At 34.4% G+C, this 72089-nt stretch overlaps 1 long non-coding RNA gene and 1 other non-coding gene across 6 annotated transcripts; both read left to right on the top strand.

The window, feature by feature from the left end:
* The first annotated feature begins 41335 nt into the window (after window positions 1-41335).
* On the top strand, window positions 41336-69464 carry LOC118200543 (uncharacterized). Of its 5 annotated transcripts, XR_015040830.1 has the most exons (6): window positions 41424-41580; window positions 43448-43560; window positions 47815-48020; window positions 52706-52906; window positions 58936-59124; window positions 69340-69464. It is a non-coding gene; the product is annotated as an uncharacterized LOC118200543 (long non-coding RNA). The 5 variants fall into 5 exon arrangements; XR_015040832.1 differs by lacking the exons at window positions 41424-41580; window positions 43448-43560 and adding an exon at window positions 41336-41417; XR_015040831.1 differs by lacking the exon at window positions 43448-43560.
* On the top strand, window positions 57683-57792 carry LOC118200557 (U6 spliceosomal RNA). The gene has a single exon (XR_004760108.1). It is a non-coding gene; the product is annotated as a U6 spliceosomal RNA (small nuclear RNA).
* Window positions 69465-72089: the final 2625 nt, after the last annotated feature.

Below are 72089 nucleotides of genomic sequence, written 5' to 3'. Positions count from 1 at the left end.
ACCCATGGAAAATAACTGTACGGAATTTCTCCTTCGTACCACGACAAGCCGTGATAATAATCACTCGCCCACACAGCGGTTCGTTTTTCTTTCTCGGTGAGCATTTGCCATGGAAACGGGGGTTTAAAAACAAATACCCCTCGAGAAGTACCGTCCAATGTGACGTAAGCCAATTCTTTCACAATAAAGGCTCCTTGAGAATCGTAGAAACCTTCAAAGTCGAGCAGGAGTTCCATGTTTTTTATTTCTTTTTTTTTCCAAGATGACCTTTATTATTATTATTATGATGGATGTGTATTTAAATACGCACGATATTATTCAAAAAACAAGTATATATATACGAATGTGACCTTTCCCAGAATTCATACGACCTGTCACGTGCAACCTTCTCTTTCTCTATATATAAAAGAGGAGACGGCGAGAGAACGCTATCCATTTTTTCCTTCAGGACACACAGCGAGAGAGAGAGAGAATTTTGTTTTCTTTTTTTCCTCAATTGAAGAAGATGGACATTTTGAGTACCAAACCTCTCAAAGATTCCTACATTGTTCTGGACATGGAATACTTTCACTGTTATGATCCAAAGACGGGAGATATATGTTTCATCTTGAAAGAACTGGGTTACATCACTTGCGATTTAACCTTATGCGGATCCATGATTTTTCTCCCTCCTGTCAATTACGATGACTTATCGTCCCGCAATCAAGCTGTGGTCAACCAGACTACAAATAACCGACACGGCCTGCAATGGACCGAGGGTCGTCTTTCCTACGAGCATCTTCCTACAATCCTGAAAATACTGACCGAAAATGTGGAGGTGATCTACGTCAATGGATACGATAAGGCCGAATTTTTCAGCAAGCTCTGCCAGCGATCCGTTTACGAGTTTTACATCCCAGGGAAAACCGAGTGGCGGAACAAGTCGAAATGCACGCGACACCAATATTTCCAAAAGATGATTCATTGTGCCGAGAACAAGGTGAGAAATTTTCGATACCATTTGATGGAGGGTAGTTACGTTTTCCGGAAATTACATTGTTACCCCTCCGAGAGCAAAGCTATCGAAGAGGAGGCGGAAGAATCTCCCCAGGAGAACTCGTGCGACGATGAGGAGGAGGAGGAGGAGGATGAACTTTCTAATAATAATAATAATAATAATAAATGTCTAAGTTGGGATGCTTTAGAGACCCAAGAATATTGGTCTCAACCCTTATCTCACCTAGACCTGAAAGAGGATCCTCAAGTGTACTCTTTGTGGTCCTCTTCTAGAATTTGGTCTTGGAGAGAACCCTTGAATGTTCATGAATGAAATGGTATGTAAATCCCTAGAGAAAAAAAATAGAAAAAAAAAGTTCCTTTTTTTGTAATATGTTGATTTCTTTCCAATCCCATTTCTTTTCTATAACTCCAGCCCAATCGACGAGAAGAAGACGAATTTTCCAAGTTACACAAGACGAATCTTCCAAGTTACACAAGACGTAGAAAGATTTCACAAGGATTTATAAATCACACTCTCCCACATGATATATGTATATAGAGAAAAAGACCCTCTGTTCTCAAGCCAATACGTCAAGACTTCCCTAAACTAAGAGAGACCATGAGTACCGAGGAAACCTTAGCAGAGCAAGTGGAAAGACTTTCAAAGAGATTAGAAGAGTTAAGACGGGATAGATTTACAGTTCCGCCGACTAAAGAGGAAACTATCATCGATTTCAACAAACCGCTGTACTTTCATCCCCTACCCCAAAGAATGAGACGAGTGGACTCGCCGTTGAACAGTTCCAATGAGAAACAAAATGTCACTTATTTGAATAGCCAATTTCAACACATGAATATTTCATAAGTATTTTTTTCCCTAAAGCGTAGGGAGATCGGATCAGTAGTTTTTCCCTTTTCATCGTCGAAAAAAATTGGGAGGAAAAATCTTTCTCAGCTCTCTCAGAAAAATTTTTCAGCCTTAAAAAAAAAAAAAAAAAAAAAAAAAAAAACTTTTTGTTAGACATGATAAAAATTAACTCTACCCCCCCTTTTTGTCTGGGAATGTTGTCTCACACTTTCTAAAAATAGACCATCACTCCTCCTTTCCTAAAGAATAGAATTCCAAGAATGGGATTTGGTCTATTTTTAGAAACGGTGAGACCCTATTCCCAGACAAAAGGCGGGTAGAGTTAATTTTTATCATGTCTAAAGTTCAGGGTCGATCCATCTTCTTATGTGAAACGGTGATCCTGACAAGATCGAGATAAACAAGTCCTGTGAGTTGTTTTGTAATCTTGACGCGATCCAAGAAAGACTTTTTATTTTTTTTTTTTTGAAATAGGCGGGGGGTGGGGAGAGAAAATATTCTCACGACCCTCAGATATCTTTTCATAAATATATTTTTTATCAAAGTGTTTCTTTCATTCCGATCCTTTTAAGAGGTTGGAATGACCCTGACATTTAGATGGGGTCGCGATCCCGACAGATGTCGCGCGAGTATAAAAGTGTGTATCCTCTGCGAGATTTCTTCAGAGAACAGAAGAAGACGTGAACTGAGCTGGTAAGTCCCTTTGGTCCTATGAATATGGTTATCTATAAACTCGATTTGATTCTTAGTTTTTTTTTAATAATGATAATAATCATAACTTCATTTAAAAAGACCTTTGAAACTTCTTAACCCTTTGAAAAGAAAAATGTCTCTTTCAAGACGACGACTCTAAAACGTTTTATTGTTTTTTTTCCCTTTCTAGATCTTCCCTGTTATACATATATACCTTTTTGATTTTTTTTTTTGCTCCTGTTTGTGGAAGACATCACCGTATTCATCGTCATGGCGTGTTCAGAAAACTTTATCGTGCTCGATCTAGAGGGTTTCCAGTCCTACAACCACAAGAAGGGTGAATTTACGTACGTTTTAAAAGAATTGGGCTATGCGACAAAAGATTTTTTGACCGTGGGATCGTTGACGTTTACTCCTCCTCACCCCTTCCACCAACTGAGTGAAAAAAACCAAAAGACAAATGCCTGGCTGACAAGAAACCGGCACGGACTTCGTTGGAACGAGGGTCATATTCCCTACAACCATTTAGGACGCATTCTCCAATCGCTCACTCACAGCTTCTCCAAGATGTATGTGGTGGGATGCCAGAAAGCTAAATTCTTTGCTAAAGCCTTGGATCATCAAAAACCCGTGACGGAAATTTATGTGCCAGATGGAATCATTTGGAAGTATCGGGAAAAATGTGCCCGACATCATCAAAGGATGAAATATTTCCATTGTGCCGAAAACAAAGTGCGCAACTATCGATGGCATATTATGGAAGGAGATTTTCATATCAATCACGTCTATCCAGACGGAACGGAGAAAGAGGAGAGGATTCAGGAGGAAGCAGACAATCCTCTGCAAGCTTTTGATAAGGCCTACGATCAGTTAGAGAAGGATCCGTCCCCAAAAGCGTACGATAACCTCATCCAGAAACGGGATAATCTGTCCTGTTTCCAAGTGATGGAACATCCGGATGAGCATACGCCTTTAAACTTGATGGGCTCTTCTACTTCTTCTTCTTTGTCGTCAACTTCCTCCAATAACTCGAGGAAGACGGAGGGTTGGGGAGACATACCTGAAAATATTCCCCATTACGATCCAGCAGCCTGTTGGGACGAACCTTCCAAAGAATCTCATGAGACCCCCAAAATATCTACAGAGGATCCAAAGACAAAATCCACTGAGTGTTGGGACGATGAACGGACGACTCATGCACCAAAATCCACTAAGACTATATCCACTGAGTGTTGGGACAATGAACGGACGACCCATGCTCCAAAATCCACTGAGACTATGTCCACTGAGTGTTGGGACGATGAAACCGAAAAGACGACAGAGAATTGGGATGACCGTTCTCAAAAGTATTTGAATTGATATATAAATAAACTCAGGAGAAAAAAAATAAAGAAAAGATTTTTAGAAATAAGTATGGAAAGGTTCTCCGCTTTCCCTATATTTATGGAAATGGACTGAGAAGAGAGAGAGAGAGACGAATCAGGAGACCAAAAAAAATGGGTCTTGGAAGGAATGAGTGCAAATGCATTCGATTCCTTCCGAGACCCATTTTTTTTTGGGTCCCTCTCTCATCCAATCTTGGAAAAGAACTTTGTCCTATTTTTCTAGGTCCATTCAAAAAGAAAATCTATCCATAAATTTTCTTAAAAGAAAAAAAACAAAAAGATCCATTACCTCTTGACGGTCCAAAGTCGAGAATCTTGGAAAAATTCATCCACTCTCTCCATCCAGTCAAGCTTCTCTGTAGAAAATCTAGTAGGTGCATCTGCATTCTCGAACACCCGGCAGTTATTATTGGACGCGAAACGTCGAATGCTGAAATAGTTAACAGTGATCCCATTCTTAAAGAAACGGGGATGTTTTATGCATCCAGTCGAGTGCGGAAAAATTTCTGAGAGCCGGAGAAAAATTTCTCTGGCTGAAAAAAAAAAAAAAAAAAAAAAAAAAAATACCCCCCTTTTAGTCTGAAAATTGATGTCTTCAATTTTTCGAAAATTGAAGACATCAATTTTCAAATTTTCAGACTAAAAAGGCGGGTAATTTATTTTTCAGAAACTTTTCCCAGCCGACTCGATATGAATAAAATGTTAATTTGTTAAGAATGTTATTTAATGGATCGATTTCAACCTATCGAGTTTCGCTTGAGTTCCGGCCGTGCTGTGGGCCCACCTGGATACAAGTTTTTCCCTTTTGGAATAGAATAAAACTTTACTGTTTTTTAAGAATGTTATTTAATGGATCGATTTCAACCTATCGAGTTTCGCTTGAGTTCCGGCCGTGCTGTGTGCCCACCTGGATACGAGTTTTCCCCTTTTGGAATAGAATTTCCGTCAAGGTAGGCTACTTTTCCTCTTTTTGCATTTTTCATGTCATTTCATTTGTATTACAATATACTGAAAACGGGCGTTCGAACTGATTTTTAGGCTATTTCTATACAAATGGAGCTCGATCCAAGAAAGAAATGATATCTTTTTTTTATTTTGTGGACTGCCAATTTGTATTGGAATATACTGAAAACGGGTATTTGAGTCGATTTTCAGTATATTTCAATACAAATAGAGCTCGATCCAAGAAAGAAATGATGTCTTTTTTTTTATTTTGTGGACTGCCAATTTGTATTGGAATATACTGAAAACGGGTGTTTGAGTCGGTTTTCAGTATATTTCAATACAAATAGAGCTCGATCCAAGAAAAAAATGATGTCTTTTTTTTTATTTTGAGGACTGCCAATTTGTATTGGAATATACTGAAAACGGGTGTTTGAGTCGGTTTTCAGTATATTTCAATACAAATAGAGCTCGATCCATGAAAGAAATGATGTCTTTTTTTTTATTTTGTGGACTGCCAATTTGTATTGGAATATACTGAAAACGGGTGTTTGAGTCGGTTTTCAGTATATTTCAATACAAATAGAGCTCGATCCAAGAAAAAAATGATGTCTTTTTTTTTATTTTGTGGACTGCCAATTTGTATTGGAATATACCGGAAACGGGTGTTTGAGTCGGTTTTCAGTATATTTCAATACAAGTGGAGCTCGATCCAAGAAAAAAATGATGTCTTTTTTTTTATTTTGTGGACTGCCAATTTTGTATTGGAATATACTGAAAACGGGCGTTCACGTCGGTTTTCAGTATATTTCAATACATCTGGATCCAAGAAAAATATGATGTCTTTTTTTTATTTTGTGGACTGCCAATTTTGTATTGGAATATACTGAAAACGGGCATTCACGTCGGTTTTCAGTATATTTCAATACAAATGGAGCTGGATCCAAGAAAAAAAATGATGTCTTTTTTTTATGTTGTGGACAGCCAATTTTGTATTGGAATATACTGAAAACGGGCATTCACGTTGGTTTTCAGTATATTACAATACAAGTGGAGCTGGATCCAAGAAAAAAATGATGTCTTCTTTTTATGTTGTGGACGGCCAATTTTGTATTGGAATATACTGAAAACGGGCGTTCGCGTTGGTTTTCAGTATATTACAATACAAATGGAGCTGGATCCAAGAAAAAAATGATGTCTTTTTTTTTATTTTTTGTGGACAGCCAATTTTGTATTGGAATATACTGAAAACGGGCGTTCACGTTGGTTTTCAGTATATTCCAATACAAATGGAGCTGGATCCAAGAAAAAAATGATGTCTTTTTTTATATTTTTTGTGGACAGCCAATTTTGTATTGGAATATACTGAAAACGGGCATTCACGTTGTTTTCAGTATATTTCAATACATGTGGAGCTGGATCCAAGAAAAAAATGATGTCTGTTTTTATATTTTTTGTGGACAGCCAATTTTGTATTGGAATATACTGAAAACGGGCGTTCACGTTGGTTTTCAGTATATTTCAATACAAATGGAGCTCCATCCAAGAAAAAAATGATGTCTTTTTTTTTATTTTGTGGACAGCCAATTTTGTATTGGAATATACTGAAAACGGGCGTTCACGTTGGTTTTCAGTATATTCCAATACAAATGGAGCTCCATCCAAGAAAAAAAATGATGTCTTTTTTTTATGTTGTGGACAGCCAATTTTGTATTGGAATATACTGAAAACGGGCGTTCGAGTCGGTTTTCAGTATATTCTAATACAAATGGAGCTCCATCCAAGAAAAAAATGATGTCTTTTTTTATGTTGTGGACAATCAATTTTGTATTGGAATATACTGAAAACGGGCGTTCACGTTGGTTTTCAGTATATTTCAATACAAATGGAGCTCCATCCAAGAAAAAAATGATGTCTTTTTTTTTATTTTGTGGACAGCCAATTTTGTATTGGAATATACTGAAAACGGGCGTTCACGTTGGTTTTCAGTATATTCCAATACAAATGGAGCTCCATCCAAGAAAAAAAATGATGTCTTTTTTTTATGTTGTGGACAGCCAATTTTGTATTGGAATATACTGAAAACGGGCGTTCGAGTCGGTTTTCAGTATATTCTAATACAAATGGAGCTCCATCCAAGAAAAAAATGATGTCTTTTTTTATGTTGTGGACAATCAATTTTGTATTGGAATATACTGAAAACGGGCGTTCGAGTCCTTTTTCCGACTATTTCTATACACATTCCACTATATTAAAATGACGTCATGGTTGAGTCCAAACAGAGTCGTCCCCGGATAGAGTCGTCTCCGGACAAAGTCGTCCCCGGAAAATTTTATACCGAATTTGTATAGAAATATACTTAAAATGGGCTTGGAGAGGGGGCGGAGTCCAAACAAAGTCGTCCCCGGACCATCTTGATGACCAGACATATTGCCTTTTCAACAGCCCGTATTATTCTGAACAAAAACGTGGAATACATTTATAGAAAAGAGAAGAATTGAAAGTGAAAGTCAAAAAGCAAAATAGGATCGGCTGGGAAAAATTTCTGAGAGCTGAGAAAAAATTCTGAGTCAGAAAAAAAAAAAGAAAAAATATATAATATATATATTATATAACATATATATTATATAATATATATTATATAATAGACAAAAGGGGGGTGAGTTAATTTTTATCATGTCTAGAACACATGATAAAAATTAACAAAAAGTTTTTTTTTTTTTTTTTTTTTTTTTTTTTTACATCTCAGAATTTTTTTCTGAGCTCTGTGAAATTTTTCCTAGCCGATCCCATTTCGTTTTTCGACTTTCACTTTCAACTCTTCACTTTTCCTATCCACTGTCGTTGGAATTGTGTTCACTGGAGGCTATTTCTTTTTTTGCAATCTCGCTTTTAGTTTTCTCTGAGATTCTTTAGAAATGGCTATACAAATTTCACCATCTATATAGAAATGATGTCCAAACAAAGTCGTCCCCGGACCATCTTGATGACCGAATATGTATAGAAATAGTCTGAAAATGGGCTTGAGGGCCGGTTTCTGGACGATTCCTCTACAAATTCGGCCGCATCCAGAAAAACAAAAATACATAATTTCTTTTTGGGTGGACAGGAGATGATAAATTTCTTTTCTCTCTCTCTCTCTCTCCCAATATTGGAGGAGAGAGTGGCCCAAAAAAATGGGTCTTGGAAGGAATCGAATGCATTTTGAAATGCACTCATTCCTTCCAAGACCCATTTTTTTGGTCTCCTGATTCAACTCTCCAGTCTATGGAATAGGGAAAGCGGAGAACGTTTCCCCTTCTTTAAGCGACTGGAGACCATATCGCATCATCATCATCATCATCACCATCACCATCATCCTCTTTCTGATACTTTTCAACGAAGGCTTGATGTCTCTGGATGATTTTGGGGAGATGATGGATCCCGAATTGAGTGATGAAAAAGAGAGGACTCTTTTTCCTTTCTTGTTCGTCTTGCACAGTCTCTCGAAGGGTCATATACGTTACCCCGTCCTCCTCAATTTTCGTCAGAGGTCTCATGAATATTTTACACATCCAAGGGAAGAGCGACTTGTTATGCAGGGATTTCGAAGCGACGAAGGCCGCTTCATTCGAAGTGAGGACAATCTGGTTCGGTTGACCCCATTCTTTGGAGTAGTTGTCCAAATCGCCTAGTCGAAGAAAATGGTGTCGATTAGGAAAAAAGACTTGGAGAACACTCGTCGTATGCGAGACGTTCGTAGGTAAGAGAGTCAAGATATCTTTGGCATTCCAGTACAGGAATCCTAGATCCACATACGCGTGCACGTAATAGTCATCGTTATATTCCAGTTTGAGCACCATGGCTTTTGTATTTTTTTTTCCGGCTGGCAAAATATTTTCAGAGCTGAGAAAAAAATTCTGAGATGTAAAAAAAAAAAAAAAAAACTTTTTGTTAATTTTTATCATGTCTTCTAGACATGATAAAAATTAACCCCCCTTTTGTCTGGGTGTGTTGTCTCACCGTTTCTAAAAATAGACCAGAACCCAGTCTTTTCTTGGATTCTATTCTTTAAAAGGATGAGTCATGGTCTATTTTTAGAAAGTGGGAGACAACATTCCCAGACAAAAAGGGGGTGAGTTAATTTTTATCATGTCTAGAAGACATGATAAAAATTAACAAAAAGTTTTTTTTTTTTTTTTTTTTTTTTTTTTTTTTTTTTTTTTTTTTTACATCTCATAATTTTTTTCTGAGCTCTGAGAAATTTTTCCTAGCCGATCCCATTTCGTTTTTCGACTTTCACTTTCAACTCTTCACTTTTCTATAAAAGCATTCCACGTTTCTGTTCAGAACAGTGTCTCTCTCTACCCAAATCTGAAACCCTAGTCACGAGAGAATGAGACTAGAAAAATAGTTTAGCTTATTGATCTAAAAAATGTCCCATGCTAGAACTCAGAATTATAATCAGAGCGGGGCTTTCCAGTATCCACTTCCAAGATTTTAGATTTGTCATGGGTGACATGTTCCCAAATTCATAAATTCTTCAATTATAGTCCCCTTCTTTGACAAATGGCTAAGAAATTCTTAAAGAATATCATGATAAAGATTTAGCTATCTATATATAACATTATGTTTTCTTTTCAAAAAAAAAATCCAGTCTTGATCGAAATGGACTTTACGCACAATTTATTGTATCCCCACCTTTCCAAGATTGGTTTGAAGAAGTGATCAAAAAAAATGGGTCTGGAAGGAAAAGGGTGCATTTCGAGAAAAGAAAGGAGGACCCTCTTTTTCTCGCAATGCACCCGTTTCCTTCCAGACCCATTTCTTTTGCCTCCTCAGAACTCTCTTTCTTTTCTCCTCCCTCTCTCTCTTAAGAGGGATTGAAAGAAAGAGGCTAGATGGAAAAGTTTCTTTTTTTTTTCTTTCGAGAAGATAAAAAAAAAATTTGGAGGAGAAGCAAATTTTTTTTGGGTGATGGTGGTTGTTTTTTTAGAAGGTGATAACTTTAGTGACATTTAAAGAGACCACCAGAGGATCCGTTTGAGTCTCGACGACCTTTTCTTGACGGGGGTCTGTCTGGCAATAAGCGCTGGCATATTGTTTAGGGTAAGTAGAAGAATCCGTCATGCCTGGATGAGGCGGTATGTAGCGCACTCCAAGATTAAAGAGGGTGATGAAGGGAAATTTCTCCCCCGGATAGAGCAGTCGGTAAACGGGTTGATTGGGTACAACTCGAACCAGCGGCTGAGTTAAAATGCTATACACCCAGGCCAGAAGCTGATTATTTTTCGGATTATTTTCGGCCAGGTGTAACATTTCTTCGCTGGAGAGGACATATCCCTCTTGAGAACTGCCGAGACTTTCAAGATCTTTTATTTTCCTGAAGACGTGGTGTTCGTCGAAAAACACGGAGAGAATGTCCCAGGTTCTTTTACTGGAAGTATGAATCAGAGGCAAAATGTCCGTAGCGTTCCAAAACAATCTTCCGTCATCCACATAACAGCGAATGCTCACAAACTCATTATATAAGACGCGGATCATCATCTTGATTAGAAATATGGATACGCACAGCAGTCTCTCTCTCTGGGAAATAGAGTCTGTCTTCCACTCGCCTCTCTATATATACGAGAAGACCACGTGATGGGCGACGTGACGGTTGATTTCTAGAAAAAAAAATCAACTTTGTCTATCTCTCTCTCTCTATGACCTTCTATTTTTTTCCTAAAGAACACCCCGTCACCTTTTCAAAGGTCATGGGATTGAGAGGAACGAAAGAAAAAAAAAACAACCATCCTTTGTATACTACCTATGACCTTGTCCTAGAGACCCCTGTCATTTTCTTCTCGAGAGCTACGTGATGAAAGCTTTTTTTTTATTCTAAAGTTTATCAACTTTGTAGACACATGACCCCGTCACCTTCTCAAAGGCCATGTCGTATGGAATGGGACCCTTTTAGTTTTTTCTTTTGAGAAAATAAAAAATAAAACAACTCTATAATAATCTCTCTATGACCTTCACAAACACTCATTTAGTTATCATTTTTTTTTATTTTAAAATTCATCAACCTTGTTCCTCCTCCCCTCTCCCTCTCTCTCTCTCTGAGGAGTCTATATAAACGGATCGCCAGCGAGCTCTTGTTCATATCAGACGAGTGTTTCGCCTTGAGAACGGAAAAAAAAATACAAAAGCCATGCTGCTCAAACTGGAATATAACGATGACTATTACGTGCACGCGTATGTGGATCTAGGATTCCTGTACTGGAATGCCAAAGATATCTTGACTCTCTTACCTACGAACGTCTCGCATACGACGAGTGTTCTCCAAGTCTTTTTTCCTAATCGACACCATTTTCTTCGACTAGGCGATTTGGACAACTACTCCAAAGAATGGGGTCAACCGAACCAGATTGTCCTCACTTCGAATGAAGCGGCCTTCGTCGCTTCGAAATCCCTGCATAACAAGTCGCTCTTCCCTTGGATGTGTAAAATATTCATGAGACCTCTGACGAAAATTGAGGAGGACGGGGAAACGTATATCACCCTCCGAGAGACTGTGCAAGACGAACAAGAAAGGAAAAAGAGTCCTCTCTTTTTCATCACTCAATTCGGGATCCATCATCTCCCCAAAATCATCCAGAGACATCAAGCCTTCGTTGAAAAGTATCAGAAAGAGGATGATGGTGATGGTGATGATGATGATGATGATGCGATATGGTCTCCAGTCGCTTAAAGAAGGGGAAACGTTCTCCGCTTTCCCTATTCCATAGACTGGAGAGTTGAATCAGGAGACCAAAAAATGGGTCTTGGAAGGAATGAGTGCATTTCAAAATGCATTCGATTCCTTCCAAGACCCATTTTTTTGGGCCACTCTCTCCTCCAATATTGGGAGAGAGAGAGAGAGAAAAGAAATTTATCATCTCCTGTCCACCCAAAAAGAAATTATGTATTTTTGTTTTTCTGGATGCGGCCGAATTTGTAGAGGAATCGTCCAGAAACCGGCCCTCAAGCCCATTTTCACACTATTTCTATACATATTCGGTCATCAAGATGGTCCGGGGACGACTTTGTTTGGATATCATTTCTATATAGATGGTGAAATTTGTATAGCCATTTCTAAAGAATCTCAGAGAAAACTAAAAGCGAGATTGCAAAAAAAGAAATAGCCTCCAGTGAACACAATTCCAACGACAGTGGATAGGAAAAGTGAAGAGTTGAAAGTGAAAGTCGAAAAACGAAATGGGATCGGCTAGGAAAAATTTCACAGAGCTCAGAAAAAAATTCTGAGATGTAAAAAAAAAAAAAAAAAAAAAAAAAAAAAAAAAAAAAAAAAAACTTTTTGTTAATTTTTATCATGTCTATAAGACATGATAAAAATTAACGAAAAGTATTTATAATATATATATTATATAATATATATTATATAATATATATATTATATAATATATATATTATATATTTTTTCTTTTTTTTTTCTGACTCAGAATTTTTTCTCGGCTGTCAGAAATTTTTCCCAGCCGATCCCATTTTGCTTTTTGACTTTCACTTTCAATTCTTCTCTTTTCTATAAAAGTATTCCACGTTTTTGTTCAAAATAATACGGGCTGTTGAAAAGGCAATATGTCTGGTCATCAAGATGGTCCGGGGACGACTTTGTTTGGACTACGCCCCCCCCTCCAAGCCCATTTTAAGTATATTTCTATACAAATTCGGTATAAAATTGTCCGGGGACGACATTGTCCGGAGACGACTCTATCCGGGGACGACTCTGTTTGGACTCAACCATGACGTCATTTTAATATAGTGGAATGTGTATAGAAATAGTCGGAAAAAGGACTCGAACGCCCGTTTTCAGTATATTCCAATACAAAATTGATTGTCCACAACATAAAAGAAGACATTTTTTTCTTGGATGGAGCTCCATTTGTATTAGAATATACTGAAAACCGACTCGAACTCCCGTTTTCAGTATATTCCAATACAAAATTGGCTGTCCACAACATAAAAAAAAGACATAATTTTTTCTTGGATGGAGCTCCATTTGTATTGGAATATACTGAAAACCAACGTGAACGCCCGTTTTCAGTATATTCCAATACAAAATTGGCAGTCCACAAAATAAAAAAAAGACATCATTTTTTTCTTGGATCCACCTCCATTTGTATTGGAATATACTGAAAACCAACGTGAACGCCCGTTTTCAGTATATTCCAATACAAAATTGGCTGTCCACAAAAAATAAAATAAAAGACATCATTTTTTTCTTGGATCCAGCTCCATTTGTATTGGAATATACTGAAAACCAACGTGAACGCCCGTTTTCAGTATATTCCAATACAAAATTGGCTGTCCACAAAAAATAAAAAAAAAGACATCATTTTTTTCTTGGATCCAGCTCCATTTGTATTGTAATATACTGAAAACCAACGTGAACGCCCGTTTTCAGTATATTCCAATACAAAATTGGCTGTCCACAACATAAAAAAAGACATCATTTTTTTCTTGGATCCAGCTCCACTTGTATTGTAATATACTGAAAACCAACGTGAATCCCCGTTTTCAGTATATTCCAATACAAAATTGGCTGTCCACAACATAAAAAAAAGACATCATTTTTTTCTTGGATCCAGCTCCATTTGTATTGAAATATACTGAAAACCGACGTGAATGCCCGTTTTCAGTATATTCCAATACAAAATTGGCAGTCCACAAAATAAAAAAAAGACATCATTTTTTTCTTGGATCCAGCTCCATTTGTATTGAAATATACTGAAAACCGACGTGACCGCCCGTTTTCAGCATATTCCAATACAAAATTGGCAGTCCACAAAATAAAAAAAAGACATCATTTTTTTCTTGGATCGAGCTCCACTTGTATTGAAATATACTGAAAACCGACTCAAACACCCGTTTTCAGTATATTCCAATACAAATTGGCAGTCCACAAAATAAAAAAAAAGACATCATTTTTTTCTTGGATCGAGCTCCACTTGTATTGAAATATACTGAAAACCGACTCAAACACCCGTTTTCAGTATATTCCAATACAAATTGGCAGTCCACAAAATAAAAAAAAAAGACATCATTTTTTTCTTGGATCGAGCTCCATTTGTATAGAAATAGCCTAGAAATCAGTTCGAACGCCCGTTTTCAGTATATTGTAATACAAATGAAATGACATGAAAAATGCAAAAAGAGGAAAAGTAGCCTACCTTGACGGAAATTCTATTCCAAAAGGGGAAAACTTGTATCCAGGTGGGCCCACAGCACGGCCGGAACTCAAGCGAAACTCGACAGGTTGAAATCGATCCATTAAATAACATTCTTAAAAAACAGTAAAGTTTTATTCTATTCCAAAAGGGGAAAACTTGTATCCAGGTGGGCCCACAGCACGGCCGGAACTCAAGTGAAACTCGATAGGTTGAAATCGATCCATTAAGTAACATTCTTAACAAACAGTAAAGTTTTATTCACATCGAGTCGGCTGGGAAAAGTTTCTGAAAAATAAATTACCCCCCTTTTTAGTCTGAAAATTTGAAAATCGATGTCTTCAATTTTCGAAAAATTGAAGACATCAATTTTCAGACTAAAAGGGTTTTTTTTTTTTTTTTTTTTTTTTTTTTTTCATCCAGAGAAATTTTTCTCCGGGTCTCAGAAATTTTTCCGCACTCGACTGGATGAATAAAACATCCCCGTTTCTTTAAGAATGGGATCACTGTTAACTATTTCAGCATTCGACGTTTCGCGTCCAATAATAACTGCCGGGTGTTCGAGAATGCAGATGCACCTACTAGATTTTCTACAGAGAAGCTTGACTGGATGGAGAGAGTGGATGACTTTTTCCAAGATTCTCGACTTTGGACCGTCAAGAGGTAATGCATCTTTTTGTTTTTTTTCTTTTAAGAAAATTTATGGATAGATTCATTTCTTTTTGAATGGACCTAGAAAAATAGGACAAAGTTCTTTTCCAAGATTGGATGAGAGAGGAATCGAATGCATTTGCACTCATTCCTTCCAAGACCCATTTTTTTTGGTCTCCTGATTCGTCTCTCTCTCTCTTCTCAGTCCATTTCCATAAATATAGGGAAAGCGGAGAACCTTTCCCTACTTATTTCTAAAAATCTTTTCTTTATTTTTTTTTCTCCTGAGTTTATGTATATATCAATTCAAATACTTTTGAGAACGGTCATCCCAATTCTCTGTCGTCTTTTCGGTTTCATCGTCCCAACACTCAGTGGACATAGTCTCAGTGGATTTTGGAGCATGGGTCGTCCGTTCATTGTCCCAACACTCAGTGGATATAGTCTTAGTGGATTTTGGAGCATGAGTCGTCCGTTCATCGTCCCAACACTCAGTGGATTTTGTCTTTGGATCCTCTGAAGATATTTTGGGGGTCTCATGAGATTCTTTGGAAGGTTCGTCCCAACAGGCTGCTGGATCGTAATGGGGAATATTTTCAGGTATGTCTTCCCAACCCTCCGTCTTCCTCGAGTTATTGGAGGAAGTTGACGACAAAGAAGAAGAAGTAGAAGAGCCCATCAAGTTTAAAGGCGTATGCTCATCCGGATGTTCCATCACTTGGAAACAGGACAGATTATCCCGTTTCTGGATGAGGTTATCGTGCGCTTTTGGGGACGGATCCTTCTCTAACTGATCGTAGGCCTTATCAAAAGCTTGCAGAGGATTGTCTGCTTCCTCCTGAATCCTCTCCTCTTTCTCCGTTCTGTCTGGATAGACGTGATTGATATGAAAATTTCCTTCCATAATATGCCATCGATAGTTGCGCACTTTGTTTTCGGCACAATGGAAATATTTCATCCTTTGATGGTGTCGGGCACATTTTTCCCGATACTTCCAAATGATTCCATCTGGCACATAAATTTCCGTCACGGGTTTTTGATAATCCAAGGCTTTAGCAAAGAATTTAGCTTTCTGGCATCCCACCACATAAATCGTGGAGAAGCTGTGAGTGAGCGATTGGAGAATGCGTCCTAAATGGTTGTAGGGAATATGACCCTCGTTCCAACGAAGTCCGTGCCGGTTTCTTGTCAGCCAGGCATTTGTCTTTTGGTTTTTTTCACTCAGTTGGTGGAAGGGGTGAGGAGGAGTAAACGTCAACGATCCCACGGTCAAAAAATCTTTTGTCGCATAGCCCAATTCTTTTAAACCGTAGGTAAATTCACCCTTCTTGTGGTTGTAGGACTGGAAACCCTCTAGATCGAGCACGATAAAGTTTTCTGAACACGCCATGGCGATGAATACGGTGATGTCTTCCACAAACAGGAGCAAAAAAAAGAATTGAAAAGGTATATATGTATAACAGGGAAGATTTAGAAAGGGGAAAAAAAACAATAAAACGTTTTAGAGCCGTCGGCTTGAAAGAGACATTTTTCTTTTCAAAGGGTTAAGAAGTTTCAAAGGTCTTTTTAAATGAAGTTATGATTATTATCATTATTAAAAAAAAAAGTAAGAATCAAATCGAGTTTATAGATAACCATATTCATAGGACCAAAGGGACTTACCAGCTCAGTTCACGTCTTCTGTTCTCTGAAGAAATCTCGCGGAGGATACACACTTTTATACTCGCGCGACATCTGTCGGGATCGCGACCCCATCTAAATGTCAGGGTCATTCCAACCTCTTAAAAGGATCGGAATGAAAGAAACACTTTGATAAAAAATATATTTATGAAAAGATATCTGAGGGTCGTGAGAATATTTTCTCTCCCCACCCCCCGCCTATTTCAAAAAAAATAATAAAAAGTCTTTCTTGGATCGCGTCAAGATTACAAAACAACTCACAGGACTTGTTTATCTCGATCTTGTCACGGTCACCGTTTCACATAAGAAGATGGATGGACCCTGAACTTTAGACATGATAAAAATTAACTCTACCCGCCTTTTGTCTGGGAATAGGGTCTCACCGTTTCTAAAAATAGACCAAATCCCATTCTTGGAATTCTATTCTTTAGGAAAGGAGGAGTGATGGTCTATTTTTAGAAAGTGTGAGACAACATTCCCAGACAAAAAGGGGGGGTAGAGTTAATTTTTATCATGTCTAACAAAAAGTTTTTTTTTTTTTTTTTTTTTTTTTTTTAAGGCTGAAAAATTTTTCTGAGAGAGCTGAGAAAGATTTTTCCTCCCAATCTTTTTCGACGATGAAAAGGGAAAAACTACTAATCCGATCTCCCTACGCTTTAGGGAAAAAATACTTATGAAATATTCATGTGTTGAAATTGGCTATTCAAATAAGTGACATTTTGTTTCTCATTGGAACTGTTCAACGGCGAGTCCACTCGTCTCATTCTTTGGGGTAGGGGATGAAAGTACAGCGGTTTGTTGAAATCGATGACAGTTTCCTCTTTAGTCGGCGGAACTGTAAATCTATCCCGTCTTAACTCTTCTAATCTCTTTGAAAGTCTTTCCACTTGCTCTGCTAAGGTTTCCTCGGTACTCATGGTCTCTCTTAGTTTAGGGAAGTCTTGACGTATTGGCTAGAGAACAGAGGGTCTTTTTCTCTCTATACATATATCATGTGGGAGAGTGTGATTTATAAATCCTTGTGAAATCTTTCTACGTCTTGTGTAACTTGGAAGATTCGTCTTGTGTAACTTGGAAAATTCGTCTTCTTCTCGTCGATTGGGCTGGAGTTATAGAAAAGAAATGGGATTGGAAAGAAATCAACATATTACAAAAAAAGGAACTTTTTTTTTCTATTTTTTTTCTCTAGGGATTTACATACCATTTCATTCATGAACATTCAAGGGTTCTCTCCAAGACCAAATTCTAGAAGAGGACCACAAAGAGTACACTTGAGGATCCTCTTTCAGGTCTAGGTGAGATAAGGGTTGAGACCAATATTCTTGGGTCTCTAAAGCATCCCAACTTAGACATTTATTATTATTATTATTATTATTAGAAAGTTCATCCTCCTCCTCCTCCTCCTCATCGTCGCACGAGTTCTCCTGGGGAGATTCTTCCGCCTTCTCTTCGACAGCTTTGCTCTCGGAGGGGTAACAATGTAATTTCCGGAAAACGTAACTACCCTCCATCAAATGGTATCGAAAATTTCTCACCTTGTTCTCGGCACAATGAATCATCTTTTGGAAATATTGGTGTCGCGTGCATTTCGACTTGTTCCGCCACTCGGTTTTCCCTGGGATGTAAAACTCGTAAACGGATCGCTGGCAGAGCTTGCTGAAAAATTCGGCTTTATCGTATCCATTGACGTAGATCATCTCCACATTTTCGGTCAGTATTTTCAGGATCGTAGGAAGATGCTCGTAGGAAAGACGACCCTCGGTCCATTGCAGGCCGTGTCGGTTATTTGTAGTCTGGTTGACCACAGCTTGATTGCGGGACGATAAGTCATCGTAATGGACAGGAGGGAGAAAAATCATGGATCCGCATAAGGTTAAATCGCAAGTGATGTAACCCAGTTCTTTCAAGATGAAACATATATCTCCCGTCTATGGATCATAACAGTGAAAGTATTCCATGTCCAGAACAATGTAGGAATCTTTGAGAGGTTTGGTACTCAAAATGTCCATCTTCTTCAATTGAGGAAAAAAAGAAAACAAAATTCTCTCTCTCTCTCGCTGTGTGTCCTGAAGGAAAAAATGGATAGCGTTCTCTCGCCGTCTCCTCTTTTATATATAGAGAAAGAGAAGGTTGCACGTGACAGGTCGTATGAATTCTGGGAAAGGTCACATTCGTATATATATATTTGTTTTTTGAATAATATCGTGCGTATTTCAATACACATCCATCATAATAATAATAATAAAGGTCACCTTGGAAAGAAAAAGAAATAAAAACATGGAACTCCTGCTCGACTTTGAAGGTTTCTACGATTCTGAAGGAGCTTTTATTGTGAAAGAATTGGCTTACGTCACATTGGACGGTACTTCTCGAGGGGTATTTGTTTTTAAACCCCCGTTTCCATGGCAAATGCTCACCGAGAAAGAAAAACGAACCGCTGTGTGGGCGAGTGATTATTATCACGGCTTGTCGTGGTACGAAGGAGAAATTCCGTACAGTTATTTTCCATGGGTGTTAACGATGTTGACGGAACCTTTTTCCATGATTTGGGTGCGAGGAGAAATGAAACGGCGGTTTTTAGAGAAATGGTTGCAAAGATCCATTTATTGCATTTCGGGATCGACGCAAGAGATTCTCAAATACAATGGGATCGAACACATGAATTGTCCTAACCATACAAAAGGTTTTTTCCATTGCGCTCTACAAAAAGCGGTTCGGTATCATTATTATTTAAAGACACAGAGAAGAAATTCGCAAGGTCGATCCTGCACAATTCAATCTTGACAGAACGCATTAAAAAAAATACATATATCACGTTACTTCTTCAACAGCACAGATGGTTCTGAAGCGAAACTTGGAATTTTCGAAATAATAGATCAGGGAGAAATCATTCTTAAAAACAAATGGTAAAGTCTCGAATCGGCTGGGAGAAAAAAAATTTCTCAGAGGTGAGATAAAAATTCTCTAATGAAAAAAAAAAAAAAAAAAAAAAAAACTTTTGGTTAATTTTTATCATGTCTTAGACATGATAAAAATTAATGACCCTCCCTTTTTGTCTGGGAAGGATGTCTCACCCTTTCTAAAAATAGATCATGACTCATCCTTTCTCTAATGGCAATCATTCTATGAATGAATCACGATTTGTTTTTCAAAAGAGTGAGACAACATTCCCAGACGAAAAGGGAAGAGAGTCGTTAATTTTTATCATGTCTAAGACATGATAAAAATTAACAAAAAGTTTTTTTTTTTTTTTTTTTTTTTTTTTTTTTTTTTGAGTTGTAAAACTTTTCTCAGCTCTGAAAATTTTTTTCCAGCCGACTCAAGACTTTACCATTTATATTTACGAATAGTCTTTGGATTATTTATTTATTTTCTTTTAAAAAGAAAAATTCTGAGCTAGACCTATCTATTGGCTTAACATTCTGGTCATAGAAACAGTCTAGAATCTCATTTTATTTTTCGAGGCTAATGCGCGGGTTCTCCAATCAAAAGGGTTACTATAAAGGGATTGGTTTGAATGCATTTATCTGCAAATGTTGTAGGATTCTGTTGTTGAGAAGGGGGTATATTATTATTATGATGATGATGATGATTGTGGCAGATTCGTTTTCTACATGGAAGTCTAATCTCCTCCGAAGACCTTTTCTGGGGATCGTCGATAGATGGTTTTTCAATAGGAATCGTTTCCCTCGGATCCTCAAGAGATAGAGGGGGATCCTGTCTTGAGACATGGAGCGGTCTCTCCTCCTCCTCCTCCTCCTCCTCCTCGAGAAGTCTTGAGAAAGGGAGAGGATTTTCGGTTCCCTTATTCTTGAGGGGACTTGACAAATTGAGAGGTCCCTCCTCTTCGAAAGAAAGAGAAGTTTTGGTTCCCTTATCCTCGAGGGGTTTTCACAAATCGAGAAGTCCCTCATTTTCGAGGGGTCTTGATAAATGGAGAGGTTTTTCATCTTCGAGGGGGTTTGATAAAGGAAGAGGTCCCTCCTTCTCGAGGGGTCTTGATAAATGGAGAGGTTTTTCATCTTCGAGGAGGTTTGACAATGGGAGAGATTTCTCCTTCTCGAGGGGTCTCTCTTCCTCAAGGGGTTTTGAGGAAGGGAGAGGTTTTTCATCCTCGACGGGTTTTGACAAACGGAGAGGAATCTGAACAGGTTTCTCCTCATCCCCATCATTATCGAGGAGGATGAGGATAGGCTTTTGGAAAGGTTTTTTCTTTTTCTTCTGAACAGGCTCCTCTTGATGCTCGGGGAGAGGGATGGGGTAGTTGTTCCACCATTCTATTTTTTCTTGCTCGTGGATTTTTTCAAAAGTCGTGGCCTCTCTATGATGAGACGAAGGAGGAGAGTCCTCGAGAAGAATATAATAGGTATTCTTCCCAGTCTTCTCGATCGAGAGAGGTTCGTGCAAACATTTATGCAACCATTCACTAAAATGAACGAGAATCCCTTTTGTCTTCTCAAGACGATCCATAATCGTATTCATTTGCGAGACGGTTAGAAAGTGGGACGTGTAAAAATATTCGGCTCGTTTCATTAACAAAATTTGTGCATCCAAAGGTGGAATGTCACGAGCCATCAACACGTTTTCGTCGGACAAAAATTCGTCCCGCATCTTTTGATAACTCCCCACGGTATAATAACCCGCACATTTTGAAAAATCGGAGGCTTTCAGGTAAACGACTCCTTGGATGATATAAAAGGAAAGATCAACATATTTACATTTGAAAGGAATACACGTAGTGAGCTGGGGATGCCTCCTCATGATCCACTTGGACAAAAATACGACTTTGGGGCTCTCCCCTTTTATTTATAGAGAGAAAGAGAGTGTGACCTTCCCTTCCCTCCTCCTCCTCTCTCCCTGCTTCCTCTATCTCTGGACGTCCTTGGATTGGAAAGGGTCACTTTGAAAAAAAAAGAAAATCATGGTTGGATAATTTTTTGTTTATTAAATTATTACTTTCACTTCCTCATTCCCACACGCATTCATCTTTTTAAGAAAAGAAAAAGAGGTCATGGAGATAAGATTTCTTGGAAAGAAGAGAGAGAGAAACAAAAAAAAAAAACAAATTAAACGGACGTCATAGAGCCTCTATGTGTGTCTGTGTGTGTCTATATAGATATATAAAAAGACGTGAGTACTGGGCGAGATCATTTCTTTTCCATTGGGAGCCATGTCGCTATTAGACGTTTTTCCAACTCAACGGATTTCGAACGGGGAGGATTTGAAGACGCTAAAGCAAATCTCCAACTTGAAAATTTTTTTGGCGTGTCATTGTGCGACATTTATTCCGCATTTACCACCTCATCAAGCGATCGTTTCTTTCAACCAAGATGTCGAATCCTCCAACCTGCTCGTTCAGAATATATACAGAAATTTATTCGAATCGCAACAAACGAAAGAGGAATCTCCCTTCTCTTGGAATCGGATGGATCGAGCTTTGAGACGGCCCATTCAAACAGACCGGCGATATACAGATCCGCGCACGAGTTTTCGGTGGAAGAATATTTTTCTCACGAAACGATATTTTACGTTTGGAGTGAGAACGACGGCTGAGGACGAAGTTCATATTGTTCAAACCACAGCTGCTCCTCTCGCCTATTACGAATCATCGTCCCTCAATCTGAAGGAAAGAAGTTTTAAAGTCAGCGACAGGATGAAATATAAGAAATATATTCTAAGACCTTTTCAAAACTATGTCGTTCCCCCGAAAACGCAATATCTCATCGTCACAACCCAGAAGAGTCTCTTTCTCGTCGATCGGTGCTCGTACACGCTTTGGAAACAATTGAAAGAGGAGATTTCTTTCCAATCGCCGATGATGTTTCAAGAAAAAGAAGAAGAAAACCCTCTGCCACCTTTACCCATCCCTTCCTTAGATGATAAGAGGAGCTGGACCAAACCGTTATTTCCCGAAACAAAATCGACCCGGCAACGGAATGAAATTGAAGTCATCACAATTGAAGATGAGGAGGAAGAAAAAAAATTACCTCTTAAAAAACGGTCGACTTACCGGAACCTACCTGGCGTGCAAGATCCGCTTCAGAACCCAGAAGCTTCTTCTTCTTCTTCTTCTTCTTCCCCGACTTGTTCAAACAGGCAACCTCTTTCGGACTCCTCACAGACAGAACCTCTTCCAGTATCCTCTTCTTCTTCTTCTTCTCCTCCACCTCCAACCTGTCCCGACATCGTAGAGGTAGAATGTCAGACGGGTCCACAAGCTTCAAAAAGTCCGACATCGTAGAGGTAGAATGTCAGCCGGGTCCACAAGTTCCAACAGGTCCAGAAATCATGGAGGCAGAATCACAGCCGGGTTCACAAGTTCCAACGGGTCCAGAAATCATGGAGGTAGAATTTCAGCCGGGTAAACAAGTTCCAACGGGTCCAGAAATCATGGAGGTAGAATCGCAGCCGGGTAAACAAGTTCCAACGGGTCCAGAAATCATGGAGGTAGAATCGCAGCCGGGTCCAGACATCCTAGATACCTCCACTCATCCCAAAGAGACTCCAAGTGTTTCAAGACAGCCTTGTGAGGATCCAGCCCTTCCCGTATGGAATGATTATATGGACTTACAAAATTTGGTGCAACAGGAAGGAGAAGAAAATAATCATACGGATGGGTGGGTCAAAGACTGTTTAGATCATTTAACCTCGAATGAAATTGAACTGTTATGGAATTGCATTTCTGAAATCATATCGGAAATGGGATAAAAACCAAAACAAACAAAAACAATTTTTTTTAATAACAAATGGGAGGAGGGTCATGATGTCAATTAAAAAAATATTATATAGAGTCCAATCTTGGTGGTTCACTTCAGTTTTCCAGCATGAGGTGATCCACGTTTCCCGAAATATGGATCCCATTCCAAGAGAGATTGTGTAGAGCCTTCACTTCAGTTCTTTTTTTTTCCTACCAAGAGGAGAGGGTCCCCGAAGGGCTACCCGTGTCCAAAGAGAGAAAGTGTAGAGCGTTCATTTCAGTTTTTGTTTTCCAAGTTTAGGGGAGGGAGGTCTCAAAATGACACCCCCCATTTTCAAAGAGAGATGGTGTAGAGCGTTCATTTCTGTTTTTTTCCAAAGTTAGGGAGTTTTCAAATGACTACCCATTTCAGAGAAAGAAAGAAAGAGAGAGAGAAGGTGTAAAGCGTTCATTTCAGTTTTCCAAGGTTAGGATGGTGGTGGAGAATCCTCCAAAATGGCTACTCATCTCAAAGAGAGAGAGAGAGAGAGAGAAAATGCGTAGAGCGTTCATTTCAGTTTTCCAACATTAGAAGGTCCCAAAATACCTTCTGAATTCAAAGAGAGATCGTGTAGAGCGTTCATTTTCAGTTCTTCAAGATCAGAAGAAGAGGGTCCGCTTTTCAGAGACAGCGAAGTGCAGACTTCAGTTTTCTCCCTCCCCAAGAATAGAAGGTCCCAAAATGGCTTTCCATTTCAAAGAAAGAGGGAGAGGCGTTCATTTCCATTCTCCAAGATAGGGTCGTCTGCATTTTTCCCAAAATGGCTTCCCAATTCAAAGAGAGAGAGTGAAAGGGTGTGTAGAGCGGTCATGTTCATGCTCCAAGATAGGGTCGTCAGCTTTTGCTCAAAATGGCATCTCCCCATTCAAAAAGAGATCGTAACCAATTTTTTCCAGTTTTTTCCAAGATGGGGGGGAGAAGAAAACCTAGGATGGAATAACACGACACACAGAGAGAAAGAGAAAAAAAAAACGCCATCTTGTCATTTTCTGATAGGGTACCGGTGTTCGAATACTTTTGTGACCGACTGTACCTCCGGATCATGCCGTTGAGCTTCCGAAAATTTTTTAAAATCCAAAAATGGAGATTTTGTTATGGAATCAATTTCGATTCTTGAAAGAGCGTCAGCAACGACGTTTTTTGAACCTTGCACATGCCTAATATCAGTAGAGTACTGAGAAATAAAATCTAAATGGCGCAATTGTCGAGGTGAACATTTATGAGGGTTCTGTTTAAAAGCGTATATTAACGGTTTTTGATCCGTATAAATTATAAAATTTCTGCCCTCTAACATGTGTCGGAATTTCTTAATTGCAGAATAAATAGAAAATAATTCCCTATCGTACGCGGACCATTTCTGTTGACTTTTACTGAGTTTCATAGAGAAAAATGCTATAGGTTCCCATATTTGTTGAGACAACTGCATAAGTGTGCCGCCGATTGCGACGTCTGAGGCATCTACCCAGATGCTTAGCTGGGCTCCGGGAATAGGGTGTCTCAAAAGGGTAGCCTGAGCAATGGCCCTTTTGGCAGCAATAAAGGCTTGTTCAGCATTCTCGTTCCAATTTAATTGTGGGGATGAATCCTGAACACGAGAACGAGATTTCTTTTTATTAATATAGCCTTCTAACAATTTTATTAAAGGAGAAAGAATATGTGCTGCTTTAGGTATGAAACATCTGTAAAAGTTAAACATGCCTAAAAATCGGCGAAGCTGAGTGAGAGTGGTAGGTTGAGGAAAATCTAAAATACATTTGACTTTGTCAGGAAGAGGTTCAATTCCGTTTTCACTAAGGTGAAAACCTAAGAAATCAATAGATGTTTGATCAAAGGTGCATTTTGAAACATTTATGCAAAGTCCATATTCCTGAAGTTTGGAAAATAAAGCTTTCAAATGCCTGCAATGTTCCTCAGAATCTTTAGGGGCTATGAGCAAGTCATCGACAAAAGCGTAAACGCCTTCTAAATCCCGCGTGACTTCATCTATAAAACGTTGAAAAGTCGCAGATGCATTGCATAAGCCGAATTGCATACGGATACTTTCGAATAAACCGAATGGTGTGCATATGGCGGTTTTGTGGATGTCGGCTGGGTTAATTGGTATTTGATGGTATGCCTTAATCAGGTCGACATGACTAAAAATTTTAGTACCGTGCAATGCAGCAGTAAAATCGGCTAAACATGGAATAGGGTATTTGTCTTTTATTGTTTGAGCGTTCAATGCTCGATAATCTCCTACAGGTCTCCATTCCAGACTTCCCTTTTTTGGGACCATGTGAAGTGGGGATGCATAATTGCTGCTCGAAGGTCTCAAATGCCCCAATTGCATCATAGTTTGAAATTCTTGTTTTGCTATTTTTAAGCGATCTGGAGCTAACCGACGAGGTTTTGCAACCACAGGTGGACCTTTAGTTATGATATAATGAACGGTGTTGTGTTTAACAGGTTGGTTAGGATCTGGTAATCTAGTAACTGAAGGAAATTCTTTTAAAATTTTGTGATATGGTGTATCACTAAATACAGTTTTTACTGAATAAATGCTTGCATTTTTCACGCAACCGACGGTTTTAAAATGCGTTTTTAAATCTTTGAGACATTTGTTTCTGAGATCAGGCACCAATTCAAAGAAATGGAGAAAATCTGCTCCAAGAATGGGTGTACTAACATTTGCTATAAGAAAAGTCCATGTAAACTGTCGTCTTAATTTGAAATCCAAAGAAAGTGTTTTTTGACCATAAACATGAATAGTAGAAGAATTAGCAGCGAAAAGTGTTTGTTGGGACGAATTCCGTTTTTGAGAATTATTTGCTGGAAGTAAGGACACGTCAGAGCCGGTATCGACCAAGAATGAAAGGTTTGTTCTACGGTCACGAACGAACAGGCGACGTGAAACTTGAGGCAAAGAATAAGTCGCCTCTATTCTTTGCTGGTTTCGTTTCCCTGCCATGAACAAGGTTTTGTACATTTGTCATCTCTACACTTTTTCCCAAAACGTCTATGATACCAGCAAACAGAATAATCTCACCTTTTGGAATTGCTTCTTTCCTTATTGCGATCTCCGCGATTTGGCGAGCGACCACGAGAAAGAGAAATGCGATCAATACGTTTGTTTAATTTTTCTATTTGTTTAAATAATTTATCCTCAAGAGACTGATCGACTGTGCGAGAAACGGCACAAGTCCCTGGGGTTGGATTTACTTCTAAAATTCTGTCGGCAATTTCTGCAGCTTTATCTACAGTTAAATTGGAAACCGCTGCCAAAATAGACTGAACAGTCGAAGGCAAACGTTGAAGGAATAATTCTAACATTAAGTTATCAGGAACATTTAAAGATTCTGCTCGACGTTTCATATTTCTAAGCAAATCGGAAGGTTTTCGAGAACCTAATTCTTCTCCAGATAATAACTGGCGAATTTCTTGCTGAGAAGATTCTCCTGAACGATTTATTAACTCAGTTTTAAGCTTTGCATATGGATCAATAGGGTCTGGTTTCATAAGTAAATCCCGTACTAGTGATGCGATATCTGGAGGAAGATGAGAAACTACATAATTATATTTAGTAATGGATTCTGTGATAGGTTTGGGGGTGGCAAGAGCAAAGGTACTTTCACACATAATAAACCATAAAGATGGGTCTGATCGGTTATAAACCGGAATTTGGACGGCATAAACATCAGACATTGTGCAAGGTTTTTAAGACAAAATAAAAGGAAAAATTTAACTAAAGAAAATGAAATTAAATGATAAGTAGAAAACAGAATTATAAAATGATCTATAATTACTACTCATCTGTGATTCGGAGGATGAAAACCGATGTAATCCATTACTTCTGGTTTGGAGATCTTGAGTGATGGCTTGTAGTCAAAACCGAAAGTGCTTGAGAACTGTTCATATGATTTAACACAGTCCGGGTCACCATTATGGAAATTTCCTGTTATGTTTTTACCACCAATCCTCGAATTCCATATCACAGATTATGTTCTTACTGCATTAATATAATATTAACAAGACATAGTGCACAATAAAAATTAAGCTTTATTTAGGAACTTCGCGCACACTGCCCGACAGCCTGCCTGTTTCGCTCTGCTCGCTACTCGTAAGAAACTTCTCCTCTAGGGTTGCCACACTTATCGGAGGGCGCAAGGCGCGCTCCTTATCGCCATCACCACACTGGCGTCGCCGCATAAATTCACAAAAATAAGAGTCAAAATTATCCTCTGCGGTGCCGGTATCCTCCAACGTTTCGACCATACTAACGATCTCCGACGTTTGACCACACCTTCCTACAAACAGGACACTTGTAATGGCTACTAAGTACACCTTCATTTACACACCAATCAATTAATACTCTTTTCCCTTTCGTTCCAAATCGTACAGAAACTTCAAATTAATCTTACCATATTCAGCCATTTTACCGTGTAAACCACAAAATAGCAACGTACTTCTTATCTAAAATCCGACACACAAACAAAATCCAAATCTTTTCCCATGACACAAATTCAACGCAATCACGCAACCAATTACGTCATAATAGAGTTTCCATAGCATTTAACTACTCAGGTTACCATAAATGAAACAAAAACTTCGCAATAAATGAAACAACAACTTAGCGATAGCTCGAGGGGCACACTTAAATCTACGCTAACCAATAAATATTTTTAAACTTATTTTTAAGCATTCAATAAAAAATATAATAAAAGCTACAATTAAAAATTTTCAAATAAAAGACCGTTTACTAAAAAAGATTCTGTTTCACAGTAATTATAAAATCGAAAAATATTTGCCCAGTAAAATTACTCTTAATTGCTAATGTAATTTGTTCGTCAAAAACTAATAACTCTGGCTATTTAGAAGCATATTGTTATCGGTTGCTTGTTAAGTATTTTTTTAATTGTAAGCAAGTTAGCTTTATGTAAATGCAAGCTACATTTTACTAATATAATTTGTGAGTGTCAACAAAATTTAATTTCAGCTTATTTATTGTTTTAAAAAGTATATTTTCAACACAAAGCGCGTTAGCCCAGTAAAGCAGTCATTCTCGAAACAGCACTTTGCGTCGAATCACTAAAAGCGTTGAATGACTTTTCAAATTGTTGCCACCAAATATCATCTTATATTATATTTAAAAAAATTAAATAATGAAGAATCTGCATGAATATATGTGCATTTCTTGAAATGTGAAAAAACAGTGGTATACTTAAAGCCGACAAATTTTGAATAATGTAGTCTTCCACCCAAATCTGTGCAACCTGGAAACCTGAATTTTCTATTTCGATTTTGTTTTATTATCTATTTCACAGTTTCTTAAACTGTGGATCACGACCCCAATTGGAGTTGCGAGACTTGCAGTAGGGATCGCAAAAAATTAAGCAATTTTTTATATTTCTTTAACTTATTATCGCAATTTTATATTTACTAAATATTTTTACAAAATGTATCTGAAAATAGATAAAGATAAGACAATAGAGACAAAGAAAAAACGAAAACGTTTCGAAGCATTTTTTAATAATTGAAACTTTTATTTTTAAAAATTAAAGTCAATGACCTAAAACTGCAATAGTATGTTACAGAACAAGTGAAGAAACTGATGGTTTCACTCTACACGCGTGTCGGATGTGCGCAATGCTTTTGGCGTCCCACCAAAACGTTTGAGAAACTGTGATCTATTCTAGTGTTTTTTAAGTAGTTTGTAAAACTTTAACGAATTTTTAAATTAAAAATTCAGTGATTTCAAAGCGATCAGTGGTAACATTGTACGGAATAAAACGTTTTTATCTCCAGGGCGCATGGCTGTCTAACCGGAATTCTAAAGTTATGCTGTTTTTAAGTATTTTAGCTCAAAGTGGCGTTAGCCCAAATACTCTTGAACACTTGTACGTATGTGTAAATGAAGAAAACGCCACTTTGGGTGTGATATAAAAGCTGAAAATTTTTATTTTTTATTTAATTTATGTCTTAGAACGCAGGCTCCTCTCAATTGGCCAGAGTCGCTACAATTAAGTAGTGAAAGAGGTGCTGGGTGAGGCGATTATTTTTTGGTGACAACACCTGATTTCTCCTTTTTTACCACGTGACCTTCAGCCTTCCGCAGGCATACGGATAGAAGTTGAAACTCGTGGAACTTCATCGTCCGTTACCGCACATCGACTGGATTGCAAATGTCAATCAAAGTGAATTCGCTCGCTGATTGAAAAATCGTATATGCATCGCTTGGCAATGCAGTAATGGAAACGGGCCTTTATGACAATTAGGTGTTTTACAGTTACAGGTTGAGGCATGGCGGACACCTGCGTACCATACGTACATTAAATCTCGTAGGGTCTTGCTAAATGTTGAGCTTTCGCTCCGAATTTGAGGGAGAACTAGTAGAAAGATAGTTCGAGGGTTTCCCACCGTTCTTTTTTTTACCCTACGATCACTTTCTCATGAAGACTTTCGGCTGCCTTATATTTTGAGAGCTTCCTTTTCGCGGAGACACTGTTATATGCTTACAAACATCCGTGCTTTCTCCGGTATTTGAACCCAGATCCATCGCTACGGTAGTCAAGGTCATTAATCATAATACCGGCATTTGGCGGCCTTGGCGATTTAAAAGATTTGCGTGCCCTTTGCAAGTCTGATTTTCGTTTCAGTTTCAGAATAATTAATTAAGAAAGGGATGATATAAGTGTATGGCGCTTTTATGAAAAGTGCCGTTTTGAGATAAGGGTGCAGAAGTTTTTGTCAGTCAGAGCAATTTTTCAACTTGTGCTTCTCGGATGTTTCAATAAATTAAACTTTATTTCTTTAAATAGTCTTTTTTTAAATCACCTTAAATTTTATAAAAATGTCTTATACTAAATCTTTAATATTATATCAGAGTTTGAACTTTTCTTATGTTCTATCTAGTAGTTTAAATATTCTGCCTGATTTCCTGTCAGCTATCAATGCATATATCAATTTCAGCTATATATATATATAATTATAGGTAGGGATGGAATGTTTCAAACCACCCCGTCCTTCATTTAATATTTTCTTTTTTATGGTATTTTCCAAATTTTTAGTATCGCAACTTACGAGTTTTCTAGAAAAAGAAAAAATTCTTTCTAGAAATTCTCTTAAAATCTGCTCTGTATGAAAGAGAACGAAGCAATCCAGGAGAAAATAAAAGTTATCATGGATTGATAATAAATAATCATCAACTATCTGGAAGGTTCTTTTATGTTAACTAACCAGTTTTTTATGTTTTGGATCTTTACTATCACTTGCCCCTTCCATTTTCCTGCCAGAATGCAAATTAGTTCAAGTTTATATAAGGTAGAGTTTTTAGATTATAGGATAGAGTGCGCCACAAGATTGTAGCGTGACTGTAGGACAGAGCACTCTGCCTCCTGATGTCATGCTACTAGCTTACTATCTTAGATAAAATATGTAATCTTAGGCTTTGAATTATAATTGTTGATAGTTGAATATCCACCCCCGTTAAGTTTCGAGCCAACTTCGCGTTAATTGATCTGTGTAGCCTTTGGCTACTGGCTTATTTAAATTAAATTCTATATTTGACTTAACTGTTATTTGAAGTTATCTCGCCATAAATGGTTGGCTGGGTTGTAAACATTAATTGTGCCTTCTGATTTTATTTAGTTTTAAATAAATGATCTTTTATACCCTCCTTATGTTTCATTTCTTGCTTTGGAATTAGCGATAATTCGCTGCCATTCTACAAGAGTTTGGTCAACACTGAATCATTGCAAAATATATTAAAATGCTAGAAGTCAATTTAAATCAATTTCTGATTATAAATAAATTCATAATTTACATAGATATACATAATTGTAAAATAAAAATTGTTTAAAACACATTAACGAAAATTATTTCACGACGCATCACATGTTTTGGTAAAAACTGTTCGAGTTTATTCAGTATTTCAAATCTACTTTTCCAGAAAGCGCAGCCGGCTATTTCTGTAAAGTAATGTAGATGCGGACATGTTTGAAAAACGCTGGATTGGCATGAAGATGCTGATGCTTTGTTTTAAGCGAGAAACTGATCTGCAATTTATGAGCCCTTCTTTATGCTTTGGCACTATTCTGAAGAGTTTTCAACTTGCATAAAGTTCAGCACCGTTTATGCTGGAGCACCATTATGAAGCGGTCTCATTTGAATGCTACATCTCTATCTAGAGTATAATCTTCCATGTGCCGGATGGACAATTTTTTCTGATAGGAGGCAAAAGCCTCAAAACGCTCATCTTTATTACATCTATTAACAATTTTATGCTGCACATCTAACAAAAATGTAAAACTCGAACAAAAATGTAAATGTAAAACTCGCAACTTTAGATAAAACTTCTGTAGGGACAGGCCATTACCCGAGGTATATGCATGATGCATAGGCTTCATTTAAGACGATGAAGGTAATTTTGTCGAAATCACGTATTAAAAAAATTCGCGAAAAGCTTTCTGAAGGTTCTCACTGTTTTGAAAACTTCTACACTTTTTGAAAAAATAACTAACAAGCGCCATTAAACAGTACAAGTAAGAACTAATATTTGCTTTGTAATTGATTATGGCTTTTTTTTTTCGAATATCACCATCCATTTCGGCCGATTTTTTCATAGTTTTCGAAAACTGGTAAAAAGCTGGTAGAGAATGAACTTAAATTCTTCATTACAGATTTTACACTCTGCTGAAAACTTCATCATCTGTTCTCAAGAACAGGCGCTCATGGCGCTACCTAACGTTTTCAATGAGAACTGATAGGGGGAACGCAAAAAAGGCGACGTGAACTTAAGATTGGTATTTACGAGTGCACTAGTCTAACATAAAAGATTTGAGTGTAAACCCCGTGAGGTGGTCTCTCGAAATCTTATGTAGACAGTGATATTCCACTTGTTTTGAATGTGAAATGTATGAAATTTCATCAAGATCGGGATAAAATAGCCGATTTATATGAAATGACTCAAAAAATTTCTCTCTCTCTCTACATATGTGCAAAACTCATGTGCAAAATTAAGAGAATTTGCAACGCAGATATTACGAATCGAATATGTAAGCGTATATATGCTTGTTTGCGGAGTTGTGACTGTGGACAGGATAAAAGCACACGAGAGGTTTTCGGCGACTTGAGTGTTCCTACTCCTACACAACATTCGCCGTGTTTATCGAAAGAGTTGCGAAAATTGTATAAGGTACCATGTAAAATGACTATCCAGGAACATGATGATGGATGACAGAATGAGATAAAGAATTGACCATAGACTGGAGGCAGGCCAATCACAAGCACAGTGGTTGAAGAGCTCAGGCTACTGTGGAAATTGTTTCAATACCTTGGATCCATATCGAGAAGACCTGGACAAGGTCGACCAAGATCCGCAATGCCGAATGAGGAAGGTTAGTTGGCACTTTCACTGCGACGACACATTACTGCTACAGCTTCACAGGCCTCACATAAGCTATATGCTGCCATTGGAATCCAAATTTCACAGTCTAGAGTTTCCTGAAATCTCGATGAAGTAGAGCTGTATGCCAGAAATCCTGCTGTTTGTTTCCTGCTTGCACTACGCAACAGAGCGTATTCAGCATAGTGACGACAATATGCCTAGACCAGGCTTTAGTGGAGCACTATGCTTTTGAATAGAGATTCAGCTGGACACTGATTCTCGGGATATGTGTATCTGGAAAGAGCCTAGAACACGATAGCATTCCTCGCTCATTAGGGAAAGGATCATTACGGTGGTGAAGGTGAAATTGTTTGGACAATAATTATATTGGATGACCGCATACCCCTGTATGTTTTGGAAGAATATTCACAGGCTACTATGAGGTAAAAAGAGGAGATTCAAGAGTCTAATTCAACTCTTCAGAGGCACAGCTGGTTCTGGGTTCCTGTTAATGGGCGACAGCGCTCGTCCACATAGAGTTCAGCTAGTCGACGATTACCAGGAAATTGAGGATATCCGCTGCATGGATTCGCCAGCCAGATCTCTTCACCTATAGAGCATGCTTGGGAAGGTCATGGGTGGACAATTTCATCTCGCCATACCCGTCCAAGAACTGTCCCGGAGTTGAAACCTTCCTTGCTCTAAGATTGGGATCGACTAACACAGGAACTCCTTAACTGCCTCTCATCCAGTATACCGTCACGTTACACGACCTGTAGGGTTGTGAAAGGAAACCATACCGCATATTAGATTATATTATCAGTTAGATATCACAACTTGGATTTTGGACATCCCTACGCTATGAGCTTGTAAGATTCCCCACTGTGTAATTCTAAGCTACAGTTGAAGAATCTTAAGAAATAGTAAGCGAATAATCGCTTGAGTTCGTGTACAGGAAACATTAAGAAGGGGGAAATAAATCTTTATTATTCCAATTAAAGTTTAACAAAACTCCGTCTTGGTGTTGTATAATAAAGCCGACAGTAGTAAAGCCCCGTCCTCAGCCGGCGGAAATGACGTAACAGAAAAGGGGCGTGGTTTCCACCATCTTGGATCACGTGATAACCGGAAGTGACGTAGATGGATGGGATGACGTTGACGAAATGAAGTTATGCATAGTTCCGTTTTTATTCTGTGGCAACGACTCAATTTTTGAAAGTTTTTATTTTTTGTGGCAACGACAATATTTTTATGTTTATGGCAACGGTATTTTGAACCACGTGTTTAGACATCACTTTTAATTTATTATTTTTAATTATTTAGGCTTTTTTAATTATTTAACACTTGATTAATATTAATTATTTACTCTTTTTAATAAGTATTTTAACTATTTAATACCTCATTAATAATTTAATCCATTATTTTTTAAATTATTTTAGTGTAATTTAATGAATACCTTTTATATAATTGTACGATTTTTAAAAGCTACTCTACGTTCGGGATTCGAACCCTGCATCTCTTGCATGCGAGACCTGAACGTTACCGCAAGGCTATGCTTTATCTCTTGAAATTTGTTATTTGTCACCTTCTTTATCCGTTTGACCTTTGTGCACCATGATGTCACTAGGAAGGATTACGTATGTGCGAACCTGCTTTGACATGAAAACCACATCACACGTTGGTTTTATCACAACGGCGAACGAATACATTCTTGATGGCCAATCAGATTCTTGCTAATAATATCCTTTTTTGTAACCAATGAGTATGTTTATGTTTCTTGAAACGGACTAGGCTTTCTGAATCACTCTGTTCTTTGATGTTTTAAATGTAAGTTTTCCACGCAGTTTAATTTTTTTTATTTTTAGTATATTTTTAATTGTTTTCTTTTTTCTTCTCATTTTTACTAAAGTTAATTTATTAATTTTTCATTTAATATGTTTTCCTTTTCCAAACATAAAGTTTATTTTTAACTTTCGCAAATTGACGTTTATTTCTACAAAATTGAATTTACATTTTCCTTTTATTTTGCAAAAGGTTTTTTCCAAATTTATTAATTTTCGTATTTTTACTTTATTTTTCATTTATTTATTTTTTACGAATTTAATTTTTCCTTTTCACTTTTTTATTTTGCAAAAGTTTTTTTCCAAATTTATTCCTTTTGGTATTTTTATTTTATTTTATTTATTTATTTTTTTGGGGCGTTTAACTTTTTTTTGGTTTTACAAAAGTAATATTTATTTTTACAAATTTAATTTTTCCTTTTCGCTTTTTATTTAAAAAAAAAAATTGTTACCACATTTTTAACTTTATTTTTTTTTACTAAAGTTATATTTATTTTCATAAGTTTAATTTTTTGTTCAGTTTTTTGTTTACCAAGTGCAGTTTTTTTTTTATTTTTTCGCTTATGTATTTTACTCCCAAAAGTAAATTTTAATTTTTTTTCTCTTTCCTTTAAAATTTTTTTCTTGTTACATTTTTATTTTACCCTTAACTTTTTCCCCCCTTTTTTTAATACATCATGATGTTACATTTCCATTTCTCCAAAAAAAAAAAAAAAAAAATATCTTACCTACATTTCTCTGTCTACGAAATTTTAAGCTTAATTTACATCATATAACTTCACTCTGAAAGGATAATATTTTCTGTAACTTTAAACCAATGCGCAGAATGTTCATTCTATATAGTTTAACTGGAATACTACATTTCTTACTTTTTATACTACTAAGTTGGAGATACTCAGAACTTTCTCTTCTAATGTATTGTATTAATTATTAATGACTATACTAACTTTTTGGCCACCTATACAAAACTTCGCGGATTCTCTTTTACAAGTCTTACCTTTATTCAAAGGATTCACCAAACTATGTTTAGAAAATGTAATTTTTACACTTTCCATTTACACATTTATATTTAGCCTTATATTTAACTTATAAAACACATTGATGCTGTATTTCTGATTCCTTTTCCCCAAAATTTAAATATAGACTTACACAAATTTCGTTATTGCAGGACGTGCTGACTTTGAACAAATCTTATAAGGAGTAATAAATTTTTATGGTATGAAGTCCAAACCAATGCATGGGACATTTCTACCCAGTTAAGCTTAGATACGTACCAATAGTACTTCATTTCTTATTATTTTACTCTACAGACATTTATACGCATATATTCAGAACACTCCCTTTTATTCAGTAAGGTTCATTTATACTACTAACACAAATTTTGCTAACTCTTTGAAATATTTTACAAAAATATTTTGGATTTTCTTTCACACGTCCTACTTAAATCACCAAACATACACTGAACCTTGATTTTCCTTCATGTGAAAACGTCACACGGATTCTTATATGATTCCACCATTTACCGCACAACTTTATAAGCACTACTATATTTGAACTTATCACAGCCTTACTCTCTTAACAAGGTACAGACGATCGAATTATTTTTAACTACAGAGAAGAATATCCCCATTGTAAAGTCTTATTTTAAATTTGAATTATAGTCACATTTGTGAAAGAGAACTCAAAGTCTATGGAATTACTATTCAGCCATGGAAATGAAACTTTGTCGCCTTTTTCCCACCTTGGAATATAAAAATTTCTTAACTTGGAATATTGTTTTCAACTACTAAGTGTGATTATTAATTTTTGCTGAGGCTCATAGCTTTTTAAAGTATTCATTGTAACTTAACTGAAAGATACTCATATTTCACATTGTCAATAATTTATTTAGCACTGAACTCTTTTGAGAACGAAATTTAATGTATCATACCTGACAAATAACCCCTACATAGCTATGATACATTACACGAAAAACTGAGTAGAGTTCCAAATAATGATCAACTTAGTAATTGACTTAAAAGATCTAACACAGTCAGTTTAAGATAGAAATTTCAAACTGGCATTGCTTAGTAATGAACTTTTACAGCGTTTTATGAAATTTTACTTCTCATAGATAGTAAATAAAATTACACACAAATAATCATACATAATAGGTAATAATGACAGAAACTAAATATAATGATCTACTATAGTCACCAACTTTAAAAATTTTAACGCATTTTAGTATGACTTATCATAAGAAAGACGACACTTTCAAAAAAGCATTATTTTAATTAAACATTGGAGGCACACAATCCTGCGCACATGTATAACATTTTTATTTATCATGAGCATGATATCAAAACGTAAATAAAATACATTTACAAAGTACGAAACACATTTCTCTTTTAATCGGCTGCATTCTTAAGAAAAGATGCAGTATGAAATGCTTAGAACCACTCGGTGCCACAGTTCCTCATTTCCCCACGCATTGATCAAGATATATATGTATTTTAAAATCAGTTAAACAATTTCAAATGCAAGTATTCAAACAGGAATACTTCACAAATTAGATAAAAGATAGCTACACAAGAACTTAAGTGATAAATACAGAAAAGCATGTAAGGACCATGAAACAAAAATATATTCATGGAGAACTTTTTAAGATTAATTTGCTCTATTTTTATCCATTGTTGCATTTTTCGTTTTAGATTAAGCAAACATTCAACATAATTCCTGTATAACTAGGAATTTTATTCACACTTGTTAGTAATATAATTTATTAGAACAGTGGCAATGATATAGGAGAAGTATGCCATATCCATGGAAAAAATTTCTCAAGCCAGACTTTAACAGTGAAATATAAAAATGGAATAAGAAAATGTCAGATTTCCAACAAAATTAGTATCTGAGTATGCAAAACATGAACAAAAAAGGATTATTTTTTTCTGAAAATGTACCGAATGTGATAAGTCAGGAATAAAAACCTTAACTATTTTCATGAACAGAGCATGAAAAATAATGAAGAATTTTTAACTTGATTTTGTCTGTAGTACATTTATTTATACTAAAATCTTCCATTTGGTTGACTGTACTCTACATTTAGGCGCAAGTTAATAAATTAGAGTGCTTTTGTGTTTTAAAGCTTCATATTCAGAAATAATACAACTCAAAAGCAAAAAGATTAAAACGAAAAGAAAATATACTGTAAGCAAGCGAACGTGATAAATGACTCTTTTCGTTGATTTTCCTGAATTTATAGATCGGGTGCAAATTTTTAATGCACTGTATATGAACTATGGTTTTTTTTCAAATTTATTACGATCACTGTTTTCCATTTACATAGACATTAAGAAAACGTTTCATGTTAATTTACCGTTTTTCCTGAGATTTATCTACGTATTTACTTAATTTCTGCATTTTGTTTATAATTATAATACCAAAAGTAAATAAGAGAACATTTGTTTCTTGAAAATGTTCATATTTTTACCCAACTGTTATTTCTTTAATATCTTTGAAGCATCCTATTAAACACACAGTTATCTTTGGTCTTGCCAATGTCTGAGGGAAGTCACAAAGCTAGAGAATTTAAATAATATTTTATCATAACAGAGAACTTCTTTCTGCGATTTTGATGAAAACTGACCAAATTTAGTAGTTCATTACCGATCTAGGAGCCTTTAACTATTTCTGTTAAAAACAAACAGACGCAGAAATTAACATCAAGATTTTCGATACAGATATAATTTTTTTTTACTTTTCATGCCATTGCATTTCCAATGAAATTTGATTCATTGCCATATAATTAAATGTTTGTTATTTTTTCCAGCATACAAATGCTCATTACATATTATTTAACAAAATTGCAAACAAGTTAGAAGTTAAGTGACTATTTCCTGAAATAAAAGTTTGCATGAGTATTTTCATTTTGAAGCCTTTAATATTTCTTTTCCTGCATCCCAAGTAAATTTTGAACATAAAATTTCCAGTTTTGACGAAAGTTAATTGTGGATGACTGTGATGTTTTCACAAACAGTTTTTTGTGAAGTACCTTTTCGATAACCTTTTGAACACTTTGAAGATTACCACTTTTACATTACTGCTACTGCAAATCATTGAATTTTCAAATATTTTCCTACTTATCGTTTACAATGCCTCTTAAAGTCTTGAGAACAAATTTTTACTAAATAGTTATGTTATTTGATTTAATAATTTTGTTACACGTGTGGAAGATTTAACTTCAACAACACTACCACGCTAAACAAGAAGTTAAGAAAAGAAATGGAATGTTTATCTTAGTAATCTAGGGGATAGATTAGTTTTCTCTGACATTGACGTATTCGTATGTAGATAATAGAGATTTTTAACCCAACTCATACAGACTTGGAATATTTTCTCTAAGTCACCACGATCACTGACTTGCATTGTCATAGATTTTCTCATGAAGTCTATTTCTTTCTTAAAAGTTTATATACTAATTTCATTAGAAACATGTATAAGAAAATATCTCATCTTCATAAGAAACATCAGCGCTTTGAAATTATTTAAATTAGTAATAAAATAAAAATCATTGTTTTGTAAATGTGTTTCTCTTTGACTTAAAAGTTTCTTCTGTATCATATTCGAAATGAACAATTAACTGTACATAACTAATATATTTTATTGATGAATCAGAGTTATATTTTAACTTACTGCATTACATTTCAAGTGAATGTGTTTATTGCATCTTTTACTAAAATCTTAAAGGCTGAAATGAGTGTTTCATTACCAAATTTGTACTTTCTAACTTCATTCTACTGAAACGAAAACATTCATAACCTGTTGCGAAGAAAAATTTTTACATGTTATACTTTTTTATTAATTTTCATACCACAGTATCATCTATGAAAATTTGTTTCCTAGTCCACTGCTAATATATTACTAATTTTCGCTCTTTCAATACATTTCGTACGTGACATAAAAACTCAGTTTAGAAACTTTTTTACTTAACACGTTGTATTGCATTGCTGAACCGAAGCCATGATTTCATTTTTATTAAGTAATACGCGAATATTTTAAAAAGGGCATATTTTTCCTTCTTTTAGCATAATTTTAACCAGCATTTTACTATTACAGAAACTTCTTTAGTAAAATCGCAAAGGTTAAATTGAACGTTTCATTACTAATTTTGAAGATTCTGGATATATCCTACTTAAAAGTTCATAACCGATTAGCAAAATAATTTATATATGTACTTCGTTGTGCTTTTGGTTTGTAAATCGTTGTTCAACTATAACACTTGATTTCTAGTGAAGTATCGAAATTATTATTTACTTTCCGCTTTTTCCAAAGAATTTCGTAGACACATATGTTCAGTACAGAAAATTTTCCTAACTTACCAGTGTATATGTACTTCGTTGTGCTTTTGGTTAATTTTTAAATCGTTTTTCAACTATAACACTTGATTTCTAGTGAAGTATCGAAATGATTATTTACTTTCCGCTTTTTCCAAAGAATTTCGTAGACACATATGTTCAGTACAGAAAATTTTCCTAACTTACCAGTATTATTACCAAAATAGAAAACATGCAAATTTTTCCTAAAAATTTATATATTTGTTTTTTTACAAACATGTGCACGAATACCCACATTTAACTACTTAATGTGTATTTTCCTATATCAGAACTAAAATTTCAAACGAAAATTTTAAATAATGTCATGTTCCATAAAATTTATGTATTTGTGATGTCATTGTCTTTTCGCAAACGTTTTGAGAGTGTGCTCTAGGTAGTCGTTTACACATTTCGAAACTATTTTCTCTTTCCTATTGAAAACTATTTTATCTTTGCTGTTTTATCTCTTTGAAGATATCCCAATGAAATCTCGATACTTTTTTGATTTATCTTAAGCTTTTGAAATAGTTAAATACTTAAAAATATATTTGTAGATCGTTTATGTTGTGACAGATTTCCTGGATGATTTTTTTTTGAGAATGTATTTATTTTATTCACGTGAATGAAGCTGATGTTTTCTTAAAATTTTATTATTCAGAGTATTCGTCAATTATGCCGGATTTGTTCTCTTTATTCAACATTCATATGAACTTCAGTATTGAAAATCTCTCACGTAAATGTAATTTTTCCTATCAGTAATAGGAAGACGAATGGAATAAATGCGGGTTATGCAGACATAAAGTAAAAATCTGGAAGTAAAAGAAATTCTTCAGATCTAGGTAATTCAGTAGAATGTGCAAATATTCATCCTATTCGAAGCTTATTTTTGGAATTACATAAAATGTAAATTTAATAAAAAGAGATATAATGGAGATCAAGTACTCTTCAAAATCTGGAAGGTAATTATGCAAAATTAGTTATAAGGCAGTTTTTCATAAAAAGTGGTTCCAGCGGACGAAACACGCCAGCAATCTCCTGAAACTCTAAGTGGGTGTTTGATCTTCGCTCTTACGTAGAATTTACAATTCTACTTAACTTTTGTAAGAGCAAAGATCAGGTGCTCACTTAAAGTTTTATTAGTCTAAAATTTTATATGTGTATAAAGAATGTGAAGTCCGTTGGGTGGTTTGGGGGAGTCTTATATATATATACAGTAAACTTCCTCTCTCTTTGAAAGTCAAGTGGACCAAATTTCATCAAGATCCGGAATAAAACTCTAGATTCGTATGAAAGACAAACACATGAATACTATTTATTATAGGTACAGATATAGTCAGAGACATATTTGATTTATGTTAAGTAACAATCAGAGATGATGTTTCACCTTTCTTTTCTCTCTTGTTTTTTTCCTCTTTACAAAGTAAATAAGACTCAACAAATATCAGCCCTTACGCAGCTAGTTTCTTTATTCTGTACATATGTTGTGTATTAATTACTCACCAGGTTGAACACCAGGTTTTTTTTTCATGCATTAACAGTGCTCAAATTAAGGGCTCGTTATAGAATTGTCGCCAGTCAGGCTTTCAAATGAACGAAAGGAAATACGAAGTGACAATTTATTGACATCTCTGCGGCAGCTGTAACACGTCGGGTTTCTGCATTGTCACATTTCATTTCCCATCTGCTTACGATATTTAAGGTCTTCGACGATAACATCTTACTTCGATCGTGACACTTATCAGGTAAGGGACTGTTACCAAGCCCTCTTGTCATTCAGAAAACTTGTTTTGCATTACTGGTATTGATGGTTTTAGTTTTATACATCGTACCTGAAAAATGACTTCCTGTTTTCGGTTATAGCTAAGTCACTGGCATTTGTAAACAGACTTTCTCTCCGGATTTTCGGTAGGCAGCTTTTCTATTAACCCCTTTTCTTGGCTTTTTAATTTACATAAATCACATCTTCGACCCGTAAAGACTTTTTCATAATGTTTAATAAGCGAGCAGGTTTCGGTCATGTATCATTTCTAAAGCACTGCGTTTAGCTTTCATATGCCAGGCGTGAATAATGACTTACGTTTCTTCTACGGTCAAACTGTAATTGCAAATCAATGTTCTGATGGTTTCATAGATTGATCATTGCCAATTACAGTGCTGTGACTCATTTGGAAAAGACTAGGCCACCTCTACGTAAGAACATTACTATCAAAATAATTGACATTACATAATAAGTAAGAAAAACGTAAGTAAATATAGTATTACTTCGAATTTAAGTCACAGTAAGATTTTAAAATTGGAAAACTGAAAAAAGTAACAAAAAATAGCCGCCCTGGAATTAAAACCCAGGATCATTTTAAAATCGGAAAATTGAAATATTAGTAAAAAATAAAAATGTCTTTATAACAGGTATTGAAAAGTTCCCATTGGAAAATCATTTTTATTTTTAGGATCATAATTATTCAACCCCCTATCCCTGCAAGGTTTGGTAGAAATGAGGTGATAAATCATTCCCTTAGAACTTATACCTCTCCCTGATCTTACAACTTAGCAATATGAATAAAAAGTGCGCTTAAAATTTGAAGTCATATGATGTAATGAGTGAATAGGGAAATGTATATAGATAGGTTACTCTGTATTTGATTATATATATATATATATATATATATATAATCAAATACAGAGTAAATACAGAGTATATATATATATATATATATATATATATATATATATATATAATAGATTTCGGCTACTTTATTAAATACGTATTGCTTCCTGAAATTTTCATTTCTCAAATATTGCTTACTTTTAGATGATAAGATTGCTTCTGATTCCTTACTGTTAAGACTGTTGGATTCCACCTATCTCTTTTAGAATGGTTATTCGTTAAATCCCCAGCTGGCAGTTAGTATCACCTAAACAATTAAAGGGAATTAACTTTTTCTTAATAGTAATGATAACAATAATAAATAAATAAAAATATAAAATAATCGGTTTGAAAGCGAGATCAATGAGCAACTTGAAGAACAATGTTAAGCAGTTCATTCAAGGGGCTATGCCGAGTGTATACTTTCAATTACCTTTAAGAATACTTAATACTTTTAAGAAAGTATATTTTCGTGCATTTGGAAATACTTACAAATAAAATGGATTAGAAGGAAAATAGCCCGAATAAAATTGGGTGGGCATTTTGGAATTAAAATTAAGAAAAGATGTCTTCCTCATGGCGTTTTATTTGGGAAGAATTCAGGCTTTAAATGAAACTCTTAACCTCTCGGAGGCATAATTTCTTCTGTGTGAAAGAAAAGCTTAGTTAAGCAAGTTAGGTATAATAGTAATGATAAAATAAAAAGTAATTTATGGTATAATAAGAGTGTTATTGCTTAATGCAGTGGTCTCAAAATGGCGGCCCGTGAGCTGCATGATACCCTGAAGAATTTTATGCGGGCTGCGAAGACATTTTAATTATCTATTTGTTACAAATGAGGTGTTACTAAGATTTCAAGATTTTAGTTATTTGAAGTCTGAATTTATATTATTTACACTTACATTAAAAGCGAACATGAATTACACTTCATAAAATAATAATGTTAATGAATTTACAATGTGATATAAATCTTATTTTAAGATTCGAAGATACAGATTTTTATAACTTTTGTTCGCACTTGTCAAAAAAGTAAATAAGCTCAGTTACGAATTCTTAATCTTAATTAATTTACGAATAATCGCTTTGTTTAGTAACAAGTGAATATGAACAGCTTTTTTTTTTCCACAGTTGAAAATTAATAAGGAAAGAACCCGATTGGCCGATGGGCATCTACAATCCGAAATGAAGATAATTTCTAGTAATTTTTCTCCGAGGATACAAACTTTATCAAAATCGGAATAGTAAGAATAAAGAAGTTTATAATTATTTTCATACAAACATATGTATTTTTATTTATGCTTTGAATTTAATAAAGAAGAGAACGAGGTATTTTGCTATGATTTATTCTCAAGTTTTGCCCTACTTGGTAAATTTTCTGTAAATACTTAGAAAGTTTTTATAATTTGTTTATTTTTAGTAAGTTATTTAATAATTAAATAAGCATGTTCGATTTATTTGAAAGGAATGTCAGTCTAAATATTTAATATTTAGCTGACAAATTATTTGAAAGAGTAACGTATCAAACTTCAGATATTTTACAGGTGTCAAATTTTAAATTTTAAATTTCAGGTGGAAAATAAATGTAAATTAAAATTTTTTCCTTGCAATATTGTTATTTGGTTTATGTACCTTTTGATAAATATTTAGTAAGAGAAACGTAAAATTTATTTAATATATTTTTTATCTTATTGAGAAAATTCTTCAGTTTATTAAAAAAAATTCTGACTCGTCAGCTGCGCTCAGATCGTATATTCAACTCGCATAATTTGAATTTATAGCTTTAATAAATGAATGATGTATAAGTAGGAAATAAGTATCTGAATGTAAGAGGAATTGGGATTTATAGCTGGAAATAATTCACGCTTATTTGAATTGAAGAGTACTTTTTGCATAACGGAATTCCTCACGAACAATGTAAAATATAAAGAAGGAAGACCTTTCGATATTATCTCTCGTAAATGCCCAGATAGCCTTCAGGTGCTTTATTTAAAGTAAATAATCCAGTCTTTACGTGAGGTTGTAAAATTATAATGTTCCTCGATACTTTATCTAGATTTAATTTTGAGGAATCTACTGAACTAAGCAGCGAATTATCGCTGAGTTCAAATAGTAGCTACAGAGACTTAAGAAGGGTTGAAATAGCCTTTTATTCTCTCAAGGAAATAAAAACAGATGGCTCCTTCTAGGGCTTACAAGAAAGCCTCCACTTGGGCTTTTATATTAAGATAAGAAAACAAGAACTAATCTAATACTAAAATAATTAGACTTAGCGGAAGCTAGACACAAATACCTAACGTAGATGGCCTTTAAATTAAACTAGCCAACGATTATCAACAGGCACGTACAATACGACCGAAAGTAGTAGATTGTAGAATGAAATAGCCGGAAGCCAAGCACGCGTCAGTAAGGGGTCCCAAGCACTCTCTCTCGAAGTTTAACTTCTTTTAAATGCTTCTTCTAACTCATTTGCCTTCAAAGCGATTCTAAAACCTCATTCTGGTAGTTAGTTGTAAGTGGGAAATAAGAATCGAAAGGAAAGGGTTTCAAAATTAAAAATAACTATTTTAAAATTAAAATACACCTCACAAAATAAAACATATTTAAAAATGTTGATCTTATAAACATATTTAAAAATGCCATTGGGAAACTATACTTAATATTTTATGTAAATTTGAAACCAAAAATTCGATAGGCCGGCTTTTACTTTGAAAGCAAATTTGACTTTATATATTTAATTATCTTACGATGCAATTCTCCATTTACTTTCACATTTATTATAAATTAAATTTTTTCCACAGGATATCTTTAAGCTATATAATTAAGGAGAATGTTGTTGCGAATTACGAATAATTAAGGACAATTTACAAGTTTCATAAGATATTATTTCTTGTTAAAATATCTTTTTTGAGTTATTAAAAATTAAATATTAACGGAAAAGGTTTTTTTCCCACCTTAACTGTATCAAACTGTCTTTAATAATTTTGAAGAAAAAAATTAGACGGAAAGAAAAATTTGCATTTTTACACAAACATATATGGGGAACAATGCAGGCAACTTAACTGTTTTCAGTAACTAGTTGAATTTCTAAAAATAAGATGGCATTGCTCAAGCTTTAATTCTTACTAATTACAGAACAAAAATTCTGCAGCTGATATCAACATGCGTAAATTACATTTATATTAAAAGACTAATGCGTGACTCATTTAATAACGTTACGAAAATTTTTAAACTAATAGCACTTAGCTCAATGTGTTTGTGAAAAAGCTATTTGTTTAATAACTGCATGCGCAACATATGTCACCTGCTATTCCGAATCTAAAAGACTCTTAAGCTCAATGTTCATTATCTTGTTCTTTAAAAATTCAGGCAGTATGCGGCTGTTATGAGCAGCAAGTATATAATATATGTGTTCAAACTTAATGATCTACTTTGTTTTGAATTTAAGGTGTTATGATTATTTCTTCTATTTCTTAGAAAAACCGACCCTTTTTTTTCAAGTATCGTAGAAAATTGTATGTACTCGATTTTATTACTTTGATATTTATCTACATGCATCTATTTGTTCATGTGTACACAAAATCCAGTAGAAAGAAAATAAAAATCAGCTGAGAAAATAACGAAAAAATTTAGTTTTCTCGACACAGAACTTCAGCAAAAACCTTCATGCATGTTATACTTAAGTGCATTATTATGCTAGAGTAAAATCAAGATATTCGTACATATTTATGAAAAATTTTCTATATTTTCCAGTTGACACAAACAGGATGTCACGTTAAATATATCTAATGTTAGCTAACACTGGCTATCGATTTACGCATTAAAGAAACATGTATTTTAGTTGTTGTTTTTTATCAATTTCAGTTTTAAAAACTTATAGTCATTAGAGCCGCAAATTCTATTTTCATCGGGGTATTTTACTTTTCAATATTTGGCTTTATTCTGAATGAAATACATAAATACAAATTTCAGCTCTACAGCTCTACATTTATAATGAAATTTAATAATTTATTAATTTAAATGGAATTTAGTAATTTACATTTTTTATGGAATTAAGCATTTAATAATTTATTTTTCCACGAATTATTCCTGATATTTATCTTACAGTAAACCCTTGCTTAATGCTGTGGATTACGTTGAGAGTGCGTCAAAATCGTGTTCCGTAAAGTTAATTTTCTATAAAGAAAATGGGTTAGGTATAATTCAATTAAGAAACTATGCATAATTTATACAAATCTAAATATTAGTGTAATTGAAAGGTAAAAATGATAATTGAAAGGATTTGTTTCAACTTCTCGGCACAGTTGATGCCAACAAACATCCATTGTTGTTGAATTCACGTGCTCCCAGGCCAGTTTTGATTTCAAAATGTTATTATTGTATTTTTTTTTTCATGTAATGTTTTATTTGCAGAGATGTAAACATGTCTGACACAATAGGCTTTGAATGTTTTTATGGTTCCTTGATCTATTGATTGGATTAACGATGTGGTGTTCGGTGGAAGGAATAAAACCTTCCACAGAATGGATGCAGTATTATGAGGAACACTGCAGCACTGCAGAGTCGGGACAAGGGTAACGCAAGAACGCAAGTGAGGCACTTGCCTCAGATGAATCCCTAGAGGGGGCACCAAATTGGCCATACGAATTCGAAAATTACTTTAATTATCTTATAAGGTATATCTCCCACCTTCTTGGCTTGCCTTCGGGGTGTAGTGGTTTTGCACGCTGGGCCGGTATTCCAGCGGTCCGTGGTTCCATTCCCGGCGAAGGCGGTTGCTAATTCTTCAATCTCTCTCCTGCTTCCAATAACCAAATGTCTCTACAATCTTTTTAAATTTGTCAGTTATTATTAGGGGAAATAAGCTTCAGCAAACTTAAATTAATAAAATAATAGGAAGAATTGTAAGAAAATCTGGATATTAATGCAGTGTGCATTTCGATGTTATTTGTTATTTATCAAAAAAGAATTTTTTAACATTTTCATTTGAAAGTTTTAAATAATTGGCTGTATTATTTTTTCTGAATTTATAAAGCTACTATTAAAAAATAAGAATTATGTTATGATTATGCTATAAGAATTATGATATTTTGATTTAATACATTTACTTTTGTTTAATACATTTTACTAATTTAATACACATAGAGCTATAGGGCGCGCATCAGGTGAAAAAATATCGTGGCACGGCTCTGCAGCACCGTGTCCTGTACCATTATCAAAGATAAGGATAACTTTAAATTCAAATTTTGCTGTTCTAATCAATGTTTGACTTCGTTAATGAATGAGTTTTCAAACCAGTTATCAAGAGGACTACCGCAACGCAGCCGACTCTAAGCAGCATTCCGCGTATAACTAAAATTCTCGCGTTTGACATATGAAATGAAGACACTCGAGATAACGCACATATGCAAACTCGAGCTTCGCAAGTTCGCATTCGGCAAGGGTTTACTGCAGAATATTTATTCTAGTTTTCTCAAACTGCCTTTTTTTTTAATTAGCTTATTTCAGGAAAGATCTGGGAATGAAATCATCTTCTTCCATGACTTGGAATATAGTTTGTTTCGTTTTGTTGATTTTCTACCAAGCCATACAAATCGCACAGTCTTTTGGTTGCGCAACTTGTGCCTTTCCTGCTCTGAATTTCTTTTGCTGTATTTTGGTGGAGACGTGCTGTTGGAAAAATAACGAGGAAGGAGAATCTTAGGTAAGAAATAAAATGGATATTGCGTTTTCATTTTTTCTGATTATTGCCATAATATGTATCAATATCTATAACGAATAAAGCTCTAACTAAGCTAACAGAAGATGACTGTAACCACGATACCTCACGGGAGCTTGAGTCCAAAATAAGCTCAATTCAGCTATCATCTATTTTAAAACTTTATACATTATTTTATGGAAGCATTACAACAGAGACTGAGGCCGTATTTTGCACACAAATTACAAAATTTCAACAAAACTTAGCTAGATAACAATATCCATATTTAATCAATTTTCTTGATATTTCATTATTATATATGAAAATGATATAATAAACAAAGAATATGATTATTCCAGCAGAAAAATGTGTTTAATTAAAGAGATTACATATTTTTTAAATGAATCTATAACATCTCAGTTTTAACATAAGTATAAACACAGTGAAGCTAATTTAAAGAATTTAAAATATATCTCTTATTCCATCGACATTTTAACGAAATATCTCTTTTCCTTTGTCGTTTGTTCACAGAACTCTTTGTACAATTAACTATAATTAGCTATACCTGATTTCGTGGGATAAAGATAAGCTTTTATTTTATTTATTTATTTATTTATTTATTTTTGAAAATGGGAAAACTTTCTGTTTTTTTAGCTCTTATTTCATTTTGATGCCATGAACCATTATTTAATTTTTGTAATTAATTGATTCTGCAATTCATGAGGACTTATTGCTTTAGGGAAAAGACCTTCGCGAGGATTTTCCTAACATTTAACATTTTTTTAAATCTAACTTCTTAAAACATGTATGTAGAGCGCAAAATTATTTATTTATTAAACACATTCTAGTCTGATGCTGCAAAAATGTATCCTTATCTATATGGAGGAGCATTAGTAAATTTCATTTCATCTACTGATAAAAGTCCGGAACATTTCCCAGTACATATTCTGAAACGGATATTGTGCTAATATCCAAAACTGTTCCGTATAATCAGAGTGTCTGATGTCTTTATGTTTAAATTTCTTTAAAATGAGCATTCTAAGAATCAAAAGTATAAATATTTTCTGCCCTAGAATATTCATTTATTTTTATATGGTTGTCTACTTTAAACAGAGCAATGTGCCTGAGTCGAGTTTCGCTGTAAGTAGGGATTTTGAAAGTGCACATACCTATGTTAAAATTTGCCAGATGTTATATTTTCAAAATTTATGAAGTTTTGTGCTCATTGGGAGAATTATAGAGATATTTTAAATCTTTTATTTCATCTACAAGAAAACGCCTTTCTTAAGGCGAACACGCTGGTAAAATCAAAATTGATTTTTAATTTCAGAATAACTCTGCCTTTTCCCCCTAACTTATATGCATAAATCTTAAAAGAAATTACAATTATTTAATTATTTTAATCTTTCTTGGAAGTAAAAATAAATTATTAGTATTATTAACCACTTGAGTGGTATGACCATTTCTATCGGGTCATCATTTGGTATATATTAGCTTATAATTTAAAATATTTTGCTTCCCTATTTCCTTTAATGATAATATCACCTTAATGTGTAGAAATTCTGAAACAGTGCGAAAATAAGCAATTATACAAATTTAACTAAAAAATGCTCCTTAAATACAGGGATTCATAAGCAAATTCAAAAGCTTTGTCACTGAGAGAATAGGAAACTACGTTTACATTTTTGTCAGAACCAGAGTTTCGGTCAGTATTTATACACGTGCATGTAAACGACTAATTTAATTCTTAACTGTCAGCTAATTGCCGACTGAGTAAGCCCGTTGAACATTTAGTAATTCTGTCTGGCTAATAATCGCGGCAAGCCTATGCTTTCCAGAAATTTTCTTTTTCATGCTATGTCCGGGTCCTTGATAAAAGCATTCGCAATTCCAGAATAAATGTTTTTCGAATCTCAGTTTGTCTCGGGTTTCTTTCCTGGTGAGATAGAGAAGGAAATGAGATAGATTCTTCCTTCCCAATTTTTAGATGGAAAAAAAAATATTTTCATCTCACATTTTGCCCGATATCTGGCCTCACATGGTACTTATCAAGATAAATATCTGGTGGTAATTTTATAAGGCATTTTCTCCCTCCTTTTCCACATGCCTTCGTGGTGTAAGTGGAAGCATATTTGACGCAGTTTCAAGAGTCCAGTGTTCGAGTGCCTCTACGGCACTGCACATTTTTCACGTCTCCTGCTTCAAAATAACCTAATGATTCTAAAACTTTTATAACAGTTTTTTAGCCCTTGGGGACAGAAATTTGGGTAGATTGTCTTGTTTTGTTGAACTGTACTTCTGCGGAATATCTGGTGGACTTTTACGCTTGCTGGTGGCAGTACTTGCATATGTGTGCATTGATTTAAAGTAAGTTTATATGTTAAACTATCCCAGATAGCACAATAATTTTCTTGAGACTATTCCGAAGACAATTCCATAATATTACAGTTATATACGAGAATATGCATGAAATACACAAAATACGCTTGTTTTCATATTCACAGAAATATCTTTATAATCTTTATAATATTCGTTACATGTTCTAGGAGGGTTTCAGAGATTTAGGCTATAATTAGAGAGCAATTATGTTTCTTTGTCAACATCTAAGGATTTGCTTGTGGCTTTATACAATAAAATATCTGAACTTACTCTTTTTAAAGGTTTACGAAAGATTTTTTTGTTCCCTTAAATGCAGCATATCACTTGCGAAAGTTCAGAGAATGCTGTGGGACGATATGAAATGATAATGGATCATCTCTAGGATATTCTGTGTTGCCCAAGGCAGCTTTGCAGTTAGGTGAATTGTTTCATTGTCATTATTAAAACTATAACATATTTCTACATAATAATTGTTTTATTTTTTAATAAAATTAGTTTTGACCGTAAGACGGGATTTGTTTTCTCACTACATACCCGATGACAATGCTATAGATTCTTACTTTAAAACAGGAACTTTAAAGTTATTTTTAGCGTACTGAGTTGTCTCGTAACCATGGGTACCACAGCTGCAGCAAATGATTTGAGTCGCCTATTTTTTCCCGCCACTTCATTTCTGTTTAGTTTGTTTCGCTTCATAAAAAGCGCATTAATAAAGGTTGACTTGAGTTACAGTCTCAAATGGCGTGGGGAAAATAAGTGCTGTGCGCTAATGACAACACAAGTTACGATTGCAAATGGTAAGAGTTGGCAACGGCCTTGAAGTGTTTCTTAAAGTAACAGATTAACAATTAATAAGTTGGCAGTGCCCCGGTACTTCGGAGAGATTTAAGACAGTTATCTTGGCAAGTTCAAAAATTTGGCAATGTAGGCAAGCATGCTTGCTGCATGGGTGTTTTCGTACTTTGTCGCGTATGCAAAGTAAATACCAGCAAATTTCCCTCAGGAAGGCATTTCTGCCAAAGGCAGATAGCCCTAGTGTGCTGTGTTAAAATCAACTAACCCACTTCTACATTTTTTGAACAATTTCTGCAAAATATATTATACGCGGTTTCTCGTATTTTCTTGTATTCATTTATTTACATTTTCAATTTCAACTTAAAAAACTTATTTAAACGTTTTAGATTTTTTGGGTACTTTTACCGACGAAAATTATTTACGCGCAAATTACTGCGATCAGGTTTTCCGCAATTGTCTTTCAAGAAGCTATGCTTATGTTCAAGTATATACGGAAGTATTTTTGTTTTAGAAAAGGGCGTAGAAATAATCATAATATGCTTCGTTTCAATTGAATAACGTTTATTTTAGAAATGAGCGGTCGAAATAATCACGACATGCTTTCTTTAATTGAATAACGCCTTCAAATCTAAAATTAAAACACTAATTATAAATTTGGAACTTTACATTCTTAAAAAAATATTAGTAATTTATTGAAGTAATGATAGAAAATCAAAATTCGCGATGTTCATGTCTTTAGTTTTTGAATGCGGCTTAGGAATAAAATAAATACTACTTTAAATAAATAAATAAAATAAATAATAAATAAAATAAATAATACTTTTTGTCACTTTATTTACTTGTGAATGTCTGGGAATATCAAAAACATTAAGACATCAGGATACCTATTGAAAAGATTTAAAATATTGTACAATAGAACAGATTTACGTCGGAGATTTTGCTTCATTTCAGTCTGCATAAATTCAGTCATTCATGACTGCAATTTAGATATGGAATTTTGCACGTAGTGTAAGTGTGAAAAACAGATTTAAACGCACTTAAATGCGAATAAACCTTGACTTTCAACAATTACTTTTTGGCTTCAAATCGCAATTTACGCCAAGCATTTCAGCATATTATTTTTATCACTTTACAAATATTTTACAGAGCATAATAATTTAATTTTTTATATAAAAAGTGGACGCTTTTAAGTTACAAACTGCGATGCAAATAATAGATAGCTAATTTAAAATTTATATCCATCATGAAAAGAGATAATTATGAAAAGGAACTTGTTAACATTTTTGAAGTAGCAACACTTCAGACCATTCTCTGTCAATGAGAAGGTACGGCTTTTATACGCCTTAAATTCTCTGCTAATGTTTTTCTTTTTTATATCATTGCGGCAACAGTGTCAAACGATGTCACATTCATTCACACCGATCGTTTTCTCTTCTTGTTGCATTTTGTTCCTTGTGATGTTTGATGAGAAAAATAATAGCTTGTTTTCTAAGTACATTTCGTCACTTCCTCAATAGGTTTTTCACAACCTTCGATCCAGGCGAAGCAGATTCCTTCAGATATTGTCTTGTCATACAAATTAAATATTTGTTTTCCGATCAGGAAGGCCACTTTGTTTCGGAATTCCTGTAAGGTAGCATTTTCTTCTTCTTCTTCCTAAATACAGTTAGAGATATATTCGAGAAAAACTATTTGCGATCTCTTCTGCTTGCTTGGTGGTATGTTAAATTCTTTTACATATAATATCAATTGCATTATGTTTATTTTAAATTATAATAATACAAAATAATGGTATCAAAATAATTAAGCATTTACAAAACATTCTGGATAATATCACGATAAAAATGTCATTTCCAAGACAGTTGTTTACCATATTCAGCAGCATTATTTATATACGTTTACAAAGTTTCTAAATCATTGAGTCATTATTCATATTGTTTTATTAATTGCCCTATTTATAGTTTTGATAGTATAAATGTAACAGCAAGCTAGCTAATAGTCAGAAGGGATTAGAACATTCTACAGTTATTTATTTTTTAATTTAGTATTTAGTTCTGCTTAGGATAAAATTTGTTTTCTTTGCTGATATGTATAAAATATTATATATATTGAACTTATGTTCATAAAATGTTATGTATACTGAATACAATTTATTCAGAACATATCCCAAACGATTTAAGTGAAATCAAAATAAGTCATGAGACCAAATATTAAATGTATTAAATAAAAGAAGTGTATGGAATTAAAGAATTTATAAATGGGAGAAAAATATATTTTCTTAATACATCTTTTTGCTTTGTTGCAAATTTTATTTCATCTGCTTAGTTATAGCAAAAGTATCATATTAAAAAATTCATTAAATCAATATGTGGCTTTGCTTCTTATAATTTTTCAATGAGTATTTAAGTTTGGCATAAATGCACAGTAAGTACGAAAAGTTTGAGATAAAATAGGACAAAGAACGAGATTACTATCTTGTATGAAAAACATGCACAAAATGTTCTTTTTTTCCTTTTTTTTTTTTGTGTGTGTGTGTGTGTTTCGAGGGCTAGAAAGATTTCTTTTATTTATATATTAAGGATTATTCATTGCTTCAGAATATAACAATTGTAAAAAATCTATGAATTTATAGTAAATTTAAATTTTAAGTTCATTTTAAAACTGCTCATGTCTATGCGTAAATAAGAGACTTAAATGAATTTAATAAGAAAAAAATTATTAAATAAACTCTTGTAAAAATCTGAAAGGTTTCAGATTTTAAATTACGTCCAAAGGGACTTTTTTTTAACGTTTTATGTGTTACCTTTATTTATTAAATATGATGTTCTTTACACTTAAACCATAACATTCAGTTCAACAGCAATGTCGCAAAATAATTTTAAAATGAGTATATCTTTAGAATTTCCGATATACAGTTCCGAGCGCTGGAGATAAAAAGGTTTTTTTTTCTCGTAGAGTGTTGCCATTGCTTGCTTTTAAATCGTTCAGTTTGTTAACAAAAAAAAAGAAAAAAAAAAAAAAAAAAAAAGAAAAAAGAAAGAAAAACCCTTTCAGATTTTATATTACGCTCAAAGGGGCTTTTTTAACGTTTTGTGCGTTACCTTTATTTATTAAATATGCTGTTTTTCGTACTTAAACGATAAAATTCATTTCAACAGCAGTATCGCAAAATAATTTTAAAATGAGCATATCTTTAGAATTTTCGATACACAGACTCGCGCGCTGGAGATGATTTTTTTTTCCGTACAGTGTTACCATTGCTCGCTTTTCAATCGTTGAGTTTGTCAATCAAAAATTCGTTAAAGTATTACAAAATATGAAATCGATAATAAAACAAATTCACAATGCGAGTTTATCACTATGCGAGAAACATACATACATTTATGCAGATTCTTCATTATTCAATATTTCTTTAAATATAACACAAGGCATTTGGTGGCAACAATTTGGAATGTGAAACAGACATTTAAAGTTTTGAATGCAAAATGTCAAAACGAAATTAATAGCCCTTCTGGTCTAACGCCCTTAGGCTAAAAAAACTAATGGTTTGTCTCTTTTTCAGGGAATAAACTAGAGCATAGTTTTAAATGCAATGAGGTATTAATTTCTACTTCTACCTCCTGTAAATACTACTTCATATTTTAACGTAAACATTATTAAGATTTATTGTTTTATAGCTTTGTTAATAGTTCTTATCTTATAGTTTATAGATTTTATTTTATAGTTTCGAAGTTTCTACTTTTTACCTTATTCTGTAGTTGTATTATGTTTGTAATTTTATCTACTTTACCATGATCCGCACGTTTTCAGCTGGCCGTCGTCACGTGATTGTAACAGCCATGGTTATAAAGCATTAGTTTCTTCTACGAAACAGAAAAAAAATTCCCAAGCAGAATATTATGTTTATATTTTAATATAATGTTTTGGAAAATGAAACCATCGCTCATATTACTGCATCATACAGCATTTTTTTTTTTTTCAGGTCTAGATTCAGGCCTGTGTTTTTAGGCCTAGTTTCTATAGTATATGCCTCGGCATTCTGAGAGGAAAACATGCCTTACCCCCATCTCCATAATTTTTAGCGAAATGTATTTTGACTTTTAAAAAGTTTACTTCGATGATTTATATATTATGCATCATCCGAATAAATGTAATTAGATTTGCTCGAATCCTTGGAAATTTGTAATATGTTTGATTTTAATCATTTTCTCACTTACTAATATCTTTTACTATTTCATCAGATATCTTATTTTGTTTTCGGAAAATTATATCTTCCTTCCTTTCACTTGAATGAAAATTTTAAGATCTATCTTTTTCTCTTATTCTGCATTAATTAACTTCAAGCGACAAATGACACAGGAATAGGCTTGATCTTTCTCGAAATTCATTGAGTTTTATTCAAAACTTAAATCACACTAAGGTTACTTTTCTGTCTAATAATACTTTGTTTTATTTTGAAGGCTGTTTTATTCTGTCTAATAATACTTTGTTTTATTTTTCTTACTGTGTATACTTCAGTACAGGAAATTTCAACAGGAAATGTTTACCCTGTACAATAAAAAGAGGTCTTAGTAAGTCACGTTATAAAAGTTCCTTGGTGTTTTGTCTATGTAGAACGTAAAGGAGCCTAATGAACTGTAGAGCGACTTATCGCTGAGTTCATGTGTATAATAACCAAGTTCAGGGAAGGATTAAAATACCCTTTTATTGGTATAAGGCCAATATTGTATCCACAGAAGTCTTAGCTGTAGCTCAAGTTTTACGGTAAATATTTAAAAAGGTATTACGAAATTATACAAACTACTGTGCTAAGTGAAATTAAAGTTTAACAGGATAACTTTAAAGAGTTTTATTAAAGTTCCGTTTAAGAATACATATAATGAAAAGTATGTATTTTGTTTAACATTCTATCATGCTTAGCGGACATATGACATTAAAATTTTGAAATTCTCAACTGGAAATATTGCAAATATTTTGAAACTCCCAATATATTGAAAATAATGCAAATATTACAACTGCCAATAATATTGCAGTTGCATATTGAAAATAATGCACATATTTCGGCTTTCAAGGCTACAAAATCTGTTAGTGAAATATAAGCCTCATTAATGAAAGTATGTTTTAATTATAATGCTTAATTTTTAAATTTGGGGTAATAATTAAGATAAATTAAATGGGAATTGAATAACTCTGACAACGTTTAGATTTGTAGTTGGAGATGGAAGGCCGTCGGTAGGCTAGAGTCTGGCCAATCTGAATGAAGGATAGCTTGATGACTATAAAATTTTAGAATCAGTTAGAATAGCATGCATAACTGAGGAAATGTTGTATTATATATGTATGAAATCATTAACATTTCAAACCTCTCCTAGCCATCCTAATGCCAAATGACAAACAGCCAAACTATAAAATAGTTTTAAAAAAAAGATTTTTCAGACGTCCGGTAAAGATCAAGCAAACCTTTTTACTTCTCAGATATGAGAGAAAGCGGCAAACTAAGTTGGAAAAGGCATTATAGAACAGAGTGATGTCATGTTAGACGTACGAATGCCTTTATTTTTATTTTACTTTACTCCACAATGTGAGCAGCTGGTCCACTTCGGTACACAAGTGCCACAAAGTACAGTGTAAGGAATTAAGCTGAAGAGGGGCAGTTTATGTGCTGTTCTTTTTGTTTAAAAACAGTGCTGCCTTTTTCTGGGTTCCTAAAATAGTATACTGCTACAGATATGCTATGTATTCATTTAAAAATAGGTACATGGCAATCAAGTATTACTCATTACTATAATAAACTATTACACATATAATACTATACAGTATATGATAAAATTCATTAGTTAAGCACTTAAAAATATTGTGCCTTTCTCAGTATTAAAACACTGGTGCACTATTACAAGTGCATACATATAACGATACAATACAATTATAATATAAGTACAATACTATATGTTATATTACAATACTAATATTCACTGTTACACTGTTATATTCCAATACTAATATTCTTTACAAATGTGTTGTACGTATATTATGCAGAATCTGCATTAGAGATACAAGTTCGAAGAGAACTTGAAAAGATGCCTAGTGAGCTGATATACCGCTGTCTAGAAAAATATGCATATCAGGTATTTGTCGAGTTCATGGCATTTTATTCTTTTCTCCGACCAACGGGGCGATTGGTTCACTTACGTTGACGGTTCTGGATAGTTACTGCTTTCAGTCGTGGCAGAGTGATATCTAGTTTAGTCGATTGGAGATTCGAAGAGCTATTTCAAGGCATTTTCAGATACGTATGAGCGTGTATGTCTAGCAGCGGATCTTATTTGCACATACATGTTAAATTAGTTAATTCATCAGGCCTCAGCCTCATGAAATTCTAGACAGATCTACATGAGATTCTCAGAAATTCTCCATGAATTAAAATCTGATACTGTGAAAGAATGGAATTTGTTTTGCAAACATTTTCGCCTTGTCTTGTATATGTCATGAGGGTTGTAGTTGTTTCGTTAGTACATATCATAAAACTGGAACAATACATAAAAAATCACCAAGGCTCCTGCACAAGATTGGAATAAGGACACACTGTGAGAATTATCCATTTCTAACTGTGTACACTTCAGTACAGGAAATTTCAACAGGAAATGTTTACCCTGTACAATAAAAAGAGGTGTTAGTAAGTCACGTTTTAAAGTTCCTTGGTACTTTGTCTATGTAGAACGTAAGAGAGCCTAATGAACTGTAGAGCGACTTATCGCTGAGTTCATGTGTATAATAACCAAGTTCAGGGAAGGATTAAAATACCCTTTTATTCACTCAAAGAAATATTGATAGATGGCCCCCTTCTCGGGCTTGCAGGAAAGCCTCCACTCGGGCTTTTAACTCGAGATAAGAAACTAATCTAATACTAAACTAAACAGACTTAGCCGAAGCTAGACATAAATACCTAACGTAGTTGACCCTTAATCTAACATAGCCGGCGATTATCAACAGGCACGTACAATATGGTCGAACGTAGTAGACTAAAAAACGAAGTAGCCAGACGGCAAATACGCGCCATTAAGGACTCATAAGCTCTCTCTTTCGAAGTAAGGTGAACCTTCCTTAAATACTCCTTCTCCTTTGCATACAACGCGATACTAAAAACGTATTCTGGTAGGGAATAGTAGATGGGAAACGAGAATACACAGTAAAGCATGTTTAAACTTAATATAACTGTTAGAAATTTAAAGTAGTCTCTAGACTCTAGAGCGTAAAGACATTTTATATTTACCCGGTTGCCGCTAGATATTGCTTTGGATTAATTCTACATATTACTATTTTACTGTAAACTATAGTAATCAAAATAAGGAGCTATAATGGGACTCATTTTCAACTCTAACTCTGATTTTTTTTAATTCGCACTATGCTAAACTGGCTCTTCGTTATCGACTGCCCGTATCTGCTGGTGGTGTTTTTTAGAGAGAGAAGTTCCTGTTCTCGGCTTATTCTCTTATCCGGTATGTCTATAATCTTGAAACAGACGAATAAGCGAGGTTACATTACATTTAATTCTTAATAATGTTATTAGCGTTTTTACCTTTAAGATAATTATTTAAATTAATTATTAAAGTACGTTGCTTCAGCTTTCTTTGCTTTGTAGTTTAGCCTGCAGAATTTTGTATTGAATTTTTATTTTATATTACTCTAAATTCATTTGTACAATAAAATATATAAACATATCTGAGTTTCTGAAATTTTCTGTGTGCAGAAAGAATGCCGGACCCAATGAGGATGATGAGAACGTATAGAAGAATATACAACATTTTCGTTTTATTTATACTTTTCGTATCCTTAATTTCCGGAGCCGAAAGTTTTGCTTGCGGATCATGCGGAATCCCAATTTTCTATAACTTCTGTTGCACCCTTTTGCAGCGCTGCTGTGATCAGGTTAACAATGGTAAGTCTAAATTGAAACAGTAGTTTATTTTGCATTAAAAATCGATTTGTAACTAACAATTTAATCACGCAATCTAGTAAGCTGTCGCAAAGTTGCCAAATCGAATTTATGATGTCATCAGTGTGATATAAACTAAAAAAGTTGGAGTATCAAAATTAAAGTAAGATATTTAAACTTCATAATTAGAAATTATAAAGCAAAAGTACTTTAGAGATGTAAAACCCTCTTTTTAAATACTTAAATGAAAATATTGTGCTTTTGAAACTCTGAAGTGAAAAAAAAAAACTTTTTTCTTAAAATATTATTTTGACCCCTGAAATAATGAATTTAAGCTTCTAAAAACGAGAGTTAGAAGTTTATAACCGGACATGTATATACGCATGGATTCAGAAATATACTTTTAATTTTCCAATTAATTAAGTAATGGCATTTAAAATTTAGCATTTAAAGACATATATAATTATCATATTTCAAATCATTTCAACAAATAAACGTAGTAAGATATACAGAATATTATAATTTACTTTGCATAAAAAGCACATTAAATATCAACGAAATTATCCGCAAACTTGCCTTTAATTCGCAGTTACAAATGATATTTCTGAATGTGCAAACAAATATTCTTGTTGCATCAGGTTCTTCTATTTACAATAAAATTAATGTAAAATTCCTTACCTGCTGCATCTTCAGTGTTCTCGACGCCAGGCTTCTAATAATCACGTTTTCAGTAAGAGTTTCTATTACTGCTAACAAGCCATCTTGTCTTTTAATTATTTATTGAAATAAAAAGCTAATATACACTATTTACAAGGTAGGTGATAATTATTTTAAGACAGTACATTTTTAGTTCTGAGTCTTTACGCTCCTCAGAGCGGTTCCAATCTCGACTGGTTCTCGGAACTTAATTACAGCAAAAGTAAAGGAAGAGATGCCCGCCACCTGGTGGCAAGAATGTGACATCCTCCCACCTTTTGATTTTACCTCAATAAGATGGGAAAATCAAAACAAAATGTATCAATAATCAAACAAAAATTCAAGTACAACTTTCACAAATATGAAAAGTAACTAATGCTCTAAAATTAATACTTACAAAGAAGGATTAACATCTATACATTTTCTGCACTACATTCATACCATATCCAGATAACATGTTCCAATTGACTACTGTTAGGACAATTAAATTCCTAAAATACTGAAAAGAAACAAAAATTGGTATAGCAATTTAAAAATATGTAACAGGTTTTACAGTTTTACGTCCATATCTAGTTTGATAATTCATATCACTGTCACACTTATCGGCAGAGTTTTTTCTCTTCATGATGAAGTCACTAAACAAGTTAGGTCTATCAAGTTCGAGAGAATAAATACGTTTCACAGGTCTTAGGAGTTCACCCGTTGCAGTTTTCACTTTGACAACACGTACTTCGTTGTCTTTCCCAGGATATAGTTCTACAACACGACCTATTGGCCAATCTATTCTCTTCTTGTTGTCGCTGCCGACAAACACCAAGTCATTTTTGTTGATAGTCCGAGTAGATCGTTTAGATGGTTTTTGCACTAGGATAGCTAAATATTCATCACGAAATCTTTTGCGAAAATTTTCTCTTAAGTTCTGCAAAAACTTGTATCTTTTTGTCAGATTAATGGTATCCAGGTTGTCTAAGTCAGGCACTCCGACGTCGTGCACATCTTGTAGAAACATTGAAGGAATTAGTGCCGTAAGATCATTTGGATCTTCTGAAAGGTACGTAAGGGGTCTTGAGTTGATTATTGATTCGATATCACAAAGTATAGTCAACATTTCCTCGTAAGAGACACAGGACTTGCCGAGAACATTTCTCAACATCTTCTTCACTGTTTGTACCAACCTCTCCCACCAACCGCCCCACCATGAAGCAGTTGGCGGATTAAACTTCCACTGTATTCTCATACTAGTTGAACGACATTCTATTTCTTTCCAATCTATCGATCTTAACAGATTTTCAGTTCCAACGAAATTAGTGCCATTGTCGCTGTAAATAATACCTGGACGACCTCTTCTGGCAATAAATCTCCTTAATCCCAAGATGAACGCATTTGTTGATAAACTTTCTATCAGCTCAAGATGTATCGCGCGATAGACCGCGCAAGTAAAGAGCAAGATCCATGCCTTTTTTCCTTTTCGTAAACAAAGAGGACCGGCTACATCGACTCCGGTCACTTCAAACACCAGAGCATCTCGAACTCGATCTTCAGGAAGAGGTGCTGGAACAGTCTCTATATTCTTTGCGCTATATCTTCTACAGCGAACACACTTAACTTTACGTACTGTTTTTCTTCCTCTCAGGACCCAGAATTTCTGTCGAATATTGGCTAGTACGAATTGCACACCAGCGTGGGATAGTCGCAAATGGTAATCTAAAATTAACCTATGAACTAAGTCATGATTTGAGGGCAATACAATTGGACAGAGAAAATTTTCTTCTTCCTCTCTTCTTCTAGTAATCTTGGTCTTTAACCGAATAAGGCCATCTGAGTCAAAAAAGGTACAAAGGTTGCTAACCTTAAGTTCTTTGCCAAATGCTTCTATTTGTATTATCTTGCATATTTTTTTTTCTACAGTTTCTATTTCAGGGACCGTGAGTTCTCCTGATTGTTTAGAATCTGGTCTTCTGCAGTTGTTGATAAATCTGCATATCCAAGCAGTTATTCTTAACATTTTATGGTAAGATGAATATTTCTCAAAAAAATGTTCTACCCTTTGCGTATTTAGTGCAGAAATGACTGATTTCCTTTTTTCTGAATTCACTATTTCCATGTCCGGTATTTCCCTTTGTCTAAGCCATTCTTCCTGATTTTTCTTCAGCCAGTTGGGGCCCTCCCACCATCTAACTACTAAAAGTTGTTTGGCGGTGCAACCTCTTGATGGGAGGTCAGCTGGATTTTTTGTTCCAGCAATATGATTCCACGTTTTTGGATCCGTCAGTTTCCTAATCTCCCTGACTCTGTTTTCCACAAAGACAGCCCAGACAATCTCTTCCCTTTGAATCCATGTCAAAACTGTTGTAGAATCCGTCCAAAAATGCGTTTCCACATTTTGCCATTGTAAACCATTTAAAACAGAAGAGCATAGTCTGGCACCTATCGTGGCAGCTATCAATTCCAGACGAGGGATCGTAATAGATTTCACGGGAGCTGCCCTAGACTTCGATGCCAACAGATGAACTTCAACTCCAGAATTCGTCACAGTTCTCAAGAAAACTGCAGCAGCATACGCATTACTACTGGCATCACAGAATGTGTGAATGCTGCAGAACTTCCTATTGTCCTTGATGGAATGTATCCAACGTAGGAGGGATATTTCTTTTAAGAGAAAAAGGCTTTTATACCAATTCACAAAATTTTGTTTTGTACTCTCGTCGACTTCAGTATCCCAAGAAATTCCTGTTTTCCATAGGTTCTGCAACAATACTTTAGGATACAAGAGAACAGGACTCACAATACCAATAGGATCAAATATTTTGTGTGTTACAGCGAGAATTGTTCTCTTCGTTATTATACCCATTTCAAAATCTTCTAGCCAATTCAGATTCAAAGTTAAATTATCTTTCTGAGAGTTCCATAACAAACCCAATACGGGTGAAATAGTTTCATGTTTCAAGTTATCTCCGTTATGTAACCAACCTCGAAGATTAAACTTTCCTTCATACATTATTTCTCGAGATTTTTCGATGAACTGGATCATCTCGGATTCTTTGTCAAAACTGGCAACAACGTTATCTACGTAGAAGCTACGCAAGAGTTTAGTTATCATCTCCGTATCATATGAAGAATTTTTCATGTACTTTTGTAGATGGAATTCTATAACAGCTGCCAAAAGGAAAGGACTACTCTTAACCCCAAATACTACCCTAGTATGACGAAATATTTTCGTTTTCCTTTCTTCCACATCATTCCACCAGAAAAACCGAAGCCAGTCTCTATCTTGAGGCCTTACACTGATCTGTAAGAAAGCCTTTTCAATGTCTGCTATAGCAGCAAACTTGCCTTCCCGAAATCTCAACAAAATAGAAGGAATTAGTTCTATCAAATTTGGTCCACACTCCAAACACTGATTTAGAGAAGGAGACGATTGTTTCCTCGCAGACGCATCAAACACCGGTCGAATTGGTGTTGAGCTATTTTCTTTGATCACCGGTCTATGTGGCAAATAATGTCCATAGTCAACCGCAATATTTTCTTTAACTTCTTCGATCACTCCTAAGTTACACCAGTCATTAAAAACTGCATTGTATGAAGAAAATAAATTTTGAGATAAAAGTTTCTGGGTGGTAGATTGTAGACGTTTCAACGCTAAATCCTTGTGGGTGGAGAGTGGTACATGATTCTCCGCCCACGGAAGTGCGACTTCATAACGCCCTTCTTCGTTTAGAGATACAGAATTTTCGAAATGCAATTTTGCTTGCAAATCCCTTTCCTCTCTAGCCTTTTTTGTAACTGGATCTGTTATTCCGATAACATCAAGCCTCCACAGTTCTGACAGCGTGGCATCAGAAATATGTAAAGATAACGAAAGCGTGGAAAAGGAATTTTCTATTTCATAATTGTCAGTGTTCGCTTTCCCCATGACTGTCCACCCAAGTCTTGTACTTTACAGCAAGTAATCTTCCCCAAGGAAGAACTTCGATTTTACCTGTAAATAAATTTGCAGCAACATCTGCCCCTAACAACAAATGAATCTCTTGGGGGTTCTCCTGAAATAATCTGCAATTTTCAAAAACATCACTGACGTAAATTCCTCTTCTTCTAAGTTCCCTAATCCAGTGTATATTTTTGATTTTAGGGACCGAAGAACATATTTTTCTTTCATCCAATACATTGATTTCGCAATTATACCGTTTATCTACGCTACCCAATTTTATTCTATAACGTTTATGTTTTTCCGAAACTTCTATGCCACCGAAAAGTCCGTGGGTTACACTTTGTTCACCTAAGCTTCTTAATTGTAACCTTTCTGCTGCATACCTGCTTATGTATGAGTTTTGACTTCCGGTGTCAATTATCGCTCGAACAAATTGGTTATTCCCTCTTCCATATATGCGAACAATTAAAGTTTGCAAATATACTTCTGAACATCCTGCTTGATTTGAAAGTACTTTATTTTCTATCTGTTCGTCTTTTTTAATTTCCGAAACTTCGACAGAAGGATTTTGTTTATTACACATAAGAGTTGCATGTTGTTTTTTACAAATAGAACAAGTTATTTTTGTTCTGCAGTTTTGAGCCAAATGGTGTAATTTTAGGCATTTATAGCAAGCACATTTTCTTTTTAAAATGTCCCTTTTTTCTTGTAATGATAAGCCTGAAACGAAACTACAGTCATAAGTCTTGTGAAATTGATTACAGAAGACGCAGTTCATATTTTCCTCTCTGCATTCAGATTTTGTAAACAAATCTGTAGCGGTCGGAATCTTTGGTTTATTATGTCTATTTGAGAGACCATATCATATGAAGTTTTGAAGAGACCATATCATAAGCTTTTCGTTGCAGGGGAGGGGGGGGGAAGAAGACTGTCGCCGATCGGATACTTTTTGCTGTTGCGAAAGCGTTGACCTTGTGCGTTCGCGGGATGAAAGTTCTGCGTGTAAAAATGACATTAAATCTTTTATGTTATAATCGGTGCCAACATTTTGTGTTCTATGAAATTCAAGCGTTAATTCTGAAGGCAATAACTTCAAAATCATCGGACACAGCAAAGCGCTGTAAGATTCCGATACAACATCTAACGCTTCGAGACATCTAATCTGCGTTTGTACTTTATCATACAAGTTATGAAATGTTTTTATGTCATTCGCATTTTTTAATGATTCAATATTCAGCAAATTATTCATGTGCGCATTAATAAGAATGTCTCTCCTTCCAAAACGGTCGTGTAAGATTTGAATTGCTGAATCATAATGTTTTGGCGATAACGGAAGTCCTTGAACGCAGCTAGCAGCTGTTCCTCCTAAATATGCTTTCAGGTAATTAAATTTGTCTACTTTGTTCAATGATTCGTTATTATGTATTGAGGACTCAAAACTATTCCAAAAAGTAAGCCATTGACTACTGTTCCCATACAATACGGGAATCGAAAGTTTTGGTAATTTAACATTAGGTGTGTCTTTTATATTTTGCTGTGTGTTCGGTGCATTTAAGTCATGATTAAGTTCCTTAATCCGTTTCTTAAGCCTAAATTTCCATAACGTTATCTTCTCACGATATTGTTCTGTAATTTCGAATTCATCTACACTCAGAATTGGTTCAACTTCTACATCGGCATTAGCTAGTGTTTCGGCTTTAGCATTAAGCTGTTCTAACAATTCTTCGAGCTCATTAATACTACCTTCAGATTTATTTAATTCACCTTCGATTTTCTTAAATAATTTTGTAACGGCAGTTCTTAAGATACTTCTTTTCTTTTTTAATTTATCTACTTCAGCCATTATCTTTCTTAGATTCAAACACTTACACAAAAAATATACGTCTCATGAAAAACAAATATTTAACTCTTACTTAGAAAACAAAATTATTCTTTTGCTGAATACTTCAAGAACAAGTATTAAAATCTTCAATTTTAATATTCAGCTTTTGAATTCACTTTATTAGAACTTTTCAAAAAACCTGGCGCCCTGTTCGGGCGCCATAAAAATGTTGCATCAGGTTCTTCTATTTACAATAAAATTAATGTAAAATTCCTTACCTGCTGCATCTTCAGTGTTCTCGGCGCCAGGCTTCTAATAATCACGTTTTCAGTAAGAGTTTCTATTACTGCTAACAAGCCATCTTGTCTTTTAATTATTTATTGAAATAAAAAGCTAATATACACTATTTACAAGGTAGGTGATAATTATTTTAAGACAGTACATTTTTAGTTCTGAGTCTTTACGCTCCTCAGAGCGGTTCCAATCTCGACTGGTTCTCGGAACTTAATTACAGCAAAAGTAAAGGAAGAGATGCCCGCCACCTAGTGGCAAGAATGTGACAATTCTCATAATCAAATCAGAAGAGTCTATCTATATAATAAAAGTTCACTTTTCCTTTTTATTTTGATGTAGTAAATGAAGTACATAAAAAATTTTCTGACCTATTAAATTATTTATATAGGAATAATTATTTTTTACACATGATGCATCTAGCGACGTGCGATCTTAGTAGAAACTTTAAGCGAAACGAGTTTCTTCTTTAACAAGAGGGCTCCTAGACTAAACAGTCTCTCTGGAAGCACTGTTGTGGCTATGCGCATGAGCCATTTTGCAATTCAGATGAAAATTTTTCGCTTGAAGTTTAGTCCTGCGTAGGTTTTAGGGTTGGGGTCAACTAATCAGATATCTCGAAGCGAAGATTTCCAGCAATGTTTTTTCTGGAATCACGGGTAGCTTGCAGGTTTGAAAACGGTTTTGTACTTTTTATAGAAGTCCGGAAAATCGGTGAGGCTAACATTCCATTTACCCTTCACTCATCTGGATTAGTTGAGTTTTAAATTTAGTACTAAAGAGTACTACATTATATAATACACGTGTAAAAGCTAATGTGAAGTAAATGCAGAATTTTAAGAATTTATTTTTAATTTGAAACGCAGTGCTGTATATAACAAAATTTTGAAGTAAGGGTTCATTTTGAATAAACTAAAAATAATTAGAAAATTATTTTCTTGTTCATAGCATGTATATAAGCATGGGATTTTACTCATGTTATAAGGTATTTCTCCCGCCTTCTTAGCATGCCTTCGTGAGCACTCGAGAAGTCCGAGGTTCGAGTCCCGGGGAGGGAATTGCTCATTTTTCATGTCTCCCGCTTCGAAATAACCTAATGTCTGTATAGTGGCGCCCGAACCACTGTAAGTTGACAAATGATAATTCTTCATTCCCAGGATTTGGCGACTAGGGTCCCCTAATCCCCAATCGCCCTTTAAAAGGGGGAGTATATAAGATATTTCTCCCGCCTTCTTAACATGTCTTCGTGGTGTAATGGCCAGCAAACTCGGAGCGTATTCGAGAGGTCTGAGGTTTCAGTCTCGGAGAGGACATTGCTCATTTTTCGTGTCTCCTGCTTCGAAAAATTTGAGCTTTCATCTATATGTTTTTTAATGATGCGTGTATTTGCCGTGTGCGTGTAAGGTTTTTCGACAGAAGTTTCTTTGAATGGCTTTTATTTGGTCATTGTTTCAAAGAGATATCTTTGGATTCTGTGCAATTTCCTCGGAAGCATTAAAATAGATTCAAATATGAAAGTATCACAGTTGTTCAAATTCTTTACCGACAGTTGTAATATACCACTGTGTCATAATTTTGCACTGGATGATGATGCATTACACTGAGTCATCTACATTCATTCAGCCATCAGAGAAGTGGTAAATGCGGAAATATTACAACCTAACTCATGCATAGGGCAGGACAGGAAGAAACATCGTTTTGAGGCCATCTCACCAGCATAGTTAATTAACATTTAGGTATAATCCCTATAATATTCAATCTAGATTCACTCACACACAGATGGGTCAGCATTACGTAAACCTCCTGCTCATAGGATTTTCAGCAGAGTCGAACTAGAATATACCTTCTTTATGTTATTTTACCTCTGTCAAGCTTGTCTTTCATTTTTTCGAGGGTGCTGTTCTTGATTTTGCCATCACATTTGTGTTAAGAAGTTTTATTGATGGGACTATAAATCTCTCATTTTTTCAGCGGAAAAAATCATTGATCTCTTCAATTAATGCATGCTCGATAACTTTCACGTGTTAGTAAACCTAACTGTTTGTTGGTATGTTATACAGTAAGAACTTACTATTTATATTTATTGTCAGATAACTGAATCGCAATACTGCAAACATTTTAGAAATTAGAAACATTACGTTGTTGTGACTTATCTCACTTGTCTGACAGTATTATCAAAATAAGCGTGACAAATAAAGCCTACGAAATTCATCGCCACAATAAGTTCGAAATTGCTCCTGTTGTTGTCAAAAGCCTTGATCGCCATACAGGTGACAGTATGACTTTGCTCAATTCTGCACTCAATTTTGATGGAGAGCACCATTGGGAAACAGGCCGGAGGTTGTCCCACCCCTTTTTCCCCTACCACAACCTCTCGAGAGGACTTTCGGTTCGCCGCATAGACTGTCCTATGCCGCACGAACACTAATCATTTACAAACATCCATACCTTCTCTGGGATCCGAACCAGGGCTTTTCGATATGCTAGTCAGCGTCACTAATTACTATCCCGGTTGGACGACAGAAACATTACTGTTTATTAGATTTAATTTAAATGTACTGTTGTAATTTAAATTCAAAAGGGCAGCCAAAATAATCTCACAGATAATCTTGAGATAATATAAAGCGAAAAATCATCTATCTTTTTTCCCCAATTTAATCGACATTTTTAAAATGTATTATGAGATTTTTTTCGAAAGCATACAGAGATTTAAGGATGGCAGTGGGAAACTAGTTTTCGCAGCAGTGAGCTGATTTCTACATAAATCTTTCGTTAACCATTATGAGAGAAATCATGCATAAAATGAAGGTAAAATGTGAGGAATGTCCTGGATTATATTCTGTAGTTTGATCTTAGTTCTGATACTATAATCGGGCCAACAAGTGTCTTTAAACAGAATTTTACTTCCGATTTATTCTGTTTCCTTTGCAATACGGGAAAGATAAAAAAAAAGTTGCAAAACTTTGATGATTTTATTTCTGTTGAGCTTGATAGAGGAAAAATTAACTATACATTGCAATCTTTTTTTTTTCAAATATTTACTCAATCTACATTACTAATTATATGAAAAATATTAAACTCTTTGCAGTTTGAAACAGAATATCGGTATGAACTATTTTAAAAGCATAAAAGACTATAATAATAAATATCAAATATTGAATGACAAATATATATATCGAAATGAAAATCATGTGTAATATTTTTATATATTATGTTCCACTCGATGTTTCTAACACAGTATTTAAGACTTGAAATACTGTGTTAGAAATTTGTTTGAGAAAAATTAGTATTAGTTAAGATTTAATTCAAAATAATACTCTTTAATGTTTCGATTATCGACCGAATGTCTGAAAATTTTGTTACTTAAATTCTTATTTTGTTGTTATTTTGACATACTGATTTTATTAATGTTTTTATTTAACTTTGCAGTTACGTTTAATGTTTTTATTTAACTTTATTAACTATTTTATTTAACTAACAGGTGGCTCTGCAGGTGGATTCGGATCTTCGGTGATGTCTTCCATGTAACAGATATTTTTGATAACAGATATTTGCCTAAGTGGGGAACCAAAAATGTGTAAAATAAAAATATTTGAAGTCACGTAATTCTGGAGTTCGGGATTTAATTACAAACTGATTTCATTTATGATGAAAATGGAGTTCAAATCAAATATTTTTAAAATTTTGCTGAAAATTCGAATTTATAAAACAAAATCTTGAAAAGGTTTGAGGAGTAATAAAACGATTGTCGCGCCTCCTATTTTACAATTACCATCGTAACACTGACTTAATGAACGAAAACAATAACAGACTCTCCGCTGCAATACAATATAACAGACTCAATAAAGTTTTCCGCAGACATAAAATAAAGCCTGTAGCGAAGCATCTAGCTGTAACTCTTGTTTTGGAACCTTACTTAAAGTAAATTTTAGTTTTAAAGAAGAAAATTATAATATAAGGGCCTTTTCATGTGTATATCTGGAAATAAAATCTGGTTGGAAAAGTAAAAAGTCAGATTCATCTCTTATTTAACAACGACTAATGTTAGTGATTAAGAGCAGCGCATTTAAAAGAAATTCAAAGTGATAAGCAGTCTCCTCTAATTATAAGTCGTAATTAAAAATATGTATTGCATAAACTTCTGTTATCCTAATGTAACGAATGTTTTCATAAATTTGTGAATTTAATGGAGCTAAAAAAGATTAAGAACTAATAATTAACTATTTGCAAACTAAGAGGCTATCTTGAGGCCTCTTTAGAGCAATTAAATGATGGATAGTCAATTATTTTGGCTCCATTTGCACAATTTTTGGAAAAGCTGAATTTAAAAATCCATTTACTAATATTTATTGTAGCAAGAGTTAATTGAAAGTAAAAAGGAAATTAAAATGGAAAGTATCTGTTAGAAAATTAATAACATTAGTAACAAATTAAGGAACAATTCCCAAAAAATAATTAATTATCATTACATTTTTATGCACAAGTTAATATTGCAAAAGGGCATCACATTGAAAGGTATCACATCACAATCCCTCGAATGGAACGCTGTAAAGAGCATAAAAATTCACTTTCAGATGTGAAAAAAATTGTTGAACTTGCTTTATAATTCTTCTAAAGGGTAATACAAATGAAACATGAAATTTTTCAGTTAGAAAAGAATAGCCATGGGTTTGGAAAGCTTGTGAATCAATTGTGCAAAGTTACTTGAGGTTATAATATTTCTCTACATTTAAAATCACTTGAATAATTAATCACTTGTATGCTATGGAAAATTTTAGCTTCATGTTATCATTTTTAATTTCGAATTTTTTCTTGCTGTTTTTATGTTGCTATAATATCGTTTTCTATTTAGATATTATATTTAGATATTTCTAATATAGAAAAAAATCAGAAATTGGAAGCACTTGTAAATAAAAGGTAGTGAACATGTTTTATTCTATTTAACATAGAAAAAATCAGAAATTGTAATTACTTGTAAATAAAATATAGCGAGCAAGTTATTCTTAGTTTTTACGTTAGTTTTCTCTAAGTTTTTAGCCTTTTTGCCTAACACGTTTTTCCCAAATTTTCCAAAATGTTTCAAATAAAATAGACAAAAATTCAGGCAAGGAAATTTATTCTCCAGGAAAACAAGAGTTAAGCAACTTCGTAATGTTTATTCTGAATATAAATCTGAACTCTGAATATAAAAACTGTAAAGTTAATCCATGATATATGACGCAAAGAATGTGTTTACAGATTCAGAAAAACAGAAAATAAAATGACTTCTTCTGATTGCAAAGGGGTATAATTATTTTTCGAAACTCTCCATATAATCATTGCAATAAAATTTCACCTAAAAATCAGTCATCATGTTTCTTTGCGATCGTTGGACATCATACATAAATTATTCTTGTGGGTATAATGACATGCGTTCTTTCATGTTATTGAAAAGGAAAATTTCGCCCTGCAGATATTAAAGATTCAATGGACTTAAGGAAAAAGAAAACTTCTGCTCATTCAGGTATTGATCAAGTAAAAATAACTGACTAGCATATTTTAGCTATTGTACTTTTAAGTGGTTATACATCCAGGATTTATTGTGCTTTATGCATTAAATGCAAGGATAAAATTACGGATAGAAATATTTTGTCTCTTGGAATATGTTTTAGAAACAAAATTTTAAGCTGTTAAAAATAGAAATTGGCTAGAAAGCAGTTTCTTTGAAAATCAACGGATTTCATGGTAGCCAATGATGCAAAATTAGATGACTTCTTTAAAATTGTTCGCCATGATCCATTTTCTATGCGATAGGCATTTTTAATCCATTAAAATTTTTCTACGAAATTTCTGTTGCACACTTTATCCTTGCTCATCTCTATGATAGAAATTTATCAACCACTAATCTGTGCACATGCGGGGAAAGGGAAGATTCTAACCATTACCTCTTTCTTTGCTTTTTTTTTTATTTTTTTTTATTGAAAATTTTAAATCCTTGTGCACCACATAGTATTACACAAGGCTTACAGAGTAAGTAAAAAAAACATACAAATACAACAACACAACACAAAATAAAATAAACTTACAAATTCACAGATGATACGTAAGAGATAAATTTACAGAAAAAAGAGAAAGTCATTTTATGTTGGACAAATACATGAAGAGGGAGAGGAAATGTAATATTCACAGAGTTTAACCTAGAAATGAGTTCCTTTTGTCCTTCCTTGAGCTTTGAACAATAGAACAACAAAT

Source organism: Stegodyphus dumicola, chromosome 4 (genome assembly GCF_044657685.1).
Source record: "Stegodyphus dumicola isolate Sdum_Otavi_A_Nest chromosome 4, ASM4465768v1".
NCBI classification, from domain to species: domain Eukaryota; kingdom Metazoa; phylum Arthropoda; class Arachnida; order Araneae; family Eresidae; genus Stegodyphus; species Stegodyphus dumicola.
Note: the sequence above shows the minus strand (reverse complement) of the source record. Positions and strands in the feature narration are given on the sequence as shown.